Source organism: Nicotiana tabacum, chromosome 13, assembly GCF_000715075.1.
Source record: "Nicotiana tabacum cultivar K326 chromosome 13, ASM71507v2, whole genome shotgun sequence".
Taxonomy (NCBI): Eukaryota; Viridiplantae; Streptophyta; class Magnoliopsida; order Solanales; family Solanaceae; genus Nicotiana; species Nicotiana tabacum.
The window spans coordinates 72,572,190-72,644,278 of record NC_134092.1 but is presented as its reverse complement, the minus strand read 5'-3'; the positions used below and the strand labels follow the sequence as shown (position 1 = coordinate 72,644,278).

The 72,089-nt window shown below is 38.8% G+C and overlaps 1 long non-coding RNA gene across 1 annotated transcript; it reads left to right on the top strand.

The window, feature by feature from the left end:
* The first annotated feature begins 52,196 nt into the window (after positions 1–52,196).
* Positions 52,197–53,237, top strand: LOC107763052 (uncharacterized). Its single transcript, XR_012698034.1, has 2 exons — positions 52,197–52,685; positions 52,796–53,237. It is a non-coding gene; the product is annotated as an uncharacterized LOC107763052 (long non-coding RNA).
* Positions 53,238–72,089: the final 18,852 nt, after the last annotated feature.

Here is a 72,089-nt window from a genome sequence, read left to right as displayed (position 1 = left end):
AGATCCTGTCGACCTACTAGAGCATAGGTTCGATTTTGACCACCCCTCAAACTCAGTACTGCACCTGTACCTCTACCACGACCTGTCAACTGCTGAAAACCCCGTATTGGAGGTCAAACTAATGAGGAGGAACCAGATACATATCTAGTCGACTGAGCCATACCACCACCTCCTCTGTTAGAACAATCCCGCATCATATGGCCAGGCTGTCCGCAAGAATAACACGCATCGGAACCTCGACGACACAGTCCGAAGTGGGCCTTGCCGCACTGATCACAATATGGTGTTGGGGGTCTCGTCTGACTAGTATCCCTATGATATTGTGAGTCTGATGCCCGCGAACTCTGACCTGGACCAGAATAGGTAAATCGATCTCACCGAGGCCTCTAAAACTGTGGAGGAGCACTAGCTACAGATGGCACCGAACTCCTCGAGGACTGGGTCCTGATACTACTTCTGAAGTCATCAGAATACCCTACAAATATCGCCCTCTTATGATGGCCCCTATTCTGCTCCCTATCTGCCCTTTGCTGGCGTTTACGTTTCTCTAGTGTATGGGCATACGCCTGAATACGGGAAATATCCATGCCCTCCACCAAGGAGGTTGTCGTGCACTCATTTATCAGATGTGGTCCCAACCCGTTCACGAACATGTGCACCCTATCGCTTATCTCGGCCACCATATGGGGAGCATACCTTGCTAAAGAATCAAACTGCATACTATACTCTCGCACACTCATATTACCTTGTTGAAGGTTCAAGAACTTATCAGCTCTAGCTCGTCATATCTCAACTGTCATGTAGTGACGAAGAAAGGCCTCAGAAAATCCTTCCCCACTACTGGAGGAGCGTCCGGACCCCTAGATCTCTCCCAACTACATACCAGAAAACCGCTAAATCGCGTAACCGATAAGAAGCCAACTCTACTTCCTAAGTATCACTAGCGTGCATAACCCGCAGTGTACGATGAACCTGATCAATAAAAGTTTGCGGGTCCTCCTTGGGGTCTAATCCGGTAAACACTGGAGGGTCTAGATTAATAAAATTATGAACTCTCGCACTAACCGGTTTATCAGCAGCACCGGTATTTTGCCTCTGAGCCTGAGCAGCTACCAAGCTAGTCAACAACTGCACCGCACTGCGCATATCGTGGTTTGTAGTGCCAGACAGAGGAACTGGATGTACTGGGTGCCTCCTAATATCCTCTGGAGGAGACAGAGAGGTATGAGACGGCATCTCACTCTGAGGCTCACTTTGGCCTGCTATGGCTGGAGGCACCTGAATGTTACCCTCTCCCACAGCTGTATCAAGCCGTTTACTAATCGCTTGCTTCCTAGTCGAAGGCATCGCTAAAAGAAAACAAGGTGAATATTAGAGATGAACACTTACGACTCACCTCTACGCATGATCTAGATTCAAGAATAAGGTAACAACCCTAGATGTCATGTAGCCTCCTGATTATAAATGTGGCGCGCTACACATCCATAATCAAGACTCTACTAGACACGGCTCATAGACAATCCCTAGGACAGACTTGCTCGGATACCAAGTTTGTCACGACCCAAATTGGAGGGTCATGACTAGGACCCGAGCCATACTTGCCGAGCACCAACGTATGCCGAGCACCAACGTACATTTTATCTAACTTTCCTTATTATCTTTAAGGGTTGACGAGATGAATATAAATAGTATACATGAATCATGAACAACCAACAATGAAAGATAATGGAATGAACATACATAACATGGGACAACAAAGCTGTCAAGAAACTATATATAAGGTATGATCTGCCACGCTGCCATGAGAGACTATACAACAAAAATCAGTCGACAAGGAATTCCAAACTATACATGAGTCGACACCTGTCTATGATCCTCTAAAGGAACATAAGTGCTGCAACATTGCCGGAACAGGGCCCCGACATACCCATAATGTCTATAACAAAAATGCATACCAAGACCACGGCAAGTACGGATAAGGGTTCTCGCTAATAACCGCTGAACTGGGCAGCCCACTATGGTGGGGGAGCTTCATCTACCTGTCTATCAGGACCTGCAGCATGACATGCAGCGTCCACAAATAAAAAGGATGTGAGTACGAATAAAGTACTGAGTATGTAAGGCAGGAAAGCATAAGTAAGAACACTAATGTAAACAGGGATAGAGAATATACAACATGTAACATCTGGGTACCTCTGAGGGCTACTGACATGAAATGCATGATACATATATATATATATATACACATAAACTTTTAAAACCTATGCCTCTGCGGGCATCATCATTAGCATATCGTACCCGGCCGTAATAGGCTCGGTAAAAACGTACCCGACCATCATAAGGCTCGGTAGAATTATACCCGGCCATGTCGAGCTCGGTAAAACCCAACTGATCAGGGGTTGCACAATAGGTGTCGTACCCGACCGACTATAGCGCGACTAGGTAGAGTAACAGGACCTGCAGCGTGACATGCAGCATCCACAAATAAAAAGGACGTGAGTACGAATAAAGTACTAAGTATGTAAGGCAGGAAAGCATAAGTAAGAACACTAATGTAAACAGGGATAGAGAATATACAACATGTAACATCTGGGTACCTCTGAGGGCTACTGACATGAAATGCATGATACATATATATATATATATATATATATATATATATATATATATATACATAAACTTTTAAAACCTATGCCTCTGCGGGCATCATCATTAGCATATCGTACCCGGCCGTAATAGGCTCGGTAAAAACGTACCCGACCATCATAAGGCTCGGTAGAATTATACCCGGCCATGTCGAGCTCGGTAAAACCCAACTGATCAGGGGTTGCACAATAGGTGTCGTACCCGACCGACTATAGCGCGACTAGGTAGAGTAACAGGACCTGCAGCGTGACATGCAGCATCCACAAATAAAAAGGACGTGAGTACGAATAAAGTACTAAGTATGTAAGGCAGGAAAGCATAAGTAAGAACACTAATGTAAACAGGGATAGAGAATATACAACATGTAACATCTGGGTACCTCTGAGGGCTACTGACATGAAATGCATGATACATATATATATATATATATATATATATATATATATATATACACACACACACATAAACTTTTAAAACCTACGCCTCTGTGGGCATCATCATTAGCATATCGTACCCGGCCGTAATAGGCTCGGTAAAAATGTACCCGACCATCATAAGGCTCGGTAAAATTGTACCCGGCCATGTCGAGCTCGGTAAAACCCAACTGATCAGGGGTTGCACAATAGGTGCCGTACCCGGCCGACTATAGCGCGAATCGGTAGAGTAACAGGACCTGCAGCATGACATGCAGCGTCCACAAATAAAAAGGACGTGAGTATGAATAAAGTACTGAGTATGTAAGGCAGGAAAGCATAAGTAAGAACACTAATGTAAACAGGGATAGAGAATATACAACATGTAACATCTGGGTACCTCTGAGGGCTACTGACATGAAATGCATGATACATATATATATATATATATATATATATATATATATACATATACACACACACATAAACTTTTAAAACCTACGCCTCTGCGGGCATCATCATTAGCATATTGTACCTGGCCGTAATAGGCACGGTAAAAACGTACCCGACCATCATAAGGCTTATATATATACACATAAACTTTTAAAACCTACGCCTCTGCGGGCATCATCATTAGCATATTGTACCCGGCCGTAATAGGCTCGGTAAAAATGTACCCGACCATCATAAGGATCGGTAGAATTGTACCCGGCCATGTGGAGCTCGGTAAAACCCAACTGATCAAGGGTTTCACAATAGGTGCCGTACCCGGCCGACTATAGCGTGGCTCAGTAGAGTAAAAGAGATACATATATATAATGCGTGCTGGACTCATTGGAATCACATTCTGAACCTTTCGGAGTGACGTAAGGTCGGTATCCTCTGTACACGTTATTAGGACTAACTCTTCATCAAGAATCTTATAAGAATCAAGAAGTACCAACAACATTGATAACATAAAAATAAAAGAAGTAACATCAACATCTATCCTACCATAAGAAAGGAAACAGTATGAGTACTGCTAACTTCTAAGAGTGGAGTATCTTTGGAAGCTCATTCGTTACATTATGTACAATTGGAGTCATGCAAAAGAAGGAAAGGGTTAGCCTCACATACCTTGTATATACTTCCCAACCTCAAGCTACGCAAATGTCACGACTCCTTAGTCTACAAAAAGAGAAATGACATTATCGTTATCGTTTAAGCGTCGTAACTATCATGTATCGACCGCAACCTATTTTACGATGGAACGGACAGCACCTCCCCTATTTATATGACTTTGCACAAGTTAAAACAATCACCAAACAGCCCAAACAACATCAATAATAATCATATTGAGCCTCCCAAAACAGTCCACCAACCAACAACATTACTAACAAGCCTTTCGATATATCTCACAAGTTCTAGCTTCAATGACTTAGCCATAACTTGGATAATATTAAATACATGCATGGTAAGAGGTTCAATACCTTTAAACAGAAACAACAATTCGAATTTGACCTTAATTGACCAACAATGCTGCCACAAGAACAAGGAAGCGAAACTAGCAATCAATTAGGGTGTTTCGGCACTAGAATCACTTTAGAAGACTTGAAATCACCTAGGGTTGATATTAAAAACTTGAGAGAGTATTTTACAGAACATAAACCACTTAAAACAACCTCTCACACGAGTTGGAACAACACAAAAATCAGCAACAACAAGAAGAACAAGAAACTTACTAGTGCCACAGGATTCCCGACACTTGATTTGTGTTGTTTGCCCTTTGTATTGGTCTTGGATCATGAGATAACCTTGAGAGAGTATTTTTAGGGTTCTAAGTTCTGAATATACTGAAAACTAATGACTTAAAATGGGGCTGAGGCGTCTTATATATATCCATATGTCTCAACCGCCTATGTGGGCCCCATAGATAGTTACTTGGCGCAGTCTCGCGAAAATGAGAATATCTCTCTACTCCGAGATCGTATCGATGAAAGGTTTAATGCATTGGAAACTAGACTCATAGATCTTCAATTTAGTGGGTAGATCACTCCTTAATTCCAAGTAAATTGGGAGAAAGGCTTAGTAACATTTTACCTAAAGTTTAAGTAAAATTATTAACGTAAGTTGTGACAACTTTTGTCGACTTTTATTTCATAACTCGTTTGACTTCAAGACTTATGATATGGATATTATATGATTCAAATACCTTAAAATACGACCTTTTGGGAATATTAAGCACCTCTAGTTTACCCGAAAATACGGGTTACAACATCCTTGATTCGTTTAACTTCTAATACTTGTTAATCACTCTTATACACCCTTGTATCATTTAAGACCAATATGATTAATTTCTTATCATCTCAAAGATAATCTCTTCTCAGATTTACGTCGACTAACTTACAGCATGATCTAACGTACGCGAATATGAGTTGTAACATAAGTAAAGAACCAATTTTGATTTTCCATCGCTAGAGGCAGTATACTTTTTATATTTTATAATATAAAAACGCATGAATTTCAAAGAAAAGTTCAGGAACCTCTAGAATTGCAACCAAGCATCCGAATCCTATCAAATCAACTCCAAACGATACCAAATTTTGCAAACAAGTTCTAAATAACATAACGGACCTATACCAAGTCCCAAAACTAATTTTCAAACTCGATAGCTAAAAGTCATCCTACGATCAAACTTGGAAATCTTCTAAACCTCAAATTGCCAACTTTTGGAAAAACAATACAAATCAACCTACGAACCTCTGAATTCGATTTCGAGCATACGCCCAAGTCCAAAATCACAATACAAACCTTTTGGATCCATCAAAACACCATTCTAATAAAATCAAATTTTAGTCAATATTTCTAATTTAGGCTTCTAAATCAAAAACCAAAGGGTCAAAATCAACCCAAAACCTTTCCGGAACAAAAACAATCAACCCCTCAAGTCATAAAGCCAAAATTACACATGTTAGAAGCATCAAAGGGGGAAATGGGGCATAAATAAACAAAACGACCGGTCGGGTCATTACTTTCTCCCCCCCTTAAAACAAACGTTCGTTCTCGAACATGAATAGTGACATACCTGAAGTGATGAAAAGATGAGGATAGTGATTTCTCATGACGTGCTAGGTCTCCCAGGTCACCTCCTCGACTGGATGACCCCTCCATTGAACTTTTACTGAAGCTATGTTCTTTGACCTCAACTTCCACACATGTTTGTCCAAGATAGCCACTGGCTCCTCAACATAAGCCAAATCCTTATCCAATTGGACTGAACTGAAATCTAATACATGGGATGGATCATCAAAATACTTCTAGAGCATAGAAACATGCAACACTAGGTGGCAATGCAAGCTTTTAGGCCACCTCACCAACTCTCTCTAGGATCTCAAAAGGACCGATATACCTAGGGCTAAACTTACCCTTAATCCCGAACCTCATCACACCCTTCATGGGTGACACCCGAATTAAAACCATCTCTCCCACCATAAATACTACATCATGAGCCCTACGATCAGCGTAACTCTTCTGTCTAGACTTTGTTGTACGAAGTCGATCCTGAATCAACTTGAATTTCTCTAAGGCATCCCGAAACAAATCAGTTCCCAACAACCTAGCTTCACCTGGCTTAAACCAACCAATTGGAGAAATGTATCGTCTCCCATATAGGGCCTCATAAGGAGCCATCTGAATACTCGATTGGTAGCTGTTATTGTAAGAGAACTCTGCAAGCGGTAGGAACTGATCCCATGAAACCCCAAAATCCATAACACAAGTGTGTAGCATATGCTCCAAAATCTGAATGGTGCGCTCGGACTGTCCGCCCGTTTGGGGGTGAAATGTTGTACTCAACTCCACATATGTGCCTACCTCACTCTACACGGCCCTCCAGAAATGCGATGTGATGTGTGCATCGATCGTACATGTTACACCCCATATTTTCATACGTGAAAGTACACCATAAATAAATTGATGGAAGCTTAGAAATAAGATATTACATCCCGCATTTTTCGTAAATTAAAGTTTCGTCGTAAGTTAATCGACGTAAGTTCGGGAATGGAATTATTTTGAGATTATAAGCATTATGCTATTTCAAACAAGTAATGAGTAAATTCGTGGAGGTGAGAGGGTAAGCAAATTGAAGGAAATGAATTTTCGTCGAAGTTTGATATTTTCGGATAAAATACGGTCCGAGCTAAAATACCCGGTATTTATGGACTAGTTCCATACAAGGTACCACCTGACCATGATAGTAAGGTGTATAAGGCGTATTAAAAGTGAGTAGTATTTTAAGTAATTTGAGATAATTCTTAATTATGTGAATAATCGGGTAATTATTAATTTTAGTGGGAGATTAACAATTACTTAATATGTTGGTGGTTAATTGATTGGGAATGGGTAAGCATCAACGTGGCAGCAACATAAATCAACTAAGTGACTCTTAAATCATTCTTCAAGGTGGCAAGGATTAGTCATCCTAGTGGGGCCCATACCTAAAGGTTAAAAAATGACCTCTCTTATTCACCTAAATGAATGGCTCACCTCTACTAATTTAAGAGATTCCTTATTTCATTTTTGGATGAAAGATGTGATTAAGAATGCCTCTTCAAATTCACAAAGACATAGAATGGAACGTGATAGCTTCGGTAAAGATGTTGATTTGAAATAGCAACGTAATAGCTTCAAATGTTTCATACGAAGGCTCAAATTCACAAAGACATAGAATGGAACGTGATAGCTTCGGCAAAGATGTTGATTTGAAATAGCAACGTAATAGCTTCAAATGTTTCATACGAAGGCTATTTAATACTATAGCAACGTGGGATTTGCGATTTTAAGGGAGTACGGTGTAATCTTTCTCAAGAGAATTGACTCAGGTATGTTAAGGCTATCCCTTCTTTCTTTTTGGCATGATCTATACGACACGAACGAAACGAGCAAATGCACAACTTCCATAAATAACTCTATTCATAGAAATACTAGGGGTGTCTATATTCTTGATTCCCCATGTGAATTATTATTATATCTTCTGTTCATGGGTCTCAGAAAATTACGTATTTGATAAAGTTTATCCGACATGCATATTATTTTTATGACGTTGCGAGATATCTTATTAACGGGCTTCATATGCAATTCATACATTTATACATGCACATTGACCCATGACCAGATGGCGTTATATACGTATATATATGTATATGGGATATGGAAAAGGTTACGGCGTTATATATACGCACCACCACCTGATCAGCTGGTATACGTTGATGATTTGCCCACAACAGCTAAAATGATATGATGGGATGCCCTCAAAGGCTTGATGATGTTATGAACGCATATGCCTATGCATGGTATGACATGTATATGCATATGCATGACATTATAAAAATGAAATGATTCACAGAGCTATGCAGACATACATGTCGAGTCTTTAACTCCATGTTTCTCTCATGTCTATTAATTACTGATTTTCATTCCTTACATACTCTGTACATTATTTGTACTGACGTCCCATTTGCCTGGGGACACTGTGTTTCATGCCCGCAGGTCTCGATAGACAGGTCGAGTGTCCCCCAAGTAGGCGATCAGCTCAGTGGAAAATGTTGGTGCACTCCATTTGCTCCGGAGTTACTTTTTTGGTCAGTATGATTTAGATGTATATTGTTTGGTATGGCAGGGCTCTATCCCAACCTTTATGACAATTATATATTCTTAGAGGCTTGTAGACAGATATCATGTACGTAATAGATTGTATGGCCTTGTCGGCCTATGTTTAGTGTACAAGTGGTTATTTTGGTCTTAGAGGCCCATATGTCTTATGTATGTTTTGAGTTTATAAATGATGATGTTGGCTTATTAGGCCCGTATGTCACGTGTATATGATGATGTAATAAGAAATATACGTTATGTTGGTACTCGGTTAAGTAAGGTACCAGGTGCCCGTCGCGGCCCATCGATTTGGGTCGTAACAAATGTGGTATCTGAGCAGTTCTGTCCTAGGGAGTCTACAAGCCGTGTCTAGTAGAGTCTTGTTTATGGGTGTGTTATGCACCACACTTATAAGCAGGAGGCTACAGGGCATTTAGGACTGTCACTCTTTCTTCTTACTCTAGATCGTGTGGTAGAGCTCAGTTGTAAGAACTCAATTTCCTAAACTCTATCTTATTCATAATACGACGATGCCTACATCTAGAAAGACGGTTGGTAAGAGATATAGCTGTGGAAGAGTTGAGTCAGAGGAACTCAATTTTTCATGATGCTTATGATGAGTAAATATGAGGTATTCAGCAGATCATGTGTATACTAAGATGTGTAAGCTTCTTGATAAGGATCCCTAAGACAAGAATACCTATCCACTCTTACGGTAAAAAGGAATAAGAGAATCGAAAGGTAGAAAAAAGTTTCAGCAAGTAAAAGAAGCAAGGTGAAGAAGGGTACGAGGTACCTAGTTAATGAAGATTAACAGTATTTACAATTCAAGTAGAGAAATATAAGCATTTTGAGTTACCTTCAATTGTAATAGAGGTATGTATAATTGGCCACACCCATCTCATTTATGCCCTATGGAAGCTAACAGAAGCAGTATAAGAGAAGGACGGATATCCGGATCCGGCTGGGGTTAGTGTGACCCAAAATGGTGGATGGATTGTCAGTGTTAGTTGAAATTTCCGAAGGATATTGCAAACGTGGTAATGGATCTCCTTGTGAGACACCTAAATGGAGTACTCTAAAATAGTACAGCTAGATATGAGTACTACAAGGATAGGCACTGGAAGCCTTGAAGGGATAAATATTACCTTAGTGTGCCTCCCGTCCCTATTAGGGAAAGAATGTTAGGCAACCCGAAGAGCCAGTAGATGGAGCGAGGGGAGCTAAAAGCAAAAGAATGTCTTTGTTGAGTTTTTAGAATAAAGTAATAGACATAGATGTTAGCAGGGAAATAAGAAGAGAGTTAATGAAGCATTATGAGTAAGACGTGATACATGGATGACAACGGTGGAAAAAAAATGAAAATGACAGTATTACAGAGTCTATAGTCAAGTGAAGGAAAAGACGAGAGGTGACAGACCTTGAGACAACAAAGGAATGCGGGCCATAAAGTCATATCCTCAGTTTGAGAAATAAGTTTGTGACTCCAACGCAACTACCGGAAGGAAATATTAGACCCAGAATACTAGAAATCAGTATGGGCTAGTGAACAAGATAAACTAAATATGAATTAGGGACTGAGTGAGTTGATAATGGTCGACAACATGAGAATTTCAGATTTTTTTTCGTAGACAACAGAAAAAGATCCATGCGAAACTCAAAGAATGGTTATTCAGGAAGATGCTTCCCTAAAGCAAGCAATGTGAGCAAAGTTAAGCTTAAGGGATTGTATGTGCCAGTTACACTAAGTATCACCCTCGTGAGTGAGGAATTTTGTTATCCTTGGTATAGAAGGATTTCCGCAAGGCGAGTAAGGGTCATAAAGGTAAAGAGGTAAAACATCCATAGGTAGATCGTCGTAACTCTAAATCTTAGTACTCCCCTAAAGGGGGGAATATAGAGTGATGTGGCATTAAGTCAGAATTAAGTGGTTCTAGTAGCTATGGAATGGTAAAGGAAGAATGCAATGAAAATAAGAAAGGGATGAGATTGCACTTATTCAAAGCCTACAGATAGGCTACGATCCCAGAACATTATGCAAACATGACGTCAAGGAGAGGAAGTGAGGGGTTCCTGCCCGGGATGTTATGGATAAATAAGGAGCCAGTGCGAGAGGTAAGTTAAGACAAAGAAAATGACCCAAGAAAGATTACGCGGAATATTGATATGAGAATGGGCCAATAAGTAGTTAGTAGTTGATTCAGGAAGAGCCTAGTCATGGCTAGATAAGAGGTTACAGACAAATCAACAGATCGTGCAAGATAAATGTAGTGAACCCCAACATGGGAAATTCAGTCTCACAGATATGACATCTTGATCCTTGAGAAATATTCAGACAAGAGTTGGGGTAATTAAAGGTACCGTATGAATGTTATGGAAATAAAAGATAGTCTCACTGGGAAGATAATCAAAACTTTAGTTCAGGAGCAACCCTACAAGCACAAGTGCATGGAAATAAGTAACTACGGATAATTATAGGTGAGGAAGAACATCAAAAATTCTATCAAGTATATTATGTAATAAGTTCGCAGATTTACAAGAGCCATAGGGTCCTCCCTAAGTACGAAAACGAAAGACTAGCTGAGGAAATAAGGAAGAAGGCTTCAACCTAAGCGCAGTGACCTAAAGAGGAAATGGTCATGTAAAAACAGTCTCACTACAACATTGTATGCACTCCATGAGAAAGTGGCACCTACCATGGCTAAGGAACGGGAAGAAAAATCAAAAGTAATATTCGAGACCATGTGAGTTGCACAAACATTCCGGCATACGTGGGAACTAAGATAAGCTAAGTATACATGCAACATAGGGGCAGAAAGACCAGGAAAAGTAATAGCTTACGTTTGAAGGAAGCTTAGAGGGAACAAAAGGGATTATGCATTTAAGACTTCAGAGTGATATCTATGCACCATATATGTTGACATTCATACAGCCGTAGAAGACCCCGATATAAGTTAAAAGAAAGAATTGAGCCTAGGGCATAGACAAAGGATTGAATTGTTAGAAGATTGTATTATGGATATTCTATAGCGCCCATGAAAGTCTAAAGTAATAACTAATACCAGGGGTCGTAAATCGGAAGATAGCTTAAGCCTACATAAAGGCTGATCAGAAGGAAGAGGAAACTAAAGAGTTACAACAATGAAGTAAATCTGGAGTTTGATTATTGGACCCAGAAAATTATAGAAATCGTGATTGAGAACATTGCAGGATCGCTCTTAATATCAGAGGTACAAGAGAGATAGTACAATAGCCATATTCTATAATGGTCTACGATAAAGTCAGTTAGAAGAGTACCAGCCTCATAAGAAGTCAATATGAAGCTCCCACTGCAGTGTGTATGCACCAAAGGTGCAAGTATTATAATAGAGCTTCAAGTCACGGATGTGAATTATACCTATGTGGAAGGGAGGTCATGAAATAGATAGAAGATTTGATGCGAGATTTTAAGGAAAGTAAGGTAAAGGCTAACAACGTACGAGATACTCAAATGCAGAAGATTGTGAATAGTCCATACTTCAGATAGAATGCTAAAAGCACTGGGATTCAGTACCCAGGAATGATAGCAGCGTCGTCAGTGGCATATATCTTCCAGCCTATGGTTTCTAGGTACCGAGAGGCCTAGTTAAGAGAGTAAAGAAGAGTTTGAGACGATGTGATATCTCGCTTGATGTTCCAAAATAACATAAGGAAATCTATGGTGCAAGCAAGTTGAAAGAAGGTTGCGAGTAGTATAACTAGATATGTGTAGGTCGCAAGCTAAAGTATGGTAAAGAGACAAGGTTTTAGGATGACAGGAGTAAGGATAAGAAAGGGCGAGTGAGAAGGTGATGAGAATGGATAAGTCCTTAGGATTAAGCCCATGAAAACAAGAGAGTTGATGGTTTCTCTAAGTTATAGAAAGCTCAGTATAGCCTGAATGAACTCAAAGGAGTCTAAGACTAATAGCATTTAAAAGAGATTGAATGTTGCCCTGGTAGTAAAATGAGGGTATACTTGTGATAAATGAAGGATGACGTTTGGACCTTCGATTTAGTGATGATTTGAAGGGATTTCATGAATTGTACGGGATTAAAATACCCACGTAAGTGAGTCACATTGGGATGCTATAAAGTACGGTTATTGAAGTACAGTATCGCCGCTAAGTGGATCAGGAAAATCACTTCGAATATTCCTCGATGCAACGTGAGCCCTAGCGGCAGTGTTACATAAGAGATCAAGTTATCAGTGGTAGATGATAGATCAACATTAAGGTGAATCAACAATGAATGGACAAGAGTCACAAAGTATGAGATGAGATTAGGCCGTCATTCTTAAGATGAACAGTAAGGAGGAAGCATTAAAGGACTTAGATTTATACATATGGGATAAGCAACAAAAGTAACCTGGAGTTTGGTAGCAGACCTCAGTAACGATAAATCGAAGTAAGACTTATGGTATAGTATGAACTACCTAGATGCAGTAAAGTCATACGAATGGATAACCGGGTCTATGAAATAAGATATAGCAATATTCGTAAGTTCAACAAAGTACCGAGCGAAAAATTTCAGTATACCTATAGATGCCCAGAGAGACATCTTACCAAGCTCTGTATATGTTTACACAGTGAGGCCTAGAGATTGGCAAAAAGTTGGAGGAAAAGGGAGAGAAGAGTCGCATAGGCGTATTTACAAGGTCAGAGTCGTGCAGGCTGCATGATAGAAGGTAGCAACAATTACGAGATTGGAAAGACTCCAACCATAAGTTGTGGTGTGAGAAATAGGCCTAAATGGGGGAATGCCCTGGCCTTTGGATTTATTCAAAGAATAGTTGCCTAAATGGCAAGAAGAATATTAAAGTATTCACAAGCGAGAATGATAAGTGCATCAGTCAACATTTGAGGATGAATATTCCAAAGGGGGGAATGATGTTACACCTCATGTTTTCATACGTGAAAGTACACCATAAATAAATTGATGGAAGCTCGGAGATAAGACATTACATCCCGCATTTTTCGTAAATTAAAGTTTCGTCGTAAGTTAATCGACGTAAGTTCGGGAATGGAATTATTTTGAGATTATAAGCATTATGCTATTTCAAACAAGTAATGAGTAAATTCGTGAAAGTGAGAGGGTAAGCAAATCGAAGAAAATGAATTTTCGTCAAAGTTTGACATTTTGGGATAAAATACGGTCCGAGCTAAAATATCCGGTATTTATGGACTAGTGCCATACAAGGTACCACATGACCATAATAGTAAGATGTATAAGGTGTAATAAAAGTGAGTAGTATTTTAAGTAATTTGAGATAATTCTTGATTATGTGGATAATCGTGTAATTATTAATTTTAGTGGGAGAATAACAATTACTTAAGATGTTGGTGGTTAATTGATTGGGAATGGGTAAGCATCAACATGGCAACAACATAAATCAACTAAGTGACTCTTAAATCATTCTTCAAGGTGGCAAGTACTAGTCATCCTAGTGGGGGCCATACCTAAAGGTTAAAAAATGACATCTCTTATTCACCCTAATGAATGGCTCACCTCTACTAATTTAAGAGATTCCTTACCTCATTTTTGGATGAAAGATGTGATTAAGATTGCCTCTTCAAATTCACAAAGACATAGAATGGAACATGATAGCTTCGGCAAAGATGTTGATTTGAAATAATAACGTAATATCTTCAAATGTTTCATACGAAGGCTCAAATTCACAAAGACATAGAATGGAACGTAATAGCTTCGGGAAAGATGTTGTTTTGAAATAGCAATGTAATAGCTCCAAATGTTTCATACGAAGGCTATTTAATAGTATAGCAACGTGGGATTTGCGATTTTAAGGGAGTACGGTGTAACCTTTCTCAAGAGAATCGACTCAGGTATGTTAAGATTATCCCTTCTTTCTTTTTGGCATGATCTATACGACACGAACGAAACGAGCAAATGCACAACTTTCATAAATAACTCTATTCATAGAAATACTAGGGGTGTCTATATTCTTGATTCCCCATGTGAATTATTATTATATCTTTTGTTCATGGGTGTCAGAAAAATACGTATTTGATAAAGTTTATCCGACAGGCATATTATTTTTATGACATTCCGAGAAATCTTATTAACGTGTTTTATATGCATTTCATACATTTATACATGCACATTGACCCATGACCAGTTAGCGTTATATACGCGCATATATTATATACGCGTATATATGTATATGGGATATGGAAAAAGGTTACGGCGTTATATACGCACCACCACCTAATCAGCTGGTATACGTTGATGATTTGCCCACAGCAGCCGAAATGATATGATGGGATGCCCTCAGAGGCTTGATGATGTTATGAACACATATACCTATGCATGGTATGACATGTATATGCATATGCATGACATTATAAAAATGAAATGATTCACAAAGCTATGCAGACGTACATGTCGAGTCTCTTACTCCATGTTTCTCTCATGTCTATTATTTACTGATTTTCATTCCTTACATACTCGGTACATTATTTCTCTTATCTATGATAGTATGATATGAAAAGATACGTTATGTTGGTACTCGGTTGAGTAAGGTACCAGGTGCCTGTCGCAGGCCATCGGTTTGGGTCGTGACAGTACAAAATGTACAACGCCACACCGTGGAGATGAACAATCTCAAGGATATAGATCTGAGCCAGCTGCTCTTAAGAATAGGTGGTCACCACTGGAATGAAATATGCCGACTTGGTCAGCCTATCCACAATCACTCACACTACGTCAAATTTCTTCAAAGTCTGTGGGAGCCCCATAACGAAATCCATGGTAATACGCTCGCACTTCCACTCGGGAATCTCAAGTCTCTGAAGTAAACCGCCTAGCCTCTGATGCTCGTACTTCACCTGCTGACAGTTCAAGACCGAGCCACATACTCCACTATATTTTTCTTCATTATTCTCTATCAATAATGCTGCCTCAAATGCTGATACATCTTAGTGGCACCTGGATGAATGGAGTACCGCAAACTGTGGGCCTCCTCAAGAATCAACCCACACAGCCCATCTACATTAGGCACATATATCCAGCCCTACATCCGCAACACCCCGTCATCTCTAATAAAAACCTCCTTAGCATTGATGTGCTGCACTTTGTCCTTAAGGACAAGCAAATGGGGGTCATCATATTGACGCTCTCTGATGCGCTCATATAAAGAAGGCTGAGAAACCGCGCAAGCTAAAACTCGGATGGGCTCTGAAACATCCAATCTCATGAACTGGTTGACCAAGGCCTGAACATCCCTGGCTAGTGGCCTCTCTTCCGCAGATAAGTATGCCAAACTACCCATACTCTCTACCTTTCTACTCAAGGCATCGGCCACCACATTGGCCTTCCCGGGATGATACAGAATATTGATATCGTAGTCTTTCAGCAACTCTAACCATCTCCGCTGCCGCAAATTAAGATCCTTCTGCTTGAATAGATGCTAGAGACTCTGGTGGTTCGTATAGACCTCACATAGAACACCGTACAAATAGTGCCTCCAAATCTTTAATGCATGAACAATAGCTACCAACCCCAAGTCATGCACCAGATAATTCTTCTCATGAACCTTCAGCTTCCGAGACACGTAGGCAATTACCTTACCGTCTTGCATCAACATCGCGCCAAGCCCAATATACGATGTTACACAATACATAGTGTAAGACCCCAAGCCCGTAGGCAACATCAACACTGGGGTTGTAGTCAAAACAGTCTTAAGCTTTTGAAACCTTGCCTCACACTCCTCGGACAATCTAAAAGGAGCGCCCTTCTGGGTTAATCTAGTCAAAGGTGTAGCAATGGATGAGAAACCCTCTATGAAAGGATGATAATACCTAGCCAAACCAAGGAAACTCCGAATCTCAGTAGCTGAAGACGGTCTGGGCCAACTTTGAACTGCCTCGATCTTCTTCTGATCTACTTTGATCCCCTCACTAGACACCACATGAGCCAAAAACGCCACTAAATCAAGCCATAATTCACACTTAAAGAATTTTGCATATAACTTCTTCTCTATCAAGGTCCGGGCACGATCATCAAATGCTGCTCATGATCCTTCCGGCTGTGGGAATATACCAAGATGTCATCAGTAAACACAATGATGAATGAGTCAAGATATGGCTGGAATACATTGTTCATAAGGTGCAAGAATGCTCTTGGGGCGTTGGTCAGCCCATATGACATCACTAGAAACTTGTAGTCACCATACCGAGTCCTAAATATAGTCTTCGGAATATCCGGATCCCGAATCTTCAGCTGATGATACCCTGACATCAAATGAATCTTCGAGAACACTCTGCTCCTTGAAGCTAGTCGAATAAGTCATCAATGCACGATAATAGGTACTTGTTCTTTATTGTAACCTTGTCCAACTGCCTATAATCAATACACATCCGCATCGAGCCATCCTTCTTCTTTACAAACAGAACCGGAGCACTCCAAGGTGGCACACTAGGCCAGATGAAACCCTTATCAAGCAACTCTTGTAGATGTTCTTTTAACCCCCTCAACTCCACTGGTTCCATATGATATGGTGGAATAGAAATGGGTTAAGTGCCCGGCACCACGTCAATCCCAAAATCGATATCTCTATTGGGCGGCATGCCCGGAAGGTTTGCTGGGAACACATCTAGGAAATCTCTCACTACTAGAACTGACTCAACGATAGAAGTATCAGCACTGACATCTCTCACAAAGGCTAGATATGCTTCACACCCCTTCTCAACCATCCTCTGAGGCTTAATAAAGAACACGACTCTGCTAGGAGTATAATCTAATGTACCCCTCCACTACAACCTCGGCAAACCTGGCATAGCCAGTGTCACGGTGTTGGCATAACTATCCAGAATAGCATGATAGGGCGACAACCAGTCCATGCCCAAGATCACATCAAATTCTACCATATTGAGTAACAATAGATCAACTCTGGTCTCAAATCCACCAATAATAACTAAACACAACCGATAAACCCGATCTACAACAATAGAATCTCCCATAGGCATGGACTCATATAAAGGAGAACTCAAAGAATCACGAGATATATCCAAATACGGAGCAAAGTAAGATGATACATATGAATATAGTATTCCCTAATCAAATAAGACTGATGCATACCTGTGATAAATCGGAACCATACTTGTGATGACAACATCCGATGCAACCACCTCTGTCCTACCAGGAAAAACATAAAAACGAGTCTGGCCTCCCCCTTTAGGGAGACCTCTACCCGCCTGACCTCCACCCCCTGCTGGTGGAGAGAGTGGAGAGGTAACTAGAGTATCAACCATTGCCTACGAACCCTATGGACCCTGTGAAATCTGTGGAGCCTGTGTAGTTTGTGGAGGTGCACCCCTCTTGAGTCTGGAGTAGTCCTTCACCATACGTCTGGTCACCACACTCAAAATAAGCTCTCGGTGGGCGTGGATGCTTAAACTGATCCTGGCCTGGTCGGCTATACTGACAGCTGAAGGCACCCCGTGCAGGAGGTTCCCTAAAAATGGCTGAGTAAAATGGGCAACCTGGGATCACGGAATAGTAGGAGCACCGCTAGTAGATGGAAGTGCTAAATGAACTAGGCATCTCACATAGACTCTGCCATGATGGGCTGTAACTGGAGCATGGGCAGCACTATATCCTCCAGAATCTCGAGGCCTCTTAGCCTCCTGTCCTCTCTCTCACGGCCCCGTATACCCTCCAACCTACGTGTGATCTCTACCACCTGTTGATACAGAGTATCTATCTCCAACTCTCGAGCCATGTTGAATCTAGTACCATAGTTAAGACCCTCAATGAATCTGCGGACTCGCTCTCTGACTATAGAAACCAAGGTAGGTGCATGTCGGGACAATTCACTAAATCTGATAGCATACTCTAACACTGTCATAGTCCCTTAATGCAGCTGCTCAAACTCTATGCGCCATGTATCCAAAAGGGTTTGGGTAAGAAATTCTCTCAAAAATATCTCTGAAAATTGAAACTCAAGTGAGTGGGGCTGCATCAGTTGGCCTACCCTCCTTGTAAGCCTGCCGCCACTGATACGATGCTCCTGATAGCTGAAATGTAGTAAAAGAAACTCTGCTCACCTCCACAATACCATGGTGCATAGAATACGGTGGCACTTCTCTGGAAATCCCTGTGCATCCTCGGTAACTGTGGCACCCAAAGTAGGATGATCATACTGCTTGAACATCTTATGTCTTCTCTGCTCCTCCTCAAATGTCACTGGCTTGACCTCAGGCTGAACCAAAATAAGTGGTTGATCTGGCATGCTACCGGAGACCTGATCAATATGTCCCGCTGCTCTATAGTATCGGCCGTGGGAGTATGAGCTCCTCCCCCAGCCTGAGATGTGGCTGGTGCAAATGGAATCAATCCCGCCTGAGTTAGGATGCTGAACATGCTCAAGAACTGTGCTAAGGTCTCCTGAAGTCCAAAGGCAGTAACAGGTGCCTCGGGTGCCTGTCCCCCAACTGGAGATACTGGTGGATCCTCAGTTGCTGCTTGGGCAGGTGCTCTAGCTACAACACATGCCCCTCATTGGCCTCTGTCCCGGCCTCGCGAGGCTCTAGCAGGGCACATGTGTTTCTGATCATCAGATATAGCAGTGCGTGTCCTCACCATCTGTGAGTGAATAGAATGTCAAATTTCAAAGTCAACAAATTCGCACGATAAGGAATCAAGGAAGTGGAATTTCCTAACAGTTCTGTAGCCTCTCAAAGATAAGTACAGACATCTTCGTACCAATCCGCAAGACTCTACTAAACTTGCTTATAACTCGTAAACACCTAAAAACCTGGAGCTCTGATACCAACTTGTCACGACCCCAATTTCCCAACTTAGGATGTCGTTATGGCACCTAGTCTCTGAGGCTAGGTAAGCCTAGCATTCATTGAAAGTTTAACAATAATAACAAAACTAAGATAATGAAATACACCGATAAAGAACATAATAACTCCAACATGGAAAATTAACAACATAATCCCCAAAATCAGTGGAACTAAGTCATAAGCTCTATAGAATGCTCTAAAGTCTCAAATGCAACATTGTCTAAGCTGACTCCGAGGCATGCGGACATCGAGCAGGTATACCTTGAAGTCTCTAGAAATAGCTGAATGATCACTAGCACCTGGCACGATCTGATGTACCCAGATCTCCACAAAACAATGTACAGAAGCGTGGTATGAGTACACCACAACGGTACCCAATAAGTATCAATCCTAACCTCGGAATAGTAGTGATGAGGCTAGGTCAAGACAGCTAATAAGATAAGAAAACTGAACAGAATATGACATAGTCTAATAATAGAAAGCGAGGAAGTAAATGACAAGTAAGAAGTGCAGTAATGTAAGCTAACAACGGATGTTTAAGCAGTAAAGGCAACAAGTGTTGAACACATGATGAAACAACAAGTAGTCAAACACAGACTATTTCAAGTAAGACAATGAAGAAAACAACAAGAACTGTTTAACCAACAAGCCTCTTTTAGCATCGGATGTACAACAAGAATCACAACCGAGGTACCACGCCTCATTTTTATATTTCACAATTTCAATCACAATCTTTTCTTATATCACCGGGTGAGACTTGCATTTATTTTTAAAAAATATTTTTCCCAAAATAGCTACACGCATTTTAGCCCCTTTATCTCACTGCATGGCTTCAAGTAATTCCCTTACCAGCAACATGCATATAAATCTCACCTTATCTCACTGCATGCGTATCAAACCCTATCCTTATACCACCGCATGTGTATCAATATCATAACACAATAATCAACTCATACCGCATGTGACCATATGCCACAACACTCGCCAAAATCATCAATACCAATGTTATCACAACGTATAGCCCATGGCTCAATCATAATGTGTACAAGAATCTCAATGACAACAAAATGAATGAGGAATGCTCAACAAGGAAAGATATCTCCACAATTAATAACTTCAACCTCAATGTGATAATGGCTCCCACAACTTCGGCATCAATAGCCCAACAAGAAGATATTCCACAAAATAACAACATCAAGTACGAGTAATTTAACAATAAAGGAGCAACGAGACAATAAGAGAGGTAGTAGCTTCAACTAATGCACATGAGAGAAACTACAACAACAAAGGATAGAACAAATACTAACAATTTCAATTAGAGCATGTGATAGAAAATTTAACAATGAAAGATGTAACATGATAAAACAAATTCAATTAAATGCATGGAAGATGTCTAAAAGTCTAAACCGGTCAAATATCATATATCGCTCGTGTACACACTTTTCACCTCATGAACACGTCTTCCACCTAGTACAGTTACTCAAACAAGCCAAATCCTAAGGGGTAGTTTCCCTACATAAAGTTTGACAAGATACTTACCTCAACTAGGCCAAATCAACCCTCGAAAAAAGTTTTTTCCCTAAAATTTGCCTCCACATGGCTCAAATCTAACCAAAATTGACTTAATATCATCAAACAATGCAAGAGAAACCAATTACAATAGATAAAGCTATGATATTTATACATTTTCCAAAATGTCAACAAAAGTCAACCCCAGGACTGCTTGATCAAAACTCGCGTCCAAGAGTAGATTCTGACTACCCATAACCCCACGAGCCCATATATGTTTTTTGTTTTCAAACCCGAGTCCAAATCGACTCTCAAAACTGAAATCTTCATTTTTTCAAAACTTAGACAAAAATCCCAATTTCCCTCTTTGATTCTCATAAATTTAACATTAAATCTAAGATATAATCATGATATATAATTGGAGATTGATTAGAATCACTTACTCAACGTTTGCAGATGAAAATCCCTCTCCAAATCGCCTCCTACCGAGCCTAGGGTTCTAAAATATGAAAATGATACTAAAATCCCAACTTTTCTAACTTTTGTACGGTTGCAGATATTACAATTGCCACACTTGGTTTGTAATGCGAACCTTCACAATTGCGAAGAAAAGCTCACAATTGCGGCAACAGCCCAGCCTACAAGGACTTCGCAAATGCGATAACTTGTTCCCATCGCAAATGCGACAAATTATATCGCAATTGCGATCCTACCCAAATCTGCCTATGTTCGCAATTGTGATACCTGACACTCACATGCTCACTTCGCAATTGCGAGGCTAGTGCTCGCAATTGCGATATCAGAGACACCAGCACACTAGCAACTTGTTTTCAATACAAAGCTTTTTGAAACACGTCTGAAACTCATCTGAGCCCTCGAGGCTCCAAACCAAATATCATGCGAACTCGCTCGTGCGATCAAAACACATAAATAATATCTAGAACTATGAATCGAATATCAAATCGCATGAATTTCAAAGAAAAGTTCAAGAACCTCTAGAATTGCAACCAATCATTTGAATCATATCAAATCAACTCTAAATGACACCAAATTTTGCAGACAAATTCAAAATATCAAAACGGACCTATTCAAAGTCCCAAAACAAATTCCGAATTTGAAAGCCAAAATTCAACCTACGGTCAAACTTGGAAAATCTTTTAAACCTCAAATTGCTAAATTTCGGTAAAATAACACAAATCAACCTACGGACCTTCGAATTCAATTTCGGACATACGCCGAAGTCTAAAATCACGATACGAACCTATCAGAGCCATCAAAACACCGTTCCGGGATTGTTTTTACAAAATTCAAACTTTGGTCAACATTTCTAACTTAGGTTCTAAGTCAAGAACCAAATGGTCCAAATCAACACGAAACCTTCCCGAAACGAAACCAATCAACCCCATAAGTTATAAAACAACAAATACACCTAAGCAACACATCAAAAGGGGAAACATGGCACAAATACTCAAAACGACCGATCGGGTCGTTATATTTTGCCTTTTTTCTCTTTCTTCCACTGTTTAAAAATTACTTTCTTCAACTTAAATATCAATAAAGGAAAGCGATTGTAATGACCCGACTGGTTATTTTGAGCTCTAGTGCACCATTTGGTGATTTGAGGTCTTGAGTAGCTTCACTTCAGGTATTATTACTTGTACATATGGTCGGAATTGAATTTTGGGAAGTTCAGAGTTGACTTGAAAAGAAAATTCTAATTTCGGAAGCTTTAAGTTGGAAGAATTGGCTAATGTTTGACTTTTGAGTAAACGAGCTCGGAATCGGGATTTAAAAGTTCTAATTGGTTCATATGATGATTTCGGACTTGGGCGTATGTTGAGAATCGGATCACCCGGGAGCATTTCGGCGCTTATTATGGAAGGTTGGCATTCTGAAGGTTTAAGAATTTCCTAAGATTGGTTTGAAGTGGGCTTTGGTGATATTTATGTATGTTTGGGATTCTGAGCCTCGAAATGGGTTTGTATTGTGATTCATGACTTGTACGCAAAGTTTGGCGTCATTCTGAAATGTTTTGGCATGGTTCGGACGCGTTCGTCGAAGTTTGAAAGTTTGAAAATTTAAAGAAGGATTTTGATCATCGATTCATAGTTTCGATGTTGTTTGGCACAATTTTAGGCCTCGACTAAGTGCGTAATGTGTTTTGGGACACGTTAGTATATTTTGTCAAGGTCCCGGGGGCCTCAGATGGATTCCGGATGGTTAACGGATCGGATTTTTGACTTAAGGAAAAGCTGGAGAATTCTGGTTGCTGGTGCAACTACTTCTGCGGAAGCTTCATCACAGAAGTGAGGCAGTGAACCGCAGAAGTGGCTGAGAGTGAGTTGGGTAGAGGTCGCATGTGGGAAGAAATTCTCGCACCTGCGTGATCGCAGATACGACCACTGTAGCGCAGAAGCAGATTTTGCTGAGGAAGGCTGGGACCGCAGATGCAGTCGAGTTCCGCAGAAATGGAACCGCACCTGCGCATGAGGCGCTACGGAAGCAAGAGCACAGAAGTGGTGGAGGAGCCACAGATGCGGTAGGAGACCTGGCCTGGGTTCTCACAGGTGCAAGATTGAAGCCGCAGAAGCGACCATGGGACCGCAGATGCTAAAGGTAGTTGGGTAGTGTTGTTTTAAGAACGGGATTTGGCCCATTTTCTTTCATTCTCTCTTGGTTTGGGCGATTTTGGGAGAGCTTCAAGTGGAGGTTTTCATCATCTATGTCGAGGTAAGTAACTCCCACATATTGTGAGTTAAATACATAGTTTGTATGTGGATTTAAACATGGAAATTAGTGGAAATTTTGAGATTTTGAAGAAAACCTAGAAATTGGTATTTTTGGATTTTGACCACGAAATTGGACATGGAAATTGGAATAAATTATATACTTGAGTTCATAGTGTTAAGGGTAAAGTTTATCTTTGGACATTTTCGGAGTCCGGGCACGTGCGCTCGAGGGTTGATTTTATTGACTTTTCAAACAAAGTTGGGAATTGTTATATATTGATTAATTATGGGTAATAGAGTATATCTTTATGGATTTGCACATTGTTTGACTAGTTTTGGATCGACGGGCATCGGTTTGAGGTGTTATAGAGGCTTTGGTGCCGATTATGGAACTCTAGAGCGAGGTAAGTCTCCTGTCTAACTCTGTGAGGGGGACCTACCCCTAGGTGATGTAGTTGATCTGTGTTACTTGTTGTGGGGCTACGTACACGCGAGGTGACGAGAGTCCGTATGTAGCTAGATTCACGTTCTGTCCGGGTAGACTTAGGTTCCAGCCATGTTATAACTGTACTATTTGAGTTGTCTCTTGCCTATTAAATTTCTTTATTTTACGTTGCGATTAGAGACTAGACTTATGTAGAGTGATAGAATTGCTATTGTAGTGACTCGACATGGTTCATGATTAGCCGCGAAATAATTGTACTCCTCTTACGAATTATTTCTGCGTTATGCATTTTTATCGAAAGGTTCCGCTTAAAATATATAACTCACATGTCTATTTGTGAGTGGGCTCAAGGACCTATTAAAGCTTCTTAATGGGATCGGGTCATTCGCCTCGTCAGTATAATAGATACATCTATGGTTCGTGTCATTCGACCCTCGACAGTGCGCACATTATGATGGGATCGGGCCATTCGCTTCGGCAGGATTATGTATCACACTCTTATGGGAGCGGTTCATTCACCTCGGTAATATAATAGATGTATCTATGGTGCATGTCATTTGACCCTCGGCAGTGCACATATTATAATGGGATCGGGTCGTACGCCTCGGCATTTCTATAAAATACTTTTATGAAATTGTGCGTAATAATTGGCAAAGCTAGTATATCTGCGAGTTTTCCTAATTTGAACTGTGACGACCTATCTGGTGAGGTCCATTATATATACTCTGATTGAGGAGGTAACTACTAGCTGAGAGCTTGAGTATTGCTGAGAGGAGAATTGTACCACGTATTTATACTTGTTATTTCCTTTATTTACTCTTACTCATATCTATTTACTTCTTTAGTATCTGTCTTATTAGACCACTAGTAAGTGTCGATGTCGACCCCTCGACACTACTTTGTTGGGGTTAGGCTAGATACTTATTGGGTAGGCGTTGATTTACGTACTCATGCTACACTTGCTGCACTTATTGTGCAGGTACATATATATCTGGTGGTTTTTTGGCGCAGATGTGCGACTATTGCGGGGACTTTACCGTGAGCCGCATTTCATGTTACAATCTGTAGCTTTTAGAGTCTCCATCAGAGTTATTTATATTCTCCTGTCTAATTTGTATTCCAGGCAGGAGATGTATTTTATTATATATCCTAGTTGATGCTCATGCACTTGTGATACGGGGTTTTGGGAATTCCTAAGGTTGTTCATTATTGTAATTCATGTAAATATTATCATTCACCCTATAAATTCTATTTTATACTATTTAATTAATGAAAACTTTGATTTCAAATTACTAAAATGAGAAATAAAGTTGATAAATCACTATTGGCTTGCCTGGCAGCGGTGTTAGGCGCCATCACGACCTTTATTGGAGTTTGGGTCATGACAGCTTGGTATCAGAGCGTTAGGTTCACTTAGGTCTCACGAGTCATGAGCAAGTCTAGTAGAGTCTTGCGGATCGGTACTGAGACGTCTGTACTTATCTTCGAGAGGTTACAGGTCTATTAGGAGCACTTCCCTTCTTGATTCCTCATCGTGTGATTTGATTCCATTGAGGCTTTTGCCTTTATTTCCTTCCTACTCAATCTTATGCGACGTGGGGCGCTATTTATTAATTGGGCATCGAGGAGTTGTAGTGGTACTGCAGACGTGGTGCATGATTTCTTTTCCTGCGTGTTCGGGCAGGCTATTATTGTCGCCTTGCGGAAGGATGTTATGTGGTTTCGGCTAAGTATCTGTATTCCCTATGGTGTCGAGACTATGCACGAATTGCTATGATGTCTATGCATTGTTATCGCGCAATGTTGGTGTAATGGTAGGTTGCTTGTTTATGTGTTGAGGCAGTGAATGACTTGAAAGGAGGATTTCTCAGTGCATGATTTAGAGGTTCAGTATTTAATTCCAGCGGAGCAAAGACAATCGAACTATAGATATCCAGGTTTGGTTGGTGAAATAACAAGACTTGATATTCTTGAGCATGGTGGAATTCTCATTTCTAATGTGGTGTCATCGTCCTTGTTCGAACGTATTGGGGTTCCCCAGTGTTATGGTCTTCTTTGATTTTCACCTTCGGGGCAGGGTATTGTGAAATGGTGCCTGAGAAGCGGTTGTCAGAGATAGTGGTGTGTAGCGGTTAAGAATCGAGTTGGTATTTCTAATGTTGAAGGCTGGAGAAAGATGACCTTCTAGGAGGTTTAGAGTTGGTAGCAATTCATTAGTTCCGGTGCTACATGTATGGATTTGAATTGAGGCAACAGTTGGGCAGCGAAGTATGAGGGAGGACATGGCGGGAAGTGTCTCGCGGTGGTTGAATTACTAGCAGGGCAAGTATGAAAAGAAGAGGTCGAGAAGTTGCTTAAAGGAGATGGTTTAACCGAAGTAAGAGTGGTAGATTAGCATATGGATTCTGTGGTAGGATAGTCGCGTGCCTTGAGAAAGTTTAGAGCAATTCGGGAATCATGGTGGAAAAGTGACTAGGTCTACGGATTTTATTTGGGATGGTGGCTACTGTATTGAGGAACATTGAATATGGCAGAAAGGAGTTTGCTTGAAATGAAGAGGGTTGTGAAAACTTGACTATCGTTTTGGGATGCAACATGACTTCGAGTTTGGAGCGTATTGTCGGACTTTCACTCGATGTCAATGGGGAATGAATAGACTTGTACAGCTGGTAGACGAGTGTGGGCTCGGGAGGGTTTACTGATTTTTGTTGTAGTTGTACCCAGTGCAGCGCCGTTGGAAGATGTCGGCATGGAATTCCACAAGTGGGTTATCTCCTATGAGCAAATTAGCGGTTGTGTAATGTTGATGAAGCTTCTACGAAGAATACTACTTGCTACCCGGTAAGAGGTCGAATGTGTGATTATGACTAATGATTCAAAATGTTCATGAAAATCTTAACAAAAGACTTCGAGAAATTTGGCGGGTTAACGGTACGGGATTATGGTAATTAAGAAGGAGGAATCATTGCGGGCTCTACATTATGTGATGGTAGCTTAAAGCTAAGTGGGGGAGCCCCACCATCTACGATTGGATCGCGTGGTTGTCTGCTTGTGCAATTTCTGATTATCGATGCGTTGGTGGATTATTTATGACTAAGAAAAAAAAAATATCTGGAGTAATTCGAGCAAGGAACTTGATGAACGTGTGCTATACTTTGCCTTATCGATTGAGGTGCAGGTTTTGGGAAGACCCAGAGTTTATGCTTCTTGTGGATGTAATGTACAAGGAAAAGAATTCAGCCAGTTGCTTCTTCTAGAGGGTGTTTACATGCTAGCAGAGCATTGAAGTTTGGTTACATTCGAGATCAGATAAAAGTAGGTGACTCTCAACAACGGTTCTAATGGGTTCAAGAATTAAAGTGCAGTGCCTGAAGATTTCGGGTCTGTTGTGTAGTTAAGGATCGAGTACTTTAAAGACGCATGAGGCGCGGCAGAAGTGGTGGAGGAGCCACAGATGCGGTAGGCGACCTAGCCTGGGTTCTCATAGGTGTGAGATTGAAGCTGCAGAAGCGGCTGTCGCAGAAGCGACCAGGGCACTGCAGATGCGAAATGTCGCTGGGCAGTGTTATTTTAAGAACGGGAATTGGCCCATTTTCTTTCATTCTCTTTTGGTTTGGGCGATTTTTGGAAAGCTTCAAGTGGAGGTTTTAATCATCTATGTCAAGGTAAGTAACTCCCACATATTGTGAGTTACATACATAGTTTGTATGTTGATTTAAACATGGAAATTAGTGAAGATTTTGAGATTTTGAAGAAAAACCTAGAAATTGGTATTTTTTGATTTTAACCACGAAACTGGACATGAAATTTGGAATAAATTATATAATTGAGTTCGTAATTTTAAGGGTAAAGTTTATCTTCGAAAATTTTTGAATTTCGGGCACGTGGGCCCGAGGGTTAATTTTATTGACTTTTCGAACGAAGTTGAAAATTGTTATAAATTGATTAATAATTGGTAATAGAGTATATATTTTTGGATTTGCATATTGTTTAACTATTTTTGGCTCGACGGGCATCGGTTTGAGGTACTATAGAGGCTTTGGAGCCGGTTATGGAACTTTGGAGCGAGGTAAGTCTCTGGTCTAACTCTGTGAGGGGGAAACTACTCCTAGGTTATGTATTTGATCTGTTCTACTTGTTGTGGGGGCTACGTACGCACGAGGTGACGAGAGTCCGTACTTAGCTAGATTCATGTTATGTCTGGGTAGACTAAGGTTCCCTCCATACTATAACTGTACTATTTGAATTGTCTCTTGCCTATTAAATTCCTTTATTTTACTTTGCGATTGGAGACTAGACTTGTGTAGAGTAATAGACTTGCTATTGTAGAGACTCAGCGGGCTTCATGATTAGCCGCGAAATAATTGTACTCCTTTTATGAATTCCTTCTGCGTTATGCATTTTCATTAAAAGGTTCCCCTTAAAATATATAACTCACACATCTATTCGTGAGTGGGATCAAGAACACTTTAAAGCTTCTTATTCTAATGGGATCGGGTCGTTCGCCTAGGCAGTATAATAGATACATCTATGGTTCATGTCATTCGACCCTCGGTAGTGCATACAATATGTTGGGATCGGGTCGTTCGCCTCAGTAGGATTATGTATCACACTCTCATGGGAGCGGGTCGTTCGCCTTGGCAATATAATAGATGTATCTATAGTTCGTGCCGTTCGAACCTCGGCAGTGCACATATTATGATGGGATCAGGTCGTACACCTCGGCATTTCTATAAAATACTCTTATGAAATCGTGTGTAATAATTGGCAAGAAGCCAATATATCTGCGAGTTTTCATGATTTGAACTGCGACAACCTATCTGGTGAGGTCCATTATATATACACCGATTGAGGAGGTAACTACTAGCTGAGAGCTTGAGTATTGCTGAGAGGAGAATTGTGCCACGTATTTATACTTGTTATTTTGTTTATTTACTCCGACTCACATCTGTTTACTTCTACTGTATCTGTCTTATTGGACCACTAGTAAGTGTCGATGTCGACCCCTCGTCACTACTTCTCTGGGGTTAGGCTAGATACTTATTGGGTACGCATTGATTTACATACTCATGCTACACTTGTTGCAATTATTGTGCAGGTACATATATGTCTGGTGGTCTTTTGGGTGCAGAGGCGCGGCTATTGCTGGGACTTTGCCGTGAGCCGCATTTTATGTTACGATCCGCAGCCTGCAGAGTCTCCATCCGAGTTATTTATATTCTCCTATCTAATTTGTATTCCAGACAGATATTGTACTTTATTATATTTCCTAGTTGATGCTCATGCACTTGTGACACCGGGTTTTGGGGGTTCCTACAGGTTGTCCGTCATTGTAGTTCGTGTAAATATTACCATTCACCTTGTAAATTCTATTTCATACTATTTAATTAATGAAAACTTTGATTTCAAATTACTAAATGAGTAAGTTAGGCGCCATCACGGCCTTTAACGGATTTTGGGTCGTGACAACGATTATTGGCTGCAACCATAGGTAATGAAAATAATGTTGATAGTCAATGTAGAAACAAACAGCTTCCTGAATAACGGTTAAAACTTATTATTTACCTCATTAGATAGTCCAAAACTGATCTGATCATCAAATCAAAACAAAGGAGAAATTGAGGAATCATTGAGGAAGACAGGAAGTCATGAAGGAGGAGGTTGAAGACTTCTATCTTCTCAACAAAGGTATTTGATTAGAGTATGATTTCATTGGTAAATCAGGCGTGTGTTTAGTTGCTAATTAACTTGCTCTTCTCCTCCTTGTCCGACAATGAATTCTCACACTTTCTTTCTAAAACTGAGTGAAAGAAGTGTGTCTGAGCTCTTATGTATATCCTTTTTAATTGAAAAGGACGTAAAATTATGTGAATAAACATTTAAAATTCTTTGAAATTTGCAGATATCCATGATCATTATAGTTTACAAAGATTTGTTGGATAGTTGTCTTTAAAAAGGTTAGAAACAGAGCATTTTTTTCTTAGCTTGATATTATCACATTCAACTTTTTATCTTCCTTGGTAGCCAGATCCAAAAGCGAAGGAGTTCCTTTCTTATTCATCAAATTATTGTTCATTTATTTGAGATGTAATATCTTTTTGCTTTACTTTGTATTATTTAGTTTGGTATTAAATAATTGTCATTTATCATGCTTCTAAATATTTTTTACTTTCTTTCTCCTCAGATTATAGCAGTAATATATTTTGCATAAAACCTATGGAGTAGTTTGGAAACTTTATTTTTGTCATATATCTTAACTGCTCCTATATTAATCCTGATTCCTTTTTTTCCTGATGATTTTTAATGGTGTAACACAAAAATTTTCTTAGAAGCATGTGCTATAAATCTATTTGCAGGGATGAAAGTCATACATCGTTTTATTAGAGGTGATAAATGAGGAATCATCTAATGACATATATCTATGATTCTTTTTCCGAGATGAAGCAACCGTAGATTTGATCATGTAGTCTTCGACTTACTTTCTCATTGAAGTAAAGATACGAAATAAATTAGACTGTAAAAATAATCACAATTCATCACCAAATTACCCGCTTTCAATTGATGACTGATTATTATATAAGTGTTGACCTTAGCCCATGGGTTGTGTTCGAGACCTGATGCTGGTCCTGGTCCTGATCCTGCTGGAGTTAGGCTTGAAATTCAAAGCTTGACCAGACTATTAGCTAAACTGTTGAGTCGACTGATCATGAAAATCACAGTGTGGTCCATCTTTTATTGCTAATACTAAGCAAGATCGATCCCTATAAATTCAAGATCCATGACTCAGTCACAAAAATCTAAATAAATTCACGCAATGTTAGCATGTTCAAAACTAAGCCAAGCATATGCCAGATCCAAAAGAGATCCTACTCATAGACTAACTCAGTTTAATTTTGTTAGATCACGAGAATATGTTATGTAGGGTCCACTTTTTGTTAGATCTCAATATTTTCTCTATAGAATTTGGGGTCAATTGGTTTTTTGGCTTTTTACAAATTTGTTTTTAGTTTTATGATCCGACCTCTTTTTTTTTTTACATATGGGAGATTTACTTTTACACATAAGAGATCTTTCATTTACACATAAAAGAACTAAAAAAGATATTTTCTTAAATTCAATATTGTAAAAGGCCAAGAAGGCGTAAAACCTCTAGAACTTGTGTGTAATTTCGATCTACTATTTTGAGTGCTAAAGTGTATTGCATTTTCAGGCTAACACTAGAAAGCTAAGGGTTTCATTAAAAGACGTAAGACATGAGCAAGTAATTAAACATTAAAACAGAAAGATAGTAAACTTGTAACTTATCAACTCAAGGACCAGTTCAAAAAATTATTACATTCTCAATAAATTAAGTAGTACATATATCACGACCCAAAATCTCACCATAAGGATCGTGATGGCACCTAGTCTCTAAAACTATGTAAGTCGGTTACTTCCACTAGTTAAACCAATTAACATGATATTTTTAAAGCAAAGTTTAAGATGAATATTGAAATAAAGGTGATACAAGCCTACACGGCAATAATAACAACAGTCCTCCCAAGACTAGGTAGTACAGAGTCACGAACTTTACTGAATACATAAAATAACTCAAAATACAATATTGTTCGGATAGAGAATTAACAGTAATAATGTCAGAAAATGACTTCAAGGGACTGCGGCGATCGAGCAGCTCTACCTTGAATCCTCGCGATCAGGAAGCTAATATTGCCTAGGTACACAACCTCCAACACATGGATCTGCACAGAAATGTGCAGAAGCATAGCACGAGTATACCACAATCGGTACCCAGTAAGTATAAAGACTAACCTCAGTAAAGTAGTGACGAGATAATACAAGTCAAGACACCTAATAGACATAATAACCTATGCAGTATATCAGTATAAGGCTAATAATGGAAGCAAGAAACAGTAGGTGGCATCAAAGAATAAACATGTGGTAAAATAATAAAGTATTCTGAACATGGTTAAAACACCAGTGAAACCAATTAAGGAAAAAAATTGATAACCAAATAATCAAGCCGTTCTAACACAAGGCTCACAACAAAATTCACTCTGAGGTACTACTCTGAGGTACCACTCCTCATAACCATAAGCCAAGAATCCCGAATCACAACTAATATACACCTGGAATCTCTTGCTCACATTATCAATCACAATCGCATGGACAACTCACGTGCCAATAGCTCAATCTGCCTGGCATGGTCACAAGCTCACTATTATAATGAAAGCATATATATAAGAATACGTGTGCATGATTAATGATTATCAAGTTTCATGCTCCTGAACTTGTATAAACGATATGTTACGGTGTATGCATGTGCAAGTGTACTTTTACAGCCCAAATCAACAAGTAATATCAAAGACATCTAGTAACCCATTAGAAACAATACAACAAATCATGTAATGAGCATGACACACATAAGGAAAATCATATCATCATACGAATATCATCAATAATATGCCCATAAACCATCACATATCATCCCTGGTATAGTCACCCTTATCCCACCGTGCTGACAATATCATATTAGCCACCTGTATCGCTCCCGCCAGACAGTAAATACAATGGTCACCCGTATCTCTCCGCCCAAAATATATATCAATAGCCACCCATATCACTCCACCCAGACAATATATCAATAGTCACTCGTATCACTCTGCGCATACAATATATCAATAGCCACATGTATCACTATGCACAGTCAACAACAGTGAAATACAACTCTTATGCTCTGCCTAACAACAATCAATCCACACAACAAATTCACATGTGCCAACATCACAAGAACATGACCTATCAACTCGTACCACACGTGCCCATAGGCTATAATATTTTTAAAATAACAATACCAATGTCACCACAACACATAGCCAACGGCTCCACCATAATGTGTACAAGAATATCAATAACAATAGAATAAAATGGGAAATAACTCAACAATGAAAGATACTCCATAAAAACAACAACTTCAACTAAAACAGGTTAATAGCTCACCCTAATTTCAACTTCAATTACTTGCTTAGGAATAACTTAGCAATGGAAGGCATGACATGTAATAACAACCTCAATTAAATACATATAAGTATAATAGTACTTTTGTGGAATCACTGTTACCCATTATATTTCCCTTGTTGAGCTATTCTTGTTGAGTCCATTATTCCCTATTGTGTCTTTCCTTTGTGAGCTCGTTCTTCCGTTTATTTGTGTTCTGAAGTTCTTGTGTTAATTTACTTGTCTTATTCTCGTGTTATTGTTATTGTTGTTGTTGCACTCAGTATTGTTGAGCCGAGGGCTATGTGTGGTTGTGGTATTGAAACGGTTTTGAGGAAATGTTGTGGCATATGGGCACATGTTGTGAAAGTCATTTTATTGTGTTGTTATATTTTGGCACACGTGATATTGTTGTGAGAATTGTCGGGTTGTTTGCACGTGAGTTATCCATGCTATTGTTATTATTGATATTTGCACATGCGGCGTGACAAGGCGAGCTATATATGTGGGTTTGCGCATGTGGCGAGACAAGGTGAGAATATTATTATACGCGTGTGGCGAGACAAGGTGAGCATTTACTTTATTGTTATGCACGTGGCGATACAAGGTGCCTTATGTCGGGGAATGATTTGTGGTGACTTGTGAAGGCCTGGGAGCATTGTTATTATTGTTATTGTGTAGTGGTGTGTCTACCTTGTGTGAGTTATAGCGTGTACATTTTATGGTGATCGTTTCTTATGTGTCATTCATTGTCTCTACTTTTACTTATTGAATTGAATTGTGGTAGAACGCTTGCACAAGCATACACATAAGTAAATCACCCATATCGGTTTAAGAAGATGAATCCTGATGTTTTGACCATTTACGTGTACTCTCGTGTACTTGCCTTCTATGTGAGAGTTATCCTGTCAGCAAGTGACTAGGGTTCATGAATTGGGACCCGTGATTTGTCATTACGAGGTTTGGTACCTCATGAAAATTCTTGAATAAATCTGTTGTAAGAGTGGTTGTTCTTATTGAGTTGTTACTTGTTTTCCTTTATTTGGTTTCACCGGACTTAGACTGTGTTCAACTTACTCTATAGCCTTGTTACCTATTGTGCCTCGTTGCTAATTATTGATTTTAGTTTCCTATTACAAGCATTGTTTTATTATTGTCACGATGCCTAACTTTATATTGATATTGTCCCTTGTTAGTTCTATATTTATACTTGTTCAGATTGTCTAGTCCAGTAGGTGTCTTGACTGTCCCTCGTCACTACTCCACCGAGGTTAGTCTTGATACTTACTGGGTACCACTGTGGTGTATTCATGCTATGCTTTCTGTATATTTTTGTGCAGATCCAGGTATTTCGGAGTTGGTTAATCAATAGCTAGCTGTTCGGGTTTTGCTGTGGAGACTCAAGGTAAACCTGCCGTCACATCCGAAGGCCTCGGAGTCACCTTCTGATATTGTACCAGTACTATTTATTCCTATTCTGAAACAATTGTATTTAGAGATTTTCTAGCAAACTTAGTAAAGCTTATGACTTGTACTATCGGTTTTGGGGTTATAAATTTTGTATAGAGATTTCTATTTCATATTTTACTATTGTTGGTTGAATTTTGTTATTAATTCAGTAAGTGTTAGGCTTACCTAGTCCCTAAGACTAGGTGTTATCACGACATCCTACGAAGAGAAATTGGGGTCGTGACAGTAACTTGACAACAAAAGATGGAACAAGTACTAACAACTTTAATTAAAGCAAATAAGAATAAGCTTGACAATGGGATACAGAACATGTAATGACAAATTCAATTAAATGCATATAAGAATAAACTTGACAATGAAAGATAAAACATGAAACTAAATGCATATAAGAATAAACTTGGCAGTGGAAGATAGAACATGAAATGACAAATTTAATTAAATGCATATAAGAATCCTAAGAGTCTAAACCGGTCAAATTCCACATAAAAGATCGTGTACACACTCGTCACCTCATGTACACGTCTTTCACAAAATCCAAATTGTGCAATTAAACCAAATCCTATGGGATAGTTTTTTCACCCAAAGTTAGGCAAGATACTTACCTCAAGGAAGCTAATCAATACTCTAAAAGGCCCTTCCCGTGTGAAACAGCCTCCGGACGGCTCAAATCTAGCTAAATTAACTTAATATCTTAAATAAAAGCCATGGGAAATAATTTCGGGTAATAAAGCTTCGATCTTTAATGAAAAACAAAAATTCAACCCTGAGCTCGCACCTCGGAACCCGACAAAACTCGCAAATCCCAAACACCCATTTCGATACGAGCCCAACCATACAAAAATTCTCATATTCTGACCTCAAATTGGCCTTCAAATCATCAATTTATATTTTAGAAAAGTTTTTACAAAAATCCCCAATTTCTCCAATTCAAATCATTAATTAAACGATAAAAATAAAGATGGAATCATGAATAAGGACAAATCCGAGTCACAAATACTTACCCCGATCCAAATCGTTAAAATCCCCTCTAAAATCGCCCAAAATCGAGCTCTCTAACTCAAAAGGTGATAAATTAACAAAAGCCCTCAAAATAGAGTACTATATATGTCTGCCCAGGTATTACTCACCACGATCGCGGAATGCCATCCGCGATCGCGAAGACAAAACTAACACATCTGCCAAAACAATCTTCGCGAACGTGATAAACCAGTCGCGAACGTGATGCATAACGCCACTATGACTACGCGAATGCGACCAAACTCCCTTACTACGTGAATGCGGAGTGTTTCTCGCGATCGCAAAGAACTAACTTCCCAAGCTCCGCGAACTCGAAGAACAAAGTATGCCTGCCGCCAAATTATCTTACACGAATGCGAAGCACTGGTCGCAATCGCGATGAACAACATCAGACACTTGCAAAACAGCAGTCCAAGACAAGAGAAAATGGCCTGAAATTCATCCGAAACACACCAGAGGCCTCGGGGACCCCGTCCAAACACACCAACCAGTCCAATAACATGACGCAGACCTACTCGAGGCATCAAATCATACCAAACAATATCAAAACTACGAATCGCACATCAATTCAAGCTTAATGAACTAATGAACTTTCAACTTCCAAAACTCATTTCGAACCATATCAAATCAAATCGGAATTACCTCCAATTTTGCATGCAAGTCCCAAATGACACAACAGAACATTACCATCTCTCGGAACCACAATCTGAACACGATATCAACAAAGTCAACTCCCGATCAAACCTCTCAACCTTCCAAACCTTCAACTTTTCAACTTTCGCCAAAAAGTATCAAATCAACCTACGGACCTCCAAATCCAAATCTGGACATATGCCTAAGTCCAACATCACCATACAAAGCTACTGAAATCATCAAAACTCTATTCCGGAGTCGTCTATACAAAAGTCAAAACTCCGATCAACTTTTACAACTTCAGCTTCTAAAATGAAAATCACTCTTCCAAATCCATCCCGAACCGCTCGAAAATCGAAACTGATTACACACACAAGTCACAATACCTCATACGAAGTTACTCAAGATCTCAAACCCCCAATAGAAATGCTAAAGCTCAAAAGGACCGATCAGGTCGTTACATTCTCCCCCTCTTAAACAAACGTTCGTCCTCAAACGGGACAAGAACCATTCTGCAGTCATCAAATCGCTAAATGAACTCGCCATACATATACTCACGGGTGATCCTATGTCACCCCAATCCATATAAGCCCGACAATACTATCTCATCAAAGATTATCACTTCAACCTTAACCAAAAAACCTAAAACCAAATTTCAACATCTAAGCATCCCCCCCAAAGTCTCGATTTCCACACATACACCCTGTACCAACCTCAACCAGCTGCAAAAAATCATAAGTATGCTCACACGGTATAACCACATGACACAACACATCACCCATATGCTTATGGCAACAACTCTGGCCACAATAGCTGCCCATTACCAAACTCAGTACTGGCAGATTGCCTCATAACAACTAAAACCTTGTCCTAGACCTTCAAAACACTACTAATGTTATAAGAAACATGTAAAACTCATAACTACTCACCCAACCAACAAGCCACACCAAACGCCACATGGGCATATATATCGCAATCCAAACCCAACAAGCATAACTCGAATATGACTGAATATAGAAAGAGAAACACATGAGAGAACTATCAAACAAGTCCAACAGGTACAATTCCCCATCGGTATCATACTACGAATCCATTCCACCCGGGAAAATCAATGCATACAACTAATCACAAAAATCTCATCGTAACTTAACTCCACCGTGGCACGTAGCCCGGTTCAAACATACCTATCCACAATGAACACAAGATCCCCATCCTCAACTCAGAATCACAAGTAAGATAAACATCCCGATAACTAAGAACCTTCTACTAACTCAATCCGTAGAACACAATCACAACACATAACCAACTTCCCATACCCATAAATCACCTAAATCACAAGTCGTGGCCAAACCACCCAGAAATCACATCAAAACCTACTGTATTAAGTAATAGAAAACCCAACCAAGTCTCATAACCTTCCATGGTTACCAAACCAGAACGGTAGACACAAGTTATCACAGTAGAATCTCACAACAGGTGCAAACACATAAACGAAGTACAAGATTCACGAAACACATCTATATATGAACCAAGATAGGAGGACTCATACCGATAAATAGGACCAGATCAAAATAAGACTGACGTGCCTCTATGACAAATTGAAACCATACATGTAGCGACACCATATGGTGCAGCGACCTCAGCCGTACTAGGGAAAGCATATGAACGGGTCGGGTCTCCCCCTCTAGGATGCCCACTACCCGCCTGTCCTCTACCTCTAGATGATTGTGCAGGTAGAGTAGTAACTGGAGTAGAGCCCATAGCCTGAGTGCTTAGATGAAGTCCACTCCTCTGAAGTGTAGGATCTCTCATGTTGTGCCTAGTATCGCCACACTTATAACAATCCCTCTCTGGGTATGGTTGTTGGTGTTGAGTCTATGCCGGATAACTAGAATAACTGCTATAGGAACCCCGTGGAGGAGGTGAACAAAAAGATGATTGTCCCGTATGAGTAATCTGAGGTCCCTAACTAGCTGGAACACCATGAGTAGTCTGAAACGCGGACTAGACTGGCCAACTACGGAGCCTCCGCCATGATGGGTGAGAGCCGAAGAGTAGAATCCACTTAATCATCCATGACCTCAAGGCCTCTTGGAATCCTTATCCTCCTTCTCCTGACCCTGAGTACGCTCTAACCTCCTAGCAATCTCCATAACCTGCTAAAATGGAGTATCAGTCTCCAACTCCCGGGCCATGCTAAATCTAAGACCATAATTGAGCCCATCGATAAATCTGCGGACTTGCTCTCTGACTGTAGAAACCAAAGCAGGTGCATGACGAGACAAATCATTAAACCTTATGGAATACTCTGACACCGTCATAGTACCCTGACACAACTTCTTGAACTCTATGCGCCACACATCTCAAAGGATCTGGGAACAAACTCCCTCAAAAACATCTCAGAATACTACGTCCAAGTGGGTGGCACTACATTAGCTTGACTACCCTCCTCATAAGCCTGCCACCACCTATATACCGCCCCTGATAATTGAAATGTAGTAAAGGCTACTCCGCTCACCTCCACAAGACCCATGGTGCACAGAATACGGTGGCAGTTGTCCAGAAAACCCTATGCATCCTCAGTGAATGCACCATTAAAAGTAGGAGGATCATACTTCTTGAACCTCTCAAGCCTCTTCTACTCCTCCTCTGATGCCTCTATCTTAACCTCATGCAGAATCTAAATAACAGGCTGTACCAGCATAACTCCTAAAACCTGACCAACATGAGCCCGTTGCTCTGGAGTATGGGACAGGAGTCCGGGATCTTCCCCCAGTCTATGAAGTAGCTGGAGCAACTGGGATCAACCCCGCCTGAGCCAATGTACCAAACATGCTCAGGAACTGCGCTAAAGTCTCCTAAAGTCCGAGGGTAGCAATAGGCGCCTCCGGTGCTTGTCCCCCAATCGGAGCTACTGGTGTCTCCTCAGTTGTTGCTCTAGCATGTGCTCCAGCTGCGGCCTGTGCCCCTCCTCTACCTCTACCTCGGCCACGACCTCTCGCGACTCTAGTAGGGGGCGCGGGTGTCTGCTCAAATGATTATGTAGTGTGTGACATCATCATCTGTGAGAGAATATAAATACAAAGGCTCAAACACCGAAATCAATAAATCTGCATGATAGGAATGAAAGAAGTGTAATCTTCCTAATAGTTCTATAGCCTCTCGAAGATAAGTACAGACGTCTCCGAATCGATCCGCAAGACTTTACTAACTTGCTCGTGACTCGTAGAACCTATGAACCTATAGCTCTAATAACAACTTGTCACGACCCAAAATCCTACCTTAAGGATCATGATGGCACCTAGTCTCTAAAACTAGGTAAGCCAGTTACTTCCACCAGTTCAACCAATTAACATGATATTTTTTAAGTAAATTTTAATATAAATACTGAAATAAAAGTGATACAAGCCTAAGTGGCAATAATCACAATAATCATCTCAAGACTAGGTAGTATAGAGTCACGAACTCTACTGAAATAATAAAAATAACTCAAAATATAATATTGTTCGGATAGAGAATTGACAGTAATAATGTAAGGAAAGGACTCCAAGAGACTGCGGTGATCGAGCAGCTCTACCTTGAATCCTCATGATGAGGAAGCTAATACTTGCCTAGGTACACAACCTCCAACACATGGATCTGCACAGAAATGTGCAGAAGCATAGCACGAGTATACCACAATCGGTACCCAGTAAGTATAAAGACTAACCTCAGTAAAGTAGTGACGAGATAATACAAGTCAAGACACCTAATAGACATAATAACCTATGCAGTATATCAGTATAAGGCTAATAATGGAAGCAAGAAACAGTAGGTGGCATCAAAGAATAAACATGTGGTAAAACAGTAAAGTAATCCGAACACGGTTAAAGCACCAGTGAAACCAATTAAGGAAAACAATTGATAACCAAATAATCAAGTCGTTCTAACACAAGGTTCACAAAAAAATTCACTTCGAGTTACCACTCCTCGTAACCATAAGCCACGAATCCCAAATCACAACTCATATACACCTGGCACGTCATGCCCACATTATCAATCACAATCGCACGGACAACTCACGTGCCAATATCTCAATCTGCCTGGCATGGTCACAGGCTTGCTATCATAATGAAAGCAGACATACAAGAATATATGCGCATGATCAATATCAAACTTTATGCTCCTGAACTGGTATAAATGACATGTTATGATGTATGCATGTGCAAGTGTACTTTTACAGCCCAAGCCAACAAGTAATATTAAAGACATCGAGTAACCTATAGGAAACAACACAACAAATCACATAATGTGGATGACACACATAAGGAAAATCACACCATCACACAAATATCATCGATAATATGCCCCCCGGCCACCACATATCATCCCTGGCATAGTCACCCTTATCCCACCACACTGATAATATCCTATTAGCCACCCGTATCTCTCCTCCCAGACAATAAATACAATCCCCCCCTCCCCGTTCTCTCCGTCCAGATAATATATCAATAGCCACCTGTATCACTCCGCCCAAACAATATATCAATAGTCAAACCTGTATCACTCCGTCCAGACAATATATCAACAACCACTTGTATCACTCTGCACATTCAACAATAGTGAAATAATGACATCCTTATGCTCTGCCTAACAAAAATCAATCCATACAACAAATCCACATATGCCATTATCATAACAACACGACATATCAACTCGTACCACATGTGCCTATAGGACACAACATTTCCAAAACAACAATATCAATGTCACCACAACACATAGCCCGTAGCTCCACCACAATGTATACAAGAATCTCAATAACAACAGAATAAAATAGAAAATAACTCAACATTGAAAGATACTCCATAAAAACAACAACTTCAACTAAAACAGGTTAATAGCTCCCACTAACTTCAACTTCAATTAATTGCTTAGGAATAACTTAACAATGAAAGGAATGACATGTAATAACAACCTCAATTAAATACATATAAGAGTAACTCGACAATGAAAGATGGAACAAGTACTAACAACTTCAATTAAAGCAAATAAGAATAAGCTTGATAATGGGATATAGAACATGTAATGACAAATTCAATTAAATGCATATAAGAAAAAACTTGTCAATGGAAGATAGAACATGAAATGAAAAATTCAATTAAATGTATATAAGAAGTCTAAAAGTCTAAACTAGTCAAATTCCACATACAAGGTCGTGTACACACTCGTTACCTCATGTACATGTCTTTCACAAAATTCAAATAGTGCAATTAAACCAAATCCTACGGAGTAGTTTTTTCCCACACAAAGTTAGGCAAGATACTTACCTCAAGGAACCTAAATCAATACTCTAAAAATTCCTCCCCGTATGAAACAACCTCTGGACGGCTCGAATCTAGCCAAAATAACTTAATATCATAAATAAAAGCCACGGGAAACAAATTCGGATAATAAAGTTTCAATCTTTAATGAAAACCAAAACGTCAACCCTTAGCCCGCACCTTGGAACCCGACAAAACTCACAAATTCTGAACACTCATTCCGATACGAGTCCAACCATACAAAAATCCTCCAATTTCGACCCCAAATTGGCCTTCAAATCATCAACTTATGTTTTAGCAAAGCTTTTACAAAAATTCCTAATTTCTCCAATTCAAATCACTAATTAAATAATAAAAATAAAGATGGAATCATGAATAATGGACAAATTCGAGTCAAAAACACTTACCTGATCCAAATCTTGAAAATCTCCTCCAAAACCGTCCAAAACTGAGCTCTCTAACTCTAAAAGTGATAAAATAACAAAAGCCCTCGAAATAGAGTATTATATAGGTCTGCCAAGGTATTACTCACCGCGATCGCGAAGACAAAAATCACCCAGCTACCAAAACGTTCTTGCGAACGCGACAGACCAGTCGTGACCATGATGCATAACCCCACGGTGACTACGTGAATGCGAAGGCTAAAAAGCCTGATGCCCAGTCGGTCTCCCCTACTACGCGAACGCGGAGTGTTTCTCGTGATTGCAAAGAACTGACTTCCCAAGCTCCGCGAACGCGATGAACAAATTATGCATGCCTCCAAATTACCTTACGCAAACGCGAAGCACTAGTCGCGATCGTCATGAACAACATCAGATACCAGCAAAACCGCAGTCCAAGACTCGAAATCCATACGAAACACACCTGAGGCTCCTGGGACCCTGTCCAAACACACCAACCAGTCCCATAACATGACAGACCTACTTGAAGCCTCAAATCACACCAAACAACATCAAAACTACGAATCGCACATCAATTCAAGCCTAATGAACTGTTACACCTCATGTTTTTATACGTGAAAGTACGTCATAAGTAAATTGATGGAAGCTCGGAAATGAGATGTTACATCCCGCATTTTCATATGTTAAAGTTTCGCCGTAAGTTAATCGACGTAAGTTCAGGAATGAGATTATTTTGAGATTATAAGCATTATGCTATTTCAAACAAGTGATGAGTACGTGAAGGTGAGAGAGTAAGCAAATCAAAGAAAATGAATTTCATCAAAGTTTGATCTCAACTTTTAAAACTCATGTCGAACCATATCAAACCAACTCAGAAGGACTTCCAATTTTGCATGCAAGTCTCAAATGACACAATTGAACTATACCAACTCCTGAAATCACAATCTGAACCCGATATTAGTAAAGTCAACTCTTGGTCAAATCTCTCAACCTTCCAAACCTTTAACTTTCCATCTTTGGCCAAAAAGTATCAAATCAACTTACGAACCTCCAAATCTAAATCCGAAAATACGTCTAAGTCCAAAATCACAATATGAAGCTACTGGAACCATCAAACTTCACTCCGGACTCATCTACACAAAAGTCAAACTCCGGTCAACTTTTACAACTTAAGCTTCTAAAATGAAAATCATTCTTCCATATATTCATCCCTAACCGCTCGAAAATCGAAACCGACCATACACACAACTCACAATACCTCATACGAAACTATTCAAGATCTCAAACCCCCGAACGAAATGCGAAAGCTCAAAATGACTATTCGGTTCGTTACAACATACCTTCCCAACTTCCCAAGCTCAAAATGCTGTAAATACAAAATGCAAGTTAGAAGAAAGTAACTCTAATAACATCAAGAAAAGGAACTTTCAGGTGTTAATGTCTACAAATATTTCCAATACATTTGAGGAAACAAAAGGTTTACATTATTTTTGAAAATTAATTTAAAGATATACTCATAACTAATTTTTGCGAAAGCCTACTTTGGTTATTTTAATACGTATTTAAAAATTACTGTAATTATTTTGTATTTCAATGAGGTTTTTCATGACTGCGCGAAGCGCGGTCAAGTTTCACTAGTCTATATATGAAGTAGAGAATTGGCAAGCTGATATGGCATATATATTTGGCCAAGAAAGAAATTATCTTTTTGTCAATTTTTTGGCTTTTATCTCTCCATTTTGATTCCCTTTTAATTCTGAGTAATTGCTCAATTATTTTCCCTGTTTTTATATGCCCACGTTTCTTCCCTATTAAATCTCCACACTACACCCACGTTCCTTGCCCATTAAATCTCATTAACGTAAGTAAATTGCAACGGTTTGACAGCCACGCTTATCTCAGCAAGCCTGTGAACTATAAATACTAGAAGTACTGACATCCAAATGCACCCCTGCCACTTCAAAATAAAGATTCATCTTTTAATTTTATTTTTGGATTTATGGGAATGTAAAGCTAAGATTGATAGCTGCGTTTGGGATTGAATCCCTCCGGTATTAGTTTGCCCATTAATCTTCAATAGAGTGTTTGATATGTGCCACGTGGACAAAAGATAATCAATGATTTGGATTTTGTTTAAATATTCAGGATAATCTTTTTAGCGTAACTATTTTTTAAAATTTCATACCGTGGAAGTTGCCGTTTCTGACCAAAACATTAAAATAAAAATAAGTGTGCGTAGTTGTACTTTAAAGTTGTTTATAATTGTAGTACACTTGGATTATATTCCACTTTACCCCAATTCTTTTTTTATTGGACAATTTTCAATACTTTATTTTTTCTTTTAATATGTCAGAACTCAATTAACATTCTCTCTTCCGACTCAAATTTAACCAAATAATGAACTTCATTACTTACCAATAAATCGAAAGCATTAAAGTTAATCAGAATAAAACTACGTCGAGAAATCACATGTTATGTCAGAAGGCATTCATTTTAATTATACAACTAAATTACAATTAAGAAATACTTGGTAATACATTATAAAGGTAATAAAAATAAAATTAGCACTCATGTCCTTTAAAGTTTAAGTTTCCCTTCCGTGTTTTATATAAAGCAAGGAAGATATTTTACGATTCCTTCACTTTGTTAGAATATAATTTTTGATTTTTTTTTTTTTTTTTTTTGCGTTAATAGAGAGGATTAAGGGGCATGACAGTAACGATGCGACCGGTCGTTTTGAATACTAACTTTAATTTCAGTGTCCCAAGATCTCCCATAGATTCATTTGATGTTTATTGACTGGCGTGCGTGATCCGTGTCGTTTTCCAGAAAGTTTTTGCATAAACTTTTGAAGAAAGTGAAAATTTTGACTTAAAAGAGGCTTGGGTTGACCGCAGTCAATATTTTTAGTAAATGACCTCGGATCGATATTTTGATGATTCTGATAGGTTCGTATTATACTTTTGGATTTGTACGCACGTTTGGTTGGGGTCCGGGGTGACCCCGGGCGCATTTCGGCGCATTATGTGAAGAATTGTGAAAATGAGCTTTAAAGTTGATATTCTTGAGTTTTGATGATCGATTCTTGTTATTTAGTGTTAATTTGATAATTTTTGAGGTAGCGAGCAAGTTTGTAAGATATTATTACACTTGTGTGCATGTTCGGTTTGGAGGTCGAGGGGTTTGGGTGAGTTTCAGATGCATTGCGGATGAGTTTGGAATAGCTGATGCATAGGCTGGTGTCAACTTGCAGATCTTGCAAATGCGAGAATACTGCTCGCAAATGCAATCCTCGCTTTTGCAAGTGACTGCTCTCATCTGCGAAGGGAGCTGGGAATGGGCACTTCACAAATGTGAAGGTTTGATCACAAATGCGGACTATGGGAGCTCCACAAATGCGATGTACCTGTCGCATTTGCAACACTTGGGAAGGTTGGCCAGCTTCGCAAATGCGAAGCTTTGATCGCAAATGCGCATGAGGGGCAGTCGCAAATGCAAATATTTTGTCGCAATTGTGACTTCTTGGTACCTGTTGCACTGGTCGCTTGTGCGATCAATATTTCGCAAAAGCGGGCTTCCTAATTACGAAAAAGAACAATACCTGCAACTGGGTAAAAGAGAGAAAAGTCGGGATTTAGCTTATTTTACAACATTTTTCAACCCTAAACACTCTAGTGGCGATTTTTGTAGTACTTTTTCTCCCCAAATTTATTGGTAAGCATCTTTAACTAGTTTTCAATGAATCAATTACTTTTCATGAGTTTTTAACATCAAATCTATGAATTTAATAGAAATTGTGGGGGTTTTGGGTAGAATTTAAGGATTTTATAAATTTGAGATTTAGACGCCAAATTGAGGTTGGATTTCAAAATAAATTATATATCCGGGCTTGGAGTAAATAGGTAATCGAGTTTTTTGTCTGAACCTCGGATTTCAACCCTACAAGCCCGGGGTTGACTTTTTCAAAATGTATAAATATTGAACCTTTTTCATTCGTGGGTAGTTTTTAAAGATTGGTTTGAATTATTTGAACGATATTTGACTAGATTCAATTGGTTGGAGGCTTGTCTTAAAGGGAAATGTCGTGACTGATTGTTGCTTGTATTTTGGAATGAGGTAAGTATCTTGCCTAGCTTTGTTGGGAGAATTTTTCCTACTAATTGATATTATTTGCTACATGCGGGGTGATGCATATACGAGGTGACGAGCGTATATGCATGTGCCCGGGTTTCCATACTCGGGAGGAGGAATTATATGCTTCTTTGTGCCTTCGTTGAACTTGATAATCCCTTAACCTATGCTTCATTTAAATATATGACTAGTAAACTCAATTATCTATATTAGAAAATCACGTTAGAACATATGACATATTGAAAAGGATTTAATATGTTATTTTCGAGATTCGTTTGCATACTTAACTTGATCGTAGTATCAGGAATCTATATCTATACCTGTTATTGTCATATTACTTGAGCTTTTTTATTCATATTAAGAGATGATGATTGGGGTCTTAGGTCTATGTTTGGCACAATGGGTATTTTCGTGTGGTTGATATGATGTTGGCACGATGAGTATTTTCATGTGGTGTGAAATGAGATTGTTTTGTTAGTTATTACCGTGCAGAAAAGAAAGGAGGTTGGATTCCTGTTATAATTACTCATTCGTTAAGCACTTACTTTTCATTTACTTTGGTTTCTATTATTGTTTGTTGTTTGCGTGATGCCTTCCATTTGAGTTTCGAAGTTACCTCTATGTTTTTTTCTTTGGTCTGTTACTGTCATAGCTATGTCTTTACCTTATCTGTTACTGGTACACCTATGCTTTACTTGATTTACTTTTGCTACATGTCCCCATCGAATTCATGCCTTTACTCGTTATTATCCCATACATGTTACATACTGTAATTGTCACGTGAGTTACTTGTTAGATGCCATAACTTGCTACATGTCTTCACATACTACATGCTTTCCATTTACTACATGTCTTCACTTACTACATGCTTTCTCTTACTACGTGTCTTCACTTACTATATACTTTTACTTACCATATACCTTCACTTATTCAATGCCTTCACTTGCTACATGCTTCTACTTCCGACATAATTTCGTATATTGAATTTCCTCGTTTAATCCCTATTTCTACTTGACAAATATCTTTACTCGTTTTATGTTCTACTCTCTTTTTCTAACCGGACTAGATGACTTTTAGATTGATTGTGTGTTATGCTTTGTGAAATTTGTGTCATTTTATACGGTAGACTAGCTTTCGATATTGGACTGCTCATCTTACTCTGCTGAGTTGAATTTCCTAGTGGAATACCGCATGTTCGTTTTCTTCATGTACATTATGAACTTATCCCGCGTTTGGTTGTTGTTGTGGTATCATAAGATAGTACTGTATATTGGGATCAAGTTGTACGCTGCAACAGGTATTATTATGTATATTGGGATCGAGTTGCAAGAGTGTTTAATGTTATATGAGATCGAGTTGCACGCCGCAATAATATTTGATATATATATATATATATATATATATATATATATATATATGCCAAAGAGTGTTTATTGATATTGGGGATCGGGTTGCATGCCGCAATAGTGTTCATTATATATGTGGAATCGGATTACGCACCGCAACGGAGCGGATGTATTATGATTATTCTTGTATTTGATTCCTGTTTTCGTATTGTGTTGTGAAACTGAGGTGTGATGATATTCTGGGGCCCTCTGTCAATTGTATCCTTGTTTCATTTTTACGTGATTATTTCTGTATCTTTCTCATATTGCTCTTTCTGCTTATCATCTGCACAGGTAAAAATAAAAAAATGAGTATCTTTTAACTTAAAACCTCATCACTACTTCACCGATATTAGTTAAGATACTTACTGAGTACATATGATTGGTTGTACTCATGCTACACTTCTGTACTTTGTGTGCAGATTTTGGAGTTGCGTAGCTGTGGAAGATGAAGCCTTGCACTGAAGATGTTCCATCGTTCTAGATTTAAGCTACCCCTTGTTCATGGTAGTTTAGGACTTAAACTCTATTTATGTAAATTTCAAACAAATATTGTACCTATTCTTCATTTCAGTTTGTAATCTAAATCATAGTGGCTCGTGACTTGCACTACCAGTCCTTGGGCGGTTGTATAGAATTCAGTCATTTTATTTCTTGTTATTAATAATATATCATTTGAGTTACCTTATTCTATGTTTGGCTTACCTACCAATAGGGTTAGGTGTCATCACGACTAAGAGATTTTTGGGTCGTGACAATGACTAATAAAATAAGGCCAAACCATTGATTATCTTTTGTCCACGTGGCATATATCAAGCACTCTATTGAAACTTAATGGAAAAAATAGTGGTGGAGGGGATCCAATCCCTTGAGTTTCACCCCTTTCTTTCTTCCTTGTTTTTCTTTCTGTAAATAAACAAATATAAATCTTTATCTTTCTTTTATGAAGAAAAGAAATAACAGAATGGCGTAATTAATGAGAAGAAACTGTTAGGGTTTGCCCTAATTTTCTTACCGTATTTAATTTCGTATTTTCTTGAAGGAAGAAAAAAGAGTTTCCCATAATTGATATTTACTTTTCCTTAAAAGAAAATATAGTTCTTTTCCATATTTAACAGATCACTTTCTTGGAGTAAAGGTTGTTGTAACGAACCGACCGGTCATTTTGCGTATTTGAGTCCCGTTTTCCCTTTTGATGCTTCTCACATATGTATTAGAGGTTTTATGACTTGCGGGGTTAATTAGTTTCGTTCCGGGAGGGTTTTAGGTTGATTTGGACCTTTTGGTTCTTGGCTTAGAAGCCTAAGTTAGAAGTGTTGATCAAAGTTTTACTATTGTGAAAATGACCCCGAAACGGTATTTTGATGGCTCCGATAGCTTCGTATCGTAATTTTGGATTTGGACGTATGCCTGAAATTGAATTCGGAGGTCTGTAGGTTGATTTGTGTTGTTTTATCGAAAGTTAGCAATTTATGATTTAGAAAATTTTTCAAGATTGACTATAGGTTGAATATTAGCTATCAGGTTCGGTATTTGGTTTTGCCACTTGGAATAGGCCAGTTATGCTATTTACAACTTGTCTGCAAAATGTGGTGTCAATCGGAGTTGGTTTGATAAGATTCAAACGCTTGGTTGTAATTCTAGAAGTTCTTGAACTTTTCTTTGAAATTCTTGCATTTTGATGTCCGATTCGTAGTTTCAGATGTTATTTTTGTATTTTAATCAAGCAAGCGAGCGAGTTCATATGATATTTTTAGACTTGTATTGATGTTTGGTTTAGAGCCCCGAGGGCTCGGGTGAGTTTCAGACGTGTTTTAGAATGGTTTTCAATTTAAACATGACTGTTGGTATGCTGATACCATAGGTGTCGCAATTATGAACACTAGCATTGCAATTGCGATCCTAGTAGGGGGTCTCAGGTGTCGCAATTACGATACTTGGATCGCAATTGAGAAGAATGTCAGGAATAAGGTAGGCTCGCATTTGCGACAAAAGTGTTGCATTTGCGATGAGGGCAGGCTTCGCAAATGCGAAGCCAATGTCGCATTTGTGACTTCCTCTTAGGTTGTCAGTGGCCTCGTTTGCGCGATTCCCTTTGCGATTGTGAGGGTTCGGCATTGTCGCAATTGCTACATCTGTAACTGAACAAAAGAGGCAGAGAGTCAGGATATTTTTATCACTTTCTCTTATTTTAGAACCCTAGACTCGGTAGAAAGCGATTTGGAGAGGGAATTTTTATCTACAAACATTGGGTAAATAATTATAATCAATTTTCAACTATATTTCATGATTATATCTTAGATTTAACATCAAATTTATGAGAATCAAAGAGTAAAATTGGGAATTTTTCTCAAAGTTTTGAAAAATGAAGATTTGAGTTTTCAGAGTCGATTTGGACTTGGATTTGAAAACAAAACACATATATGGACTCGTGGGGTTATGGGTAGTCGAAAACTATCTTTGGACCTGAGTTTTGACCGGCCAGGCCCGGGGTTGATGTTTGTTAACTTTATGGAAATTGTGTAAAGATCAAAGTTCTATCTATTGTAATTGGTTTCTCTTGCATTGTTTGATAATATTAAGTCGCTTTTGGTTAGATTTGAGCCGTGTGGTAGCGAATTTTAGGGGAAAATCTATATTAGAGGGTTGATTCGGCCGAGCTGAGGCATGTATCTTGCCTAATTTTGTGTAGGAGAACTACTCCTTAGGATTTGGGTTATTTGTGTTAATTGTACTTTGTGGAAGACGTGTGCACAATGTGACGAGTGTGTACACAGGCTATATGTGATATTTTGACTAGTTTAGACTTTTAGACTTCTTCCATGCCTTTACTTGAATTTGTTATAACATGCTACATCTTTTATTGTTAAATTTACTCTCACGTGTTCTAATTGATGATGTTAGTATTTGTTATACCTTTTATTGTTGTAATTTCTCTCATATGCTTTAGTTGAAGTTACTACCTCTCTTATTGTCTTGTTAATCCTTATTTGTTAAATTACTCCTACTTGATGTTGTTATTTCGTGGAATATCTTTTTGATTGAGTTATTGATGTTGAAGTTATGGAAGTCATTATCACATTGAGGTTGAAGTTGTTAATTGATGAGCATTCCTCATTCATTTTGTTGTTATTGAGATTCTTGTACATATTGTAATTGAGCCATGGGCTATATATTGTGATGACATCGGTATTATTGATTTTGGCAAGTGTTGTAGAATATGGGCACATGTGGTGCGAGTTGAATATTGTGTTGTGATATTGATGCGCATGCGGTGATATAAGGACAGGGGTTGATACGCATGCGGTGAGATAATGTGGGAATTGATACGCGTGTTGCTGGTAAGGAAATTACTTAAAACCACACGGTGAGATAAGGGGGCTAAAATGCGTGTAGCTTTTTTGAGAAAATATTTTCAAAAATCGATGCAAGGCTCACACAGTGATATAAGGAAGGATTGTGATTGAAATTGTAATATATGATTATGAGGCGGTACCTTAGTTGTGATTCTTGTTGTACATTCCATGCTAAAGAGTCTTGTTGGTTGAACAGTTCTTGTTATTTTCTTCAATGTCTTAATTGTAATTGTCTGTGTTGACTACTTGTTGTTTCTTCATGTGTTCACTACTTGTTGCCTTTATCGCTTCAATTTCCGTTGTTAGTTTACATCATTGAACTGCTTGTCTGTCAATTATTTCCTCGTTTTTCATTATTAGACTATGCTATATTCTATCCAGTTTTCTTGTCCTAGTAGGTATCTTGACCTGGCCCCGTCACTACCCTACCGAGGTTAGGCTTGATACTTACTGGGTACCGTTGTGGTGTACTCATACTACGCTTCTGCATATTTTTGTGCAGATCCATGTACATCTGCCCGCGCCGGGCGCTAGTGATCATTTAGCTTTATCCGGGGACTTCAAGGTAAACATGCACGACGCTTGCAGGCCTCGAAGTCACCTTCTGCTTTAGTTGTATTACTGATTATTTCTTGTTACAAAACAATACTGTATTTCGAGAGTATTAGCGTACTCTTGTAGAGCTTATGACTCGATTCCACCAGGTTTTGGGGAGTTTTTGACAATTGTACCGTTTAGATTCTGTTTTGATAGTTTAACAGTTTTAATTTGATGTTTAAGTTATTATTTCAATGTATGTTTGGTTTACCTAGTCTTAGAGATTAGGTGCCATCACGACATCCTAAGGTGGGAAATTGAGATCGTGACAGTTGTGTAACTCTATAAATTGATGATCCCTCCTTCATACACAAAAACACAATAGAGTCCACAATGTAGTCATTACGAGAGTTTTGTTAAAGGGGAGATTATTCTCTCAAAATTTTAATTCTATATTAGTTTTATCATATGTAGGTCAACTAACCAAACTCATATCAATATAATAAAGTCTTTTTTATAGTTTTTTTGTCGTCTGATTTATTGTCATTGAAGATTTATAATTGTTTGATTCTGCATGATGCCCTGGTTATTTCGATCCCAACAGATAATTGCGGGAAATAGAGATTAATGTGCTTAGTTTGCTGTCGCCCAGATATGGTTTGACGAAATGTAATATTCTTCAACTGTAAAAGGAATTATGAAAATTTGATGGAAGGCATGTGTGGCTGCTGAAATATATGTTTGCTCATCATATTTGAAAAGAAGCAGATGATATTATTTTATTTTTAGGGAAAAAAGCTAATATTATCCCTGTACTTTCGTCTATTGTTGATGTTTTTTCTCCGTTTCGAATACGGTCCAAGACTAACCCCACCGTTAACAAAGTAAACACATTCACCCTTTACTCTAACAGACTTCCATGTGGCACCGATCCCAGCATTAAAAACCCCCACAAATACATATCCATGTTAGAATTATCCGCCCGGACAGTATTCATACCCGTTTAACCGAAACCCAAATTTAGTGCTCTTCTTTTTTAAAAGTATTATAGATGGAAAGGGAAAATTAGGATTCATAAAAGAGGAACCCAACCAAATTCAACCCCTATACATGCTTTCTTCTTTCCTTCTCACTGCAACATAAATGCCTCAGGCTGGTAGTTCATCACAGATAAGGTGTCGATGTGGTCTCAAAGCCCACCATTTTACTTCAAGTACTCCAGCTAACCCCGGTAGAAAATTCTATAAATGCCCGAGGCCCAAGGTTTGCGAATTTTGTTGATTGTTAATTTCCCCCCCCTATGTTTCTTATAATTTCGATCTCAAAGTTTAATTGGTTCAACTAACTAATGTCGTTTGGAATGGGGTTGACAGATAATTTCTTGTGATTTTTGGGAATGGGAAGATAAAATATTATGCGATAGTGCTATGACTGAAATAACAGGATTAACGTCGTCGTTGGATGTTGTTAATATTGAAAGGTACAAATTGAGAGAAGAAGTAATTTCCATGAAAGATATGAACCAATCTGAAGCTAATAATGTCGGAAAATTAGAAGAAAGAGTTTCACTTTTGAAGATGTTGATTATTGCTTCATGGGCACTATTTCTGGGATTCTTTGTCGCGTCTGTGATGAAGTAAAGTAGCAGTTATTGATTTAGTTTAGTAGGCTTTTGTTTGGTTTAGCTTAGTAGGCTTATGTTTGGTTAAGAATCTGCAGATATAAAATTGCAAGTAATGCATTTGAAGCTTTTTTGTGATGAAGTTATGCATGTAAGCTTAGTAATGTATGTAATGTATGCAAGATTTTCAGTGATGTATGTAAGCTTAGTAGGCTTTTGTTTGCTTACTTGCACTCTAGCAATAATGTTTACTGAAAGCTAGTTCCTAATTTCTCAAAATGTCATTCTATGAGATGCGTTTTTCTTACAAATCAGGAGGTGATGCTACTATTTTTCTCGTTCGTGTTTGGCCATATGAAACATCAAATTAGAGTTCTAATTACTCATAATTTCCTATTTCTTTTTCAATTCTCTACTAAACCTCCAAATTTTTAACAACATAATCAACAAGAATAATTGGATATGATTTAATAACAAGCATAATGTCATAAATTTGACAACAACCATCTATCATAATACATTAAAGAAGACAAATTGGATGTCGTGTTATAAATGCCAAAAATTGTCACTGCCAAGTGATAACTTGACATCCACCGGTCACCAACCAAACAAGTAGTTACCAAAATAATTGTACTGTCATATCAGTAATCAAAACACTTCCAAAACAACTACAATAACTTTCACTATTCAACTAACTGTCCAAACAAGAGCCCAATTCACATTAGCGTTGTGTCTTGCCATCAAACTTTCTTGCCTTCAACTTTGCCATTCTTTTCACTTGATTGATTTCCAGTTATAGCCCTTTTACCATTCCATTTGAGCTTCTTTGGTGAGTATGGTAGAGATTATGGATGACTCAACCCACTTGAATCACCAACAAAGTTGATTAGCCTTGTTGCTCTTGGTACGGTTTGTTCTTGCCTCATAAGCAGTCTTGTTTTTGCCTCTGAAAAACTCTTTGGCCTTACAGCTGGGGCATCATCATCTGAATCAAAGTCAGGGAATTAAAAATCAGGGTTGGCAGTGGTAGTGGGAAGTTGCCTTTGCACGGAAGAAGTTGGCATAAATTGATAGTGACAGGCTTGACTTGGCTGACTTGTTTGGCTTGCTTGAATGGCCTGTGGTGCTGATTGTTGTACTTCATTTTCAGCTTGTATATCTACAACATGTGGAGATCTAGGCACTTCATCATTACTGTCTTCATCTATTAAACCTCTTTGCATCTTTGCCTTCTAGCCCTTCTTCCTTGCACCCATTGACTGCTTTCCCTTTGAATGCTATTTTATATGAGATTGTTAGAACAGAACAGAAAAATCAGAAATTAAATTAAAAGTAAAAATTGAAATCATGATCGTTTACCTTCGCACAACCCCTAGCATTGTGTCCAGGTAGACCACATGTGGTACATTTCATTACTCTTCCCTTCCTAGACTGACTCCATTCTCCTTGCCTATTGAGTGTTTCATCTTTTTCTCTTGTTCTTTAAACTTTGAGCCTGCCAACCATCTTCACCAACTTTGGGGGATCCATTGCATGACTTGATTCAACTTTCCAAAATTTCTCTCCCCTTACAGGTTGTATCTTGTGTGAATATGCTAGAAGATATGTTTTTTGGTGTACGACCAGTGTACTTCAGTCAAGGGATCAGTCTTCTTGTACTGTAATGCCTTGATTGCATGGGGACATGTGATTCCAGTTAGGTCCCATGTTCTGCAGGTGCATCTTTTGACAACTATATGAATACAGAATTTGTCACTTCCTTCACTCACTTCATAACCATTGTCACCATTGCCATGCACAGCACACTTGCTTGCAATCCTCAAGTACTAGTGATATAGTTGCATGGCTTTTGGACCGATTTCAGTAGTCCATGTCATAACTTCCTCTTCTCTTTCCCTCAGCAGGTTCATAACTTTTATTCTGATCTTCTCAAGTATCTTGATGATTGGTTTGTATCTGGCAACCAAGACCCATACATTGAAAGACTAAGTTAGGATATTATCCACTGAATAATTCTTGCATACTGTGTCAAAGAATGCCCTACACTATCTTACGTGCGGGTACTTCAACAAATCTTCAACAACCTCTTTTCCATCTTCATCAACCTCCTCCATATTCTTTAACTGATCCTTGAAGTCTTCTTCATATGTGCTCCATGCATCTCACCAAAGATATTTCTTGTTTTCTCCATGTCCCCATCTTTTGCACCAAATTGCTTCTATGTTCCTTATCCAGAATCTGTAGTTGGCTTCAGGAAGGACCATCTTGCCTGCATCAATCAAACCCTATAAATGAAAAGAAAAAGAAATGTAAGACATAATATAGAAATGCATTTTTAAAAGAACATAAAATGTCAAATAATGGATTCATTACATTCTGATATAAAAGTTATTTCTTCTCCCATTTTGAGGTCCAATGAATTCTGCAGCAAACTTAAGAACCAGTTCCATGTAACCTTGGTTTCCTTGTCAACAACATCCCAAGCTAGAGGATAAAAATGTTGCATAGAGTCTTGATGTCACGACCCTGAATTCCATCATCGGGGCCGTAATGGCGCCTAACATTTCACGTGTTAGGCAAACCAATGTTAACTAATTACTTAACCAGTTTTAACAATTTAAATCAAAATATTAATAATAACAAACTGTGATAGTCTGAAAGAAATATGATAAATACCATGTAGTGTAAACTAAACATATCCCAAAAATCTTGAGTCACAAATACATGAGCATCTAGAGTACTACAAATAAAGTATGAACAAAAATATACAGTTGTTTGAGATAAGGTAAACATTAAAGACAAAATGGAAGGGGACTTTAGGGACAACGAACGCCATCAGCTCTACCTCAAGTGTCCTACTTATAGCCGGTTCAGCATGATCTCCTCTACACGCCGCTAGAACCAACTTCGGTAACTGCACAAGAAGTCCAGAAGTGTAGCATGAGTACAACCGACCCCTTGTACTCGAGCCTAACCTTGACGATGTAGTGACGAGGGTATGACAAGACACTCACAATAAACATGTATGAAACAATAATAACAGAAACATGAATAAAAATAAAATAGTAAAGTCAAATAAGCGGACCTGTAGGTCAACTAAATTGCTCACATGTGTATTACACACCTTGATTGAATTGTATTTGTTGTTGATGATGATAATGATATTTGAAATTGATAAGGTGAGCATGAAATACTGAATATGGCTAACGTGCCAAGAGTGATCTTATAATTATGGCCATTAGTGCCAATGAAATGAAAAGATGTGAAAGTAATACGAAATACGATAATTGATATAAAAAGGCTAATGTCTCAAATAAGACAGCCTAGCTGGTCGGGTCGTGATCGGACACCATGCCGCACACATGGTGGTGATTGTGCTGGAAATTGTAATTGAAATGGTAATTGTGGTTGATGTCCCTAATGGATAGCCTAGCCGATCGGGTCGTGATCGGACTCCGTGTTAAAGACGATGGTATTGATATTGAGTGAAATTGTGGTTGATGTCTCTAATGAGATGGCCTAGCCGATCGGGTCGTGATCGGACTCCGTGCTAAGAGTATCCCATAGGCATGATTTCATAAACTATTTCTTATGCGAGTGACAATATCCTATAGGCATTATTTCTAGTAGTTGACAATTGGACTTGATTTTATAACACTTTATCCCTATAGGCATGTCATCTAAGCGGGGCAGTATAATGAAAATAACAGAAGCAGCTGATTAATTAATTAACCTTATAGTCATGGTATCTAGATGAGTATTATCAAAAGCGTGTATTATTGCATCTTATAGGCATGCTGCCTAATAGTTAAACAAGGTGTTTGATCCCTATAAACAAGTGTAGTAATTACTTCAGTAGTAGACATGGAAACAAGTGTAGTAATTACTTGAGCTAACATACTTTAAATAATGTACCAGTATTAGACAAGCTAAGTGAAGTGCGTGCGATTCCTATAGACATGATTTCTATTAGTGTGTAGAATCAAAGCACGTCAAAACAAATATCAAACAAGGCAATTAAACCCTATAGGTATATTTTCTACCCGTTCATGTGAGCATTAGAATACCCCAGCCCCCTTTTTCATTAATTTCCCCATCATTTAGTTTTACAAGTTATTACAGATCATATTGAATGATTACATGCCCAAATACAAATATAGAATAACCTAGTAACACATCTAGGCCTTTAAATAGACTTAGAACTTCATGTGGACTGCATGCCCAAACTCCAGGTGTAGTCAGTGTGCTTCAGACCCCAAATACCAAAGGCAGGCCCAACATACTAGGCCCAAACAATTCCAGTAATTAAGCTAATGGATATTTAGATTAGCCATACAGGTAATAGAACTATGCATGGAGTAATTTAAACACTTAGTTTTCACAACTGAAAGAACTACAGTTTCAACCAATAGATAGGGTCATGCGAAGTTGACAGGCATCAAAGACACATATGGGCAAGCAACAAGATTAACAGGGACAAGATAAGGTATCATAAACCACCAAACCACTGCAAATATTGTTTCCAAATAGGACCAACTCAAAGAACTGCATATGACAGCCAAGCAAAATCATGCACAAAAAGGGGGTGGAGTAAAATATTCCTATGAAGATTTTAATAGGAAAGCCTTGCCTAACAATCATACTGGTAACATAATTTGGGCAAACATACATAGTTGATCATGAGACTTAACAAGATGGACACTAACTGCATCACAAGGATTCTAAGAGCTCATAGTAGGCAAAGAATATGTCAACCTTAGGCTAACAAGACAAGCAGATATTAAGATTCATGGTAGACGAAAGTATCAACCCTAGGTCAACAGGATATGTAATTATCAATCCTAGTGTTAATTAATCATATACAGGAAAGGCTGAACCTTGAAGTTTATACTAGAAAAGACCTGGGCAACACTTAGAAACATAGAGTCGAGTAGATCACACAATGGAATTACAGAAAAATATGGCATACTGTTTTAGGGATTCAAGCAGTGATGACATTCAAAAATTACATGATTATAACAAGCTACACATGAATGACCTAAGGGAGATAGTGCATATGAACACATTCAGGGCAATGAATTAGTTCCTCGCAAGGGTCTGGAGTGGGAGATAGGATCACAGTAGATAGTAGACATAAGTAACAACAAATACGCAGAGCAGTAAAACATGCTTAAGAAATCCAGAATCCAGGTTATTAGACTAGGTAAGTCACAGTGTTGAGGAAAGTTCAGAATCACAAACTAATCTTGAGGCAAATAGGGTTGTAGCAGAGATAGCAGGGTAACACATTGGTTCACAAACAAAAGATGAAATTACAAAGGCCATGGGACTAACCAGTTACTAATTAACAAACAAGTAGACAAGAAGAACAATTTCAGCAATATCTCAAACGTCCGTAGCAAGACGAGCAGCAAAACCCAAGAATCTCAGTGCGTCAAAGTTCTCAAGGGTTTCAAATGAACCCCGAGCAGTGCTCACACTGATAAAGGTCCGATAATCAAATTCCGATGGCCTTGGCTTTTAGCCGACCAAGATATTAAGCCTCAGAGTAGTATAAGACAAGTGAGAGTGAGAGAATAGTAGTTATTTCAGTGATTGTTCAAACTTCCAAGGGAACAGGGAAGAGGGGGGTTTATATAATAGCCAAAATCAAACATCCAAACAAAGAAACGCAATAAATCAAACACAAATAAGGAAAGAGGAGCATGCAGAATCGATTAAGAACCAAATTAGGAGAAAAATCAGGCAAAGCCTAATTTTGCCTGGAATCACAAATTGGCTGAAGAATCTTGTCGAATCGGAACCGTATGATCTTGCTATGGACGTACATAGACGAGGAACCGTCTGAATATTGACGAGTATGTTTGATTTCCCTTTATTCGGAAGATTGTTACTTACTAAAAATTGGGGAAGGCGGTTGCTAGGGGGTTTGAGGAGAGGGGAAGGTTTGAGAGATTCTGGGGGCGGCGGAATGGGGAAATGGTCTCTAAGGTTAGGGGTTTGGTGGATTTAAAAGGGGAGATCAACGGCCAAGATTAAAGAGAGACCGGGGGGGGGGGGGAGGGGGTCATAAAAATGGGTCTCGACCAGGTATAGAGAAGGGGTCGTTTGGTCTTGCTCTGTTGAAGGCTAAATAGAATGGGCCTGTTTTTGGTCCGAAAATCACTTAATACCGGGCCATAGTTTAAATACACGAAATTTGTCAAACAAGTAATTTATAAAACGTAATTAATAAATAATAAAATATTATTTATGTAGTAAAGTATTCTGAAGCTTAACATTATAAAAATATAAAAAGGCTAAAATAGAGTAATAAAATGTAGTTATGTATAGAATATGGGCTATTATTTTAAAATTGCGTAAATAGCTAAAAATAAAAATATAATTATATGAAATGAAGTAAAAAATATTATAAACATATATGTGGATGATTAGGTCATCGCAAACTAATTTAAAAGGATAATTAAATAAATATTTGAATAATTAGAATGCAAGAAAATCAATTTTGAAGTTTAAACATTATAGAAAAATACTTATATAACCCCCATAAATTGGATAATAGTGCAAAATGATATTTTTTAAGTATATAGAATACTTTATAAAATATGAGGGCAAAATTAGGTATCAACACGAGGCTATGACAAGACACTCACTATAAACCTGTACGGATATAAGTAAAAAAGCAATAACGCTGTAAAGGAACAACTAACTAACATGTAAAATCCAAGATAAGGATGAAAACAGAGGCCCCAAAAATATCATCACTACTCCGTTTCCCAACACAATACAGTAATGGAAACCAACAACCAAGAATAACCACAATACATCTTCTTTGTTGAGGTGCGCAACCCGATCTTCATATATAATGCTAATATCATTTCAAACCGATTTCAATATAAGTATTGATGCGGCGTGCAACACGATCCAATGTCAACATATATACCGTTGCAACATGTAATTCGATCCGCATATATGGAATAATACTGTTGCGGCGTGCAACCCGATCCACATATATTCAATGATACTACAATCAACTATGACATATCTCACAACGTAACATAAAAAATAAACTAAACGTATAATTCCTCTAAACAATCCAATATAACAAAGTAAAGTGAAGTAGAAACAAGTAAGGCGAATAAACAAGTAACGACATAAGACAAGTAAAATATTTATCTAATAACATGTAAAAGAATAGCGCAAGTAAAGCGGACCATAAAGAAAGGCATGGATACATGGAACATGTAGCATATAGAGGCTGTGACAAGTAAAGATATGTGTTGAACAAGTAAAGATGTGTAGAAAGTAAAGCATTAAACAAGTAATAATTTGGAATAAAAAAAGGCATAATATAATTGAAAACGTGCAATTAAATACTCTACCCCGCATGCTTAAACCCAAGACAATGCATATACACTCGTTACCTTGCATATACGTCATCCCCACACATAATTCAAGTAGCAAATAGACCAAATATGTCCTAATTCCTTCAAGTCAAAGTTCTAAAGAAATATTTCCCGACAACCTATAGCTGAGCATTTGGTGCTCTTCGCGTTCGTGGAGCACCTGCCGCGTTTGCGAAGTACAAAGGCCAACTGGCCTTCACATTCGTGAAGTCCGCACCACGTTCGGTAAGGCATCACCCCAGTCACGACTCCGCGTTCTCGTTCACGGGGTCACGTTCGCGATGAAGACCTCATCTGCCTTCCCCAAAGATCCCAAGTCTACGTGTTCATGTGGGAGCTGCCGCGTTCGCAAAGGACATGCCCTCTAGCCTTTAAGTTCACGAGCTTTCCCCCGCGTTCGTGTAGAGTAATCTACCCCTGTCCCAAATTGCCCCTTCACGATCGCGATATAGGCTTTGCGATCGCAAAGCACTGGGATACACCAAAAAACCAACTAACTCAACACCGCATTTACCTTATTTGATGCTTTATATATGTGTATTAGTTGTTAGGTGACTTGCGGGAGCGGTTCTCTTAGTTTCAGGGAAATTCTGGATTGAATTAGGGCATTTAGTCTCTTGGTTGGAGGTTTAAGTTGTAAGAGTTGACCGGAATGACATTTTGATGGTCCTAATAAGTTTGTATAATGCTTTTGGACTCAGGCGTATGTTAGGATTTGGATTTGGAGGTTCCTAGATCGTTTTTGCTTAAATTGGCGAAAGCGGGAAAGTTGAAGATTTGGAAGGTTCATAGGTTTGATCGAGAGTTTACTTTGACAATATTGGATTCAGATTATCGTTCTGGGAGTTGGAATATGTCTGTGTTATTATTTGGTACGTTTGTGCCAAATTGAGGTCATTTAAAGATGACTTGATGTGGTTCGGCATGAGTTTTGGAAATTAGAAGTTCTGTAGTTCCTTAGGCTTGAATTGAGGTGTGATTCACGATTTTGATGTTGTTTTGTGTGATTTGAGGCCTCGAGTAGGTCCTTGTTATATTTTCAGATTGGTTGGTGTGGTTGGACACGGTCCCGGGGGCCATGGGTGTGTTTCAATTTGATTTTAGATCATTTTGGATTGAATTGCATTACTGCAGTTTTTTTGAGTTCTAGTGTTTCCGCATCTGCGGTTACATGGTCGCAGATGTAGAGCCGCATAAGCGGCCTTGGCTGCGCAGGTGTGAGTTTAGCTTGTCAATGGGGAGGTTCACAGATGCGGCGTTTGTCCACAGAAGTGGAAACGCATATGCGCTTGGAGTCTGCGCTTGGAGGACCGCAGATGCGGCTGATCGTCTTTTTAAGTGAACTCGCAGATGCGAGATTTTGACCGCAAATGTGGTACCGCAGATGCAGTATATTTGACCACAAATGCGGAATCACTGGGAAGACTATATGATTTCGAGGTTTTGGTCATTTTTCATCATTTGGAATTGTGGAGATCAGTTAGAGGCGAGTTTTGGAGAGGATTTCACTATAATTGAAGGGGTAAGTAAAGTTTATTTGATTTGTTTGATAGATATTGATTAATCATGGATTATTACACCTAGTTTATGTGAATTAAAGGTGGAATTTGGGAATTTTTTACTATGATTTTGGAGAGTGAAAATTGATGATTTGAGAGTTGATTTTAGGTTAGTTTTTGATGAAACACACATATTTGGACTCTTATTAGAATGAATGTTTGTAATTTTTTAGTTTTGTCAGGTTTTACGGTGCGGGCCCAGGGTTAACGTTTTGGGCTGACTTTGCATATTTGAATCAAGATCTTAGCTGTTGATACCCAATTTTGCCCTCATATTTTTTTAAAATAATATATACTTTCAAACTATCATTTTGCATCATTATTTAATTTACAAGAGTTATACAAGTACTTTCTGTAATTTTTAAGGTTTTGAAATTGATTTTCTTGTATTTAAATTATTCAAATATTTATTAATTACCCCTCTAAATTATTTTGTGATGACTTAATCATTCAAATTTATTATTTGTATCCACATATATGCTTCATAATATTTTACATTATTTTTATATAATTATATTTGTATTTTAGAGCTATTTTACACAATTTTGTAATAATAACCTATATTCTGTACATAATTGTATTATTTATTCTAAAATAACATTTCTTACATTTTTATAATGTCAATCTATCACTTTCAATCATTTTACTACATAAATAATATTTATTTATTTATTAATTATTTTTTATAAATTATTTTATATAATTTCCACATATTTAATTTCATAGCCCAATTCCAAGCCTATTTTCGGATCCAAATACCAGCTCAGACCTAAAAACAACCATGGCCCAATCCCCTGACCCAAAACCAAACGACCTCTTCATTTGACCCGGTCGCAACCTACTTCAAATGACCCGCCCCACCATTCTTTAGTCCAGATCGCTAATCTCTCAAGATCAACGGTCCACAATAACCCCACCATTTTAATTATATCCGCCCCAAACCCTAGCCCCATTCTTCAGAGATAGCCGCCCCTAAATACTCTCTACTCTCTTCTTCTCCTCTCAAACCCTAATAACCGCCTCCTCAATCTTCCCCGATTCCAGTCCTAATATGGAATCTTCTCATGATTTTCCTTCCATATATGCTCGATCTCTCAGTTATTTACATGGTATTGGTATCACATAATACTTGCCTATATTTGGCAAGTATATGGACTTAAATCAAGCACAATCATCTCCAGACCTTCGAGATTTAGACGATATTTCGTCTATATACACTCACTACCAGGCTATATGGGTCCGATTTACCAAGATCTGCAGCTGATTTTTGGTTCCAGTCAAATTAAGGTTTGCCTGATTTTTTTTCTTCTAATTTTTGTTTCTTAAACGATTCTGCATGCTCCCCTTTCCTTATTTATTCTTGATTTACTGTGTTTCCTTGTTTAGAGGTTTGATTTTGACTACTATATAAACCCCTCCCTAATTTCCCCTTTGGACGGACTCTAATCACTAAAAACTACTACTGTCCTCCTATTCTTTCTTGTCTTATACTATTTTATGGCTCAATCTTTTGGCCGGCTGAAAGCCATGGCCACCGGAATTTAATTCTCGAACCTTTATCAGTGTGAGCACTGCCCGGGTTTCATTTGAAACCCTTGGGAACTCTGACACATTGAGATTCTTGGGTTCTACTGTTCGTTTTTCTATTAACATTGAAGTGTTGCTGAAATTACTTCTCTTGTCTACTTGTTCTTCTATAACTGGTAATGTATCTATGACTCTGGCAATTTCATTTCTTTCTGTTTGTATTCCTTCTCTGCATATCTATGTCTCTAAGAATTTGTATGAATCAACATGCCATCATATGTTTGAAACTCTTCTTAAGGCTCTATGCCTTCTAGTAGTTCAACTTGCCTATTTGTTACCTTGATTCTTCCTTCTTAAGCATGCCTGCTAATGTATGTGCTCGAATGCTTATTACTGTTGCTTATTCTGAGTTTGGTTTCTTGCCTTGTCCTGTACTATTATGGATAACCAGCTCGTACCTAGAATGTGTTCTAATCCCTGTTGAGACATTCATGCTGAATCTGTTGTCTTTCTAGAGTTCTACTGTTAAGTTATGACTTGTTCCCATGCTATTTGTAACTCTATTGTATTTTTGACTTGCTCAATCTCGTGTTCCTCAGTATTAGTTGAGACCTTTTGAGTAAATATCATAACCAACATATTCTCCTATATGTGGCCAACTAGTATAAGGTTTGATGCTTGTCTGTCCTATTGATGTGAAGTTGACATGTTTTTTTGTTTACTATAAATTTTCTGGTATTGTAACTGATACTCAACATGTTAAAGTTTCTCACTCTCAACTAAGTGATTGCTCGATCATGAACCTTTTCTGTTATGTTTTCTTCATTAAGCTTTCATGTTAAAACTTTCATGTGAAGGCTATGCTCTACTTGTTCTTGTCTATGACTCTATTAGATTCTCATTTTTAAGTCTTGTGTCTAAAGTTTTTTTAGGCTAATTCTGAATCAATTTACTTTTGAAACTCTTTTTTCTGGAATAGTTCACTATCCTATGATGGTCAATCTTGTTACTTTAGCTTTGTTTATGAAAATACAAGCATGAATCTATAGTTAAGTGTGAAAAGTTGTTAGTCATTTCCATGAGTGGTTTCTCACCTGTATGGTTAAGTTTGGCATCCATTCGGCCAAGTAAGTTATTCGTTGGGCATGATGTTGGGTTATATGTGTTGTTGGACCTGGGAAGATTTTACTGCCCTTGTGAGCCTGAGATTTGGATCTATTGGTTGACGAGGTTGCCGAAGGCCTAGAAATTCACTAGGGTATTTTGTAGCAGCCTTATGCTATTTGATAGGTTCTGTTTCAGTCTGTATTTCTGTTACCTTTGAGTTCGTATTATTCCATTTTGGTCCTGTAACTTGTAATAACGAATAATTGGGGTGCTAGTGAAATCGAGGGAAACAGGTATATTCTAATGCTTGCATAAAAGGGTAAAAGACATGCTTATAGGGTCTATTTGCTATTTCGTTCAGCATGCCTTATGTTATTTAGTTTAATGTGTTGTACACTAATAGAAAGCATGCCTATAGGAATCACGCACACACTTCACTTCACTTGCAGAAATATGCTGCACTTGCTTCCATGTTTACTATTCAGCGCTCTTAGATAATATGCCTATAGGATACAACAATGCAATACCTTTTCTTATCTAGATACTATGACTATAAGGTCTTAACCAATTAATCAACTGCTTCATGCTGCTTTTGTATTGCCTCACTTAGATAGCATGCCTATAGTGATAAAGTGTTATAAATTAAAGTCTAATTATCAATTGTTAGAAATCCTGCCTATAGGGTGTTTATTGACGCTACTAATCCTGTGTTTTCGAACGACCTCACTGCCTAATTATGCGACTATTAGAGATCATGTCTATAGGGTACTGTCACCTGCCTAAGACGCATACCTATAAAATCAGTGCTGCCAATTCAGAGTTCTGGGATTGTTTTGCATTACCTTATTACGCAAACCATTAGAAATCATGTTTATAGGACTTGTAACGCTCTAATTTTCCTATACATTAGTCCAAAAATTACAGCACTGCCTGTGTAATACTGGAATTATATAGAAATCATGCCTACAGGATTTAATGAATCTAATACGTCTTAATTCTATCTATTGCCTAACCAGAAATCTGTTTGCGTGCTTTCGTGCTTATGTGTGGAGATTAACTTGAGCCTTTTATTGCTATTGTATGCAATCCTATCTGTTTTGAATGTCGCCCAGTTTTATCATTTTTTGAGCAACCTAAGTAAAGTCTAGAACCACCTGATAGTAGGTCCAAAGCCTCCTGGACCATAGGCATGGGACGGGTAGTGCACGCATAGGGTACGACTTAGAATTGAATTAGAATGCCTTTAAGGAAACAACTTCAACATAGTAATTGGGTAGCTGGAGATGATAGTCTGTGCCCGCTGAATAATACGAGCAACCTCTACCTCCAGAGAGTTGCAGAGTATTATTTATGTTGCACGGGGTGATCCTTTAGGCTAAAAATCTTAGGACCCCCTCCTCTTTTATGTGCGTGTTATTCACACTTAGTCATTCAACATAGATCAATATAGTTTGTACTTTTGTAGTTATTAAGACTTGTACCAATTCTCATATGTTTTAATAAGACTCTACAACTTCTGAATTTTCCTTCTATTTATTTGATCACCTAGCTTAATTACATAATCCACAAAGTCTAAAGTTCGACCGAGAGCCACAGTTGTGGACCTCGAAGAGTTCCTAACACCTTCTCTTTGAGGTAATTTAAGCCCTTACCCGATCTTTGGTGGCGTTGAATAGTCAAATAGAGTTATTTGCAAATAGGTGCCCTAATACACCTTAAAATCGTTAGGTGGCGACTCTTCTCTTTTATACCCATTTAAAAGAGTTGTCACATGTCGAAACCCACTTTCGCGAGAAAACGGGGCATGACAGCATGGCGACTACTGGGGAAACATATGCTTTTACCATAATGAACTTGACTTATGTGGATTACTTTCTTTTATTAGTTTTAAACTGTTATTACATCAACATCCCTTTCCTTATTCACCAAGTGAGATGCATCAAGGACGAAGATGGTAGAGTATTAATGGAAGATGCCCAGATTAAGAGGAGACGGCAGACTTACTTTCATAAACTTCTGAATGAAGAAGGGGATCAGGATATTGTGCTAGGCGAATTGGAGCATTCCGAGAGTCATCGTGACTTTGGGTACTGCAGGCGTATCGAGGTTGATGAGGTCGTGGGAGCTATGAGTAAGATGCGTAGGAGAAGAGCGACCGGGCCAGACGAGATTTCGGTGGAATTTTGGAAGTATGTGGGGAGAGCAGGTTTGGAGTGGTTGACTAGGTTGTTTAATGTTATTTTTAAAGCAAAGAGGATGCCGTATGAGTGGAGGTGGAGTACGGTGGTCCCATTGTATAAGAACAAAGGTGATATCCAGAGTTGTAATAATTATAGGGGTATCAAATTACTGAGTCATACCATGAAAGTGTGGGAGAGGGTGGTTGAAGTAAGGGTGAGGATAACAGTGTCTGTATCCGACAACCAGTTCAGGTTCATGCCGGGTCGTTCGACTACAGAAGCTATACACCTTATTAGGAGGTTGGTGGAACTGTACATAGAGAGGAAGAAGGATCTGCACATGGTCTTTATTGACCTAGAGAAAGAGTATGACAAGGTTCCTAGAGAAGTTCTCTAGAGATGCCTGAAGGCAAAAGGTGTGTTGGTTCCCTACATTATGGCGATTAAGGACATGTATGATGAGGCTAAGACTCGGGTTAGGACAGTAGGAGGCGACTCTGAGCATTTTCCGATTGTAATGGGGTTACACCAAGGTTCTGCGCTCAGTCCATTCTTATTCGCCCTGGTGATCGATGCGTTAACACACCATATTCAAGGGGAGGTGCCATGGTGCATGCTATTCACCGATGACATAGTTTTGATAGATGAGTCACGAGCCGGTGTTAACGAGAGGATAGAGGTTTGGAGACATGATCTTGAGTCTAAGGGTTTCAAGCTGAGCAGGACGAAGACGGAATACCTGGAGTGTAAATTCAGCGTTGAGCCAGGGGAAGTGGGCATGGATGTGAGGCTTGAATCACAGGTCATCCCGAGTAGAGGCAACTTCAAGTACCTTGGTTCGGTTATCCAGGGGGAAGGGGAGATCGGCGAGGATGTCACACACCGTATTAGGGTAGGATAGATGAAGTGGAGGTTTGCATCTGGAGTCCTGTGTGATAAGAGAGTGCCACCAATACTCAAAGGTAAGTTCTATAAAGCGGTGGTTAGACCGGCCATGTTGTATGGGGCTGAGTGTTGGCCCGTTAAGAACTCAAATATCCAGAATATGAAATTAGCAGAAATGAGGATGTTGAGGTGGATGTGCGGGAACACTAGGATAGATAAGATTAGGAATGATGTTATTCGGGAGAAGGTGCATGTGGCTCCCATTGATGACAAGAGGCGGGAAGCGAGGCTTAGATGGTTCGGACATGTTCAAAGGAGAAGCCCAGATGCTCTGGTACAGAGGTGTGAGCGGCTGGTTGTGGAGGGCATGAGAAGAGGTAGAGGGCAGCCTAAGAAGTATTGGGGAGAGGTGATCAGACAGGATATGGAGAGGCTCTAGATTTTTGAGGACATGACACTTGATAAGAAGATGTGGAGGTCGAGTATTAGAGTTGTCGGTTAGGATGTAATTGAGTCTTGACTTACTTCATACCATTGTGGGACTAGCCAGGTAGGGTTTTTGTCTAAGATAGCTAGTGACAATGTTGTGTTTTACTACTTCGCTTTTCAGTGCATGTCCTATTTACTAACTATCGCTTTTGCTTTGCATCTTTCTTCTGCATTTTATGGTGTTCCTATTTTTTCTATGATTGTTGTGGTGATACTAATATTGTCTTCTTTTGTCCTTTTGTTTTCTTGAGCCGAGGGTCTTTCGGAAACATCCTCTCTACTCCTTTGGGGTAGGGGTAAGGTCTGCGTACACACTACCCTCCCTAGACCTCATTAGTGGGATTTTACTGGGTTGTTGTTGTTGTTGTTGTTGTTGTTGTTTTAAACTGCTATTAAATGCACATCCCTTTCCTTATTCACCTTTATTTGCTTTAAACTGCTATGACATGCACATCCCTTCTCTTATTTGTTTTAAATTGATATGACATGTATGACCTCTCTCCATCCCCTTCATCTTGTCTAAGACTACAACATTATGACTCTCCCATCCCTATTTCCCTGCCTGCTTCATTACGTTCTTGCACATTTTCATGAGCTAAACCGACTTCTTTCTTTTGTCTTTCTTTTCTTTTCTCTTCTTTTTATGTTCACTTATGCTATTTTATTTACTGCTTTTACGTACCTTTATCATGAAAATACTTGGCAATGTAACATTATTTTTGCATAAAGTATGCTCCGCATCATACTCAACTCGTGCTAGTTATCAATATAGCGACGCTTTATGAGTATCCGCGCTTTCCTGAAATCACCCCTTTAAATCGAAAAGGGTTATTTGCGGTAGACTAGTCGATTAACGGTGCAGTCGACGGTCCCGTGCCTTTCCCTCTCAAGTTGTCCACTTAGGAGTACCAGTCTAGACCCTTCTAGAAACCCTACTCCAATTTGAAATGTACATGCATCATGCTAAACCTAATACGGGTTGAAGTGTTATTAACGTAACAACCCGTTAGATAAACCTTGTCCAAAGTCTGACGGGATTTCCACAATCCCAATGGACACTATCATATTATTTGCATTACTTGGAGAAAAGGTGCCAACATATTGATCATTATTGCATAAGTAGTCAAGTATGGAGGGGGAAAGAGATAACCTTTGTTTGTTTGTAGAAAATGAAGCACTAAATCCCCAGGTTCGGTATGGTCCAAAACATCCCACCTTTGCTAGTTGACTGGCGGAAAGACCTTGCACTTTGTGACAAAAATCATATGAGAAGAATACTTGGTGACTTTCCATCTTTGATGAACATTTGACCAAATAGGGAGCTGATCGAGGCCGCCACCATGTTTTGGGACAAGAAAAGAGCTGTTTTTCGATTCAGCAATATAGAAATGTGTTACATTTCGCGTTTTCGTACGTTAAAGTTTCGTCGTAAGTTAATCGACGTACGCTCGGGAATGAGATTATTTTTGAGGTTATAAGTATTTATGCTATTTATAGCAGGTGATAAGTAAGTACCGTGAAGGTTAGAGGGTAAACAAATCAAAGAAAATGAGTTTCGTTGAAGGTTGTCAATTTGGGATAAAATACGGTCCAAGCTATAATACCTTGTATTTATGGACTAGGTCCATACAAGGTACCATATAACCATGATAGTAAGTTATATAAAGTATGTTAAAAATAATTAGTATTTTAAGTAAATTAGGATATTACCTAATTATGTTGGTAAGGAGTTAATTATTGATTATAGAGAGAAATTAGTAAATTAATTAGAAATACATAAATCTTTGGTGAAACCATCACTCCACGTGTCAGCAAGGGGATTATAATTGCTAAGACCAAATGGTGACTATTGGTTCATGTGACTAGGTGGCATATTTAGGAGATTTTTGGGCAAAAGTAATCCACAAAAGTGGGGCCCACAACCCCCAATTTTAAGAGATCTTCCTATATCATTAAGTGATATGTGTATGTTTGCTAAGTAATGGATGAAGTATCAAAAAGGAATTCATATGAAACTGCATAATACTATAGCAGCGTGAGATTGCAATTCTAAGGGAGTTCGTACTCCTTTACGGTACAATCTTTCTCAAGAATATCATATGGATTTTTCCCTACTTCGATATCGTCGTTACGTGTTTTGTCACTATTGACGTGTGTTAAAGGGATTCTCAAGAGAATCGGCTCAGGTATGTTAAGGCTATCCCTTCTTTATTTTTGGCATGATCCATATGATACAAACGAAACGAGCAAAAGCACAACTTTCATAAATGACACTATTCACAGAAGTACTAGGGGTGTCTATGTTCTTGATTCCCCATGTGTCCTGTTATTATATCATCTTTTCATGGGTCTCAGATAATACATAAGTTGATGAAGTTTATTTCATGATAGTAACCGAAGGCAGATTGATCTAATGACATTCTGAGAAATCTTATCGACTTACTTTCGTATACATTACATTCATTTATACATGTATATTGACCCATGACCAGATGGCATTATATACACATATATTATATGTATATGGGATGTGTGGAAAGGTTATAATATTATATACGCACCACCACCTGATCAGTTGGTATACGTTGATAATTTTGCTCACTGAGGCCAAGATGATATGATGGGATGCCCTCAAAGGCTTGATGACGTTACGTATACATATACCTAGGCATGATATGACATTTATACGCACATGGATGACATTATAGATGTTTCAGGATTCATAGAGCTATTTAGACTTACAGGTGGATTCCTTTACTCCATGGTTCTTTTATGTCTTATATGTACTGATTTTCATGCCTTACATACTCGAAACATTATTCATACTGACGCCCCTATTTCCTGGGGCCTCCGTTTTATGCACGCAGGTGCAGGTAGATAGGCTGATGGTCTCCCTTTTTAGGATCCTTGATCAGTGAGAGTTGGTGTGCTCCACTTGATCCGGAGCTATTATTGATTTTGGTACGCTATTTTTGTATGTAGATATGGGTACGACGGGACCCAGTCCCGTCCTTCATACAGTTGTACACTGTATTAGAGGTCTGTAGATTGGATAATATGTGGCCTTGTCGGCTTCTACTTTTGGATATATAGTTGTTTATAGTAGCCTTATCGGCTTTCCCTACCGTATTCCGCATGTATATGTATATATGTCTTTTGGACATATTTTCCTCACGTATGTTATTCACATGATTCAGCAGTTTATTGACAGATGTTATTCATGACCTACCCTTAATTCATGTTTATATATTAGACGCATGCTTAGGGATATTCGACAGGTAGGACTCGGGCACTCGTCATGGCCCATTAGTTTGGGTCGTGACAAAATGACTCCCCTCCTAGAAGAAATAAGAGGTTTTGCCAAGTTGCCATGGGATAGTCTGAGATTACTGGTACCAGAAAATCGCATTCCCCATAGTTTCCTAAAAATGTTGGGTTTTAAAAAGAATGATGGACTGCTCTGTTTGAAGAAATCATACATCCCTTTTGAGTTTCTTTACGAGCGTTATGGGAATAGCAAGTCGTATCGTCTTAACCGTGATGAACTAGCCATTACTTCCTTAGGATGGGTACACCGCCGGGTTTATGTGTTCGTTGTTTGCTTCTTGGGGTTGTTGATTTTTTCGATGAAAGGAGGAAGGATTCATACTCGCTTAGCCATGGTCGCCAGGACCTTAATGGATGGCATCGAGGGACAAACTTACACTATCATCCCCATGACCTTAGCTTAGATGTACCACACTCTAGATCGGTGCAAGAAGGGATTCAAACACTTTGAGGGTTGTAATCTATTGCTACAAGTTTGGTTGTTGGAACACTTTCAGAGAGGAGAGCACCGTCAAGAGCTTCTGCGAAGGTCATTGAATGACTACATAGCCAACCATTACCCAAAG